Source organism: Ochotona princeps, chromosome 10 (assembly GCF_030435755.1).
Source record: "Ochotona princeps isolate mOchPri1 chromosome 10, mOchPri1.hap1, whole genome shotgun sequence".
In the NCBI taxonomy this organism is placed as follows: Eukaryota; Metazoa; Chordata; class Mammalia; order Lagomorpha; family Ochotonidae; genus Ochotona; species Ochotona princeps.
This window is the reverse complement of record NC_080841.1, coordinates 14,227,968-14,284,878: the sequence shown is the minus strand read 5'-3', so window position 1 is coordinate 14,284,878 and position 56,911 is coordinate 14,227,968. Positions and strand designations below refer to the sequence as shown.

The following is a 56,911-nucleotide window of genomic DNA, read 5'->3' as shown; positions in this document are numbered from 1 at the left end:
AATTATCATATGATTCTTGTTCTTCAGTTTTTTTGATGTGATGTATCACATTTATAGAATTACTAATGTTAAACCATCTCTGCATGCCAAGAATGGATCCCACCTGGTCCAGATGAATAATCTGTATGATGTATTTTTGTATTCTGTTGAAGATCTTAGTGTCGATGTTCATCAAGGATATCGATCTGTAGTGTCCTTTTTTTGTTGGTTCTCTATACAGGTTTGGTATTAAGGTGATATTGGTCTCATAGAATGAATTTGGAAGAATTGCCTCTCCTTCTATTGTTTTGAAAAGTTTATGGAGGATTGGGGTCAGCTCTGCTTGGAATGCTTTGTAGAATTCAGCAATGAAACCATCTGGGCCCAGGGTTTTCTTTGTTGGGAAGGCTTTAATTACTGATTAAATCTCTGCCTCCATTATAGGTTTGTTTAGGTTTTCTGTTGCTTTGTGACTAAGTTTTGGTAGATGGTGAAGGCCCAGGAACCTATCTTCTAATTTGCACATAGTTGTTTGTAGTGATTTCTAATTATTCTCTGTATGGCTGTGGGATCTTTTGTTATGTTCCTTTTTCATCTTTGATATTAATTCTTGTTTTCTCTCGTTTTTTTTTTTTTTTTTTTTTTTTTTGGTCAGTTGGTCCAGTGGTGTGTCTATTTTGTTTGTTTTCTCAAAGAACCAACTTTCTGATTCATTGATTTTGTGTATTGTTCTTTTGATCTCCATTTGGTTTATTTCTTCTCTTATTTTGATTATTTATTGTTTTCTGTTGTTTTGAGGATTATTTTGTTATTTTTTTCTAGTTCCTTCAGGTGTATACTTAGCTCATTTATCTGTTGTCTTTCTTGTTTCTTGACAAAAACAAATTGTAATAAATTTACCTCTTAACAATGCCTTGAAGTAATCCGTAAGTTTTGATATGTTATGTTTGAGTTTTTGTTGGCTTCAAGGAATTTTTTATTTCTTCTTTAATTTCTTCTCTGACCCATTGCTCGTTCAGAAATATGTTGTTCATCTATCAAAAGTTTATAAATTTCATGGGGTATTTCAATTTATTTATCTCTAGTTTCACTCCATGGTGGTCTGAGAAGACACATGGTGTGATTTCAGTCTTATTGAAGTCAGTGAGACTTGTTTTGTGCCCTATCATGTGGTCAATTCTGGATACAGTTCCATGAACAGCTGGAAAAAATGTATATTCCAAGTCCATGGGATGGAAGGTTCTGTATAGATCTATTAAGTCCATTTGTTCTATTATCTGTGAGTTCTGTTGTTTCATTTGTTGAGTTTCTGTCTCATTGATCTATCTAGTGGTGTTAATAGGGTGTTAACATCCCCAAGTATTGGGACCAGTGCAGTGGCCTAGCAGCTAAAGTTCTCACCTTGAACGTACCAGATCCCATATGGGCAGTGGTTCTAATCCTAGCAGCCACATGTCCCATCCAGTTCCCTATTCTTGGCCTAGGAAGCAGTAGAGGACAGCCCCAAGGCCTTGGGACCCTGCACCCACATGGGAGACCTAGAGTAGGTTCATGGCTCCTGGCTTCAGATTGGCACAGCACCATTGCAGTCACTTGGGGAGTGAATCATTGGACAGAAGCTCTTCCTGTCTGTCTCTCCTCCTCTCTGTATATCTGACCTGCAATAAAAATAAATAAATATTTTTTTTAAATCCCCCACTATTATTGTATTGGCATGTATGTCTCCCCTTAGTTGTTTCATATAGCTAGAAGCTCTTGTGTTTGGCGTGTAAATGTTTATTATTGTTATTTCTTCTTGGTGGATGGCGCCCTTTATTATGACGTAGTGCCCATCTTTATCTCCTCTCGTATTTTTTACGCTGAAATCTATAACATTTGATATTAGCAGAGTTAGAATTTAAGATGTATTTATTTAAAAGGCAGAATGACAGAGTAAGAAAAAAAAGAAAGATCTTCCATTACTGTTTCACTTTCCAAAATGACTGCAAATGTCAGGCTGTAACCAGGAGCCTGTAACTCCATCCACATCTCCCACATGGCTGGCAGGGACCCAAATACTTGAGTTATTTTCCACTGCTTTGCCAGGCACACTGACAGGAAACTAGATTAGAAGCAGAGCTGCTGAGACTTGAGCCAACACTCTGATTATGGGATGCCCACAACGCAAACAGTGGGGCTTAACCTCCTGTACCACAAACCAGCCCCCAATAGTTGGAATTTAAACAAGATTTTTCAAGACCAAGATATAAAAACCACTGTACAGTTCTGCCTCTACAGTGAAGAAAATTGTGCTAAACTATTGCCTTTAAGATTACTAGCCTAAGCAAATAATAGCTAATATGGAGTCAGAATACCTAATAAGCATAGAATCAGTGAGACAGAAAGCAAAGGGGTTCTTAGTGGATTTCTGTGATATGTCAAGCAGTGGATAAAATCTGAAAAGAATCAGATTTAAAATCATACTCAAGGGTTGGTATTGTGATGCAGCAAGTTAATCACCACTTGCAAAGCCAATACCCGGTTCAGAACTGCTGCTCTACTTCCAGCTGAGACCATGTTAATGTGCTTGGGACCACAGCAGAAAATAGCCCACATACTTGGGCCCCTGCCACCTACTTGAGAGGCCAGGATAGAATTCCTGATTCTTGGCTTTGGACTGGCCCACTCTTAGCTGTTCTGGCCAGTGGATGGTGACTCAACAGATGGAAGGCATTTTTTCTCTATATTAAATAAATAAAATATTAAAAAGTAATAAAATTTTTAGAAATAAGTATTCAGCAGTATTAGAAGGAATACATTCATTAAATTTGGGGTAAACTGTCTAGCTTTATATGCCTTAAATATGGCATATGTTAAAAAAAATAGTTAATCTAATGAAGTTCAGTTGGAGGCTAAGGTTTTTCAGTTCAAGGCATTAATAGCAAAAGGAGTAGCTCTGTGGCAGGTGTCTGAGTTGGAATCATCATTCTTGCTTGTGACCTTGAACATATTTACTTAATCTCACCCAAACACAGGTTCCTTCAGCATAAAATGGGTATAATAATGGATCCAATGCAAAGAGCTGTGGGGATTAAATGAGATGTGCATGGAAAGCATGTAACTCCACTCCTGGGACACCATGAGCACTCGATGAGCTACCCTTAAAGCTAGGAACACGTTTGAACCAGTCCTTCTCAACTGCAGCTGCACAGCAGACTTTCTGGGGGTGTTTAATGAAATGCCAGTGACCTCACCCCAAAACTCATGTTTTATTCATTCCAAGGTGTGGTCTCAGCACCCCTGTGTTTTCGAAAGTGATCTCCAGATACCTGGAGAGTTAGTGAACCAGGGGCCAAACATAGGTCACATCTGACCCCTATCATACGTTTGTAAATAAAATATCATTGAAATACAGGTATGCCTAATTGTCTGTGTATTATCTGTGGTAATTTGAATTTTTGTTTTCCCCTTGACAGCTTATTAAAGTTGGTTAATCATCTAGAGTGGTGACTTCAGCCCTGATGCCGGGTACAGTCCTGGTGGAAGCAATCCCAGCACGATAGAAAGAGTGGGTAAACGGGCATGTGGATTCTCAGCTGGATGATCATGTGGCTTATCTTCGCGTCTCCACAATGCTTTTTTCCCAAATATGATCCTTGGGATCTTGGTAGGAACCCCAAGTGGTCCCTTTGCTTTGGTCAAATCAGTACACAGCTCTGCTAAACCTGTTATGTGGCAACTGGCTGGCATAATCCTATTTTAGCAAATCACAGCCTTGAATTTCCAGGGTGTTTTTCCGGTGTTATTAAAGCCACATCAGCACCCCAGCTCCGTTAGAAGAGGTAAAGCAGATGTAGAAACCATTGCTCAAGGAGCAGAATCACACTCCCCTGCAATCTTGGCTGCCTCAAAGTCTACCCACCCCTCAGGCTGCTCACAGGGCAGCCGAGCAGTTGTGACAAAGACCACATGACCTTCCAAGTCTAAAATCTTTAGTAACTGGTCCTTTACAGCAATTTCACGGACTCCTGTGATAGCATACAATCCTTGAGCTGCCAACACCACTTGGGGGCGGTATACCCTCATCACAAGAACAAGATTGAGGCACTAGAAAACCAAACACTTGGAATTGCAGGAATGGATGGATGTTTTTCCCACCTACAGGCTCCTTTACCTAATTTTTTTTTAAGATTTATTTATTTTTATTGGAAAGTCAGATATACAGAGAGGAGGAGAGACAGTGAGAAAGATCTTCCGTCCGATGATTCACTCCCCAAGTGACCGCAACGGGCCGATGCTATGCTGATCCGAAGCCAGGATCCAGGAACTTCTTCCAGGTCTCCCACGTAGGTGCAGAGTCCCAAGGCACTGGGCCGTCCTTGACTGCTTTCCCAGGCCACAAGCAGGGAGCTGGATGGGAAGTCGAGCTGCCCGGATTAGAACTGGCGCCCATATGGGATCCCGGGGCGGTCAAGGCGAGGACTTTAGCCGCTAGGCCATGCTGCCGGGGCCCTAATTTTTTTTTTCTTTTTATTGGAAAGGCAGATTTACAGACAGAAGGAGAGGCAAAGATCTTTCATCTGCTGGTTCACCCCTTAAGTGGTCACAATGGCCAGAGCTGAGCCAATCCGAAGTCAAGACCCAGGAACGTCTGGGTCTTCCACGCAGGTGAAGGGCTCTAAGGCTTTGGGCCATTTTCAGGGTAGCCAGAGTGACATTCTCTACCCTCTTTCTTGTATATCTTAGGAGAGCCCATCCTTAAACCCATCTTCATCATGGCACTCTTGCTTCCCATCCTTTTCTGGCTACTCTCAAAGTAAAAACGTTCTCAGTTCTTCTCCCGTAACTTATGTTCTCTTCGTCTGTTTCAGATGCATATTAGTCCTAGTAGATACTGACTCTTCCTTTTGCTTGTGTAAGTAGTTATTAATTCTACAAAGTTTGGAAATCAGATTGCCAATTGACAAAGGACATAGCCAGGACTTACTATGAAATGAGGCCAGAAAGAAATTCATATTAACTGAACAAGTTTGATTGAGGAAGGCAGACCAGAGCAAGTACAGGCATAAACACAATCCCAGCCTCATAATCCCACGCCTGGTGACACAGATAGGGGGGCAGACTCAAGTTAACACTGGAACCTTCCTGTTGTAGTCTCACCAAAGAATGCTAGGCTCCATTCCTTCCCTCGGGTTCCATAGGAGCTTCGTGAAATGCACCAAAAAGGAAAAAAAAAAAAAAAAAAGAAAAGAAGAAATGGAAGAGGGAGAAAGTGAGGGAAAGAGAATATAGAGAGGAAGTTTTGCACTGCTAACTGTAAACCTGTAAACATTTCTATTTACAGCTTATATAAGTAGCTAAGGGCTCTGGAAAATTTTAAGTTATCTCTATGCCAAATAAATCTGAATACCGTTTCCTTTTCTTGTGAATAATATTTCATTGTATGTAAGTACAACTTTTGGTTGTTTTTTATTTATTTATTTGAAAGGCAGAGAGTGAGAGAAAGAACTCCTATCTGGGTCTCCCAATTGAGCCATCATCTGCTGCTTTCCATCAGGCAGTTGGAAAAGGAAACAGCCTGGATATCAATGTAGGACTCTGACACAAGGTACTGCAGCAGACACCCAGCTCTGCCTTTTCTTTCTAGTCATTCTGAATAATGTTGCTACAGTCATGGGCACGCTAGTGTCTCTTTAAGACTCTGTTTTTGATCGTTTTGCTATACACCCAGGGTTCTTGTGACAACTCTGGGGAACCACTGCACAATTTTCTCATGGCAGTTGCACCACTTCACAGTGCTCAAGCATGTCAGTCTGTTTATCCTTGATGACACCTGTTATCTCCTAGGGTGTTCATAGTGAGGAGAAAGCTCACTGTTGTGATTTGCACTCCCTGGTGATTAGTTATGTTGAGCATCCTTTTAGGTACTTACCAGCCTTTAGGTACCTATTTGGCAGGTACAACTGTTCTAATCCTTGGCCCATTTTGGAATCATAACTTTTTGTTGATGAGTTGTAGGAGTTTTGTGTATATTCTAGATATCAATCCCTCGTTGGGTATATGTTACTAATAGTTTCTCCCATTTTCTGAGTTGCTCCTTGCCTGTTGAAATTTTTTCATGAAGTCTAATCAATCTATATTTTCTTTTGTTGCCAATGCCTTTGGTGTCACATCCAAGATCATCACCAAATCCAATGCTGTTAATATTTTTACCAGTATTTTCTTCTGAGAACTTTCGAGTTTTGGCACCAAGTTTAAGTCTTTTTTTTTTTTTTTTAAGATTTATCTATTTTCACTGGAAAGGAAGATTCACAGAAAGAGAGACAGAGAAAGATCTTCCAACTGCTGGTTCATTCCCCAAACGGCCACAACGGCCAGAGCTGAGCCAAGCTAGAGCCAGGAGCCAAGCACTTCCCCTGGGTCACCCACATGGGCACAGGGTCCCAAAGCTTTGTGCCATCCTCTGCTGCTTTCCTAGGCAACATGTAGGGAACTGGATGGGAAGTGGAGCAACCAAGACCCAATGCAATGGTTCAATGGCTAAATCCTTGCCTTGTACATGCCAGGATCCCATATGGGCACTGGTTCAAGTCCTAGCTGCTTGATTGTGATAGCCGAGACAATAGAAAATGGAAATAGTAAGGCTAGATCTCCTGAAACATTCCTGGATGTGTCCATAACTTCAGATTCTCAGAGCGCTCTGAAAGGGGAGTGAGAGTACTTTTCACAAGAAAATTTCTCAGGCCTAGCAACTAAAATCCTCGCCTTGCACATGCCCGAATTCAATATGCACACCAGTTCTAATCCTCGCAGCTTCCGATCCAGCTCCTTGCTTGTGGCCTGGGAAAGCAGTTGAGAACAGCCCAAAGCCTTGGGACCCTGCACCCACAGGAGAGAGCTGGAAGAAACTCCTAGCTCCTGGCTCCTGGCTTCAGATTGACGCAGCTCTGGCCATTGTGGCTGCTTGGGGAGTGAATCAACAGACGGAAAATCGTCCTCTCTTTTTCTTCTCCTCTCTGTATATCTGACTTTCCAATAAAAATAAAATAAAATTTTTGAAAAAGGAAATTTCTCATTTCAGGATGAGATATTTTCTTTTACAGCTCACATGGTGAGCTGATTGCCACAAATTGGGGTTTTTTTTAAAGATTTATTTTTATTACAAAGTCAGATACAGAGAGAGGAGGAGAGATAGAGAGGAAGTAGAGCTGCCGGGATTAGAACTAGTGACCATATGGGATCCCAGTGCATTCAAGGTGAGGACCTGAGGCACTAGGCCACGCCACTGGGCCCCACAAATTGGTTTTTGTAGATGGAATTGGAAGTACCTATTTACCTGATTCAGTTGTTCTCTACTAGGAAGGATGCAGCTGTTTCTGACTGGATAGTTTAAAAGCACATGATGCTTAAACTGATTGGATATCTGTGTTTCACATCAATACAACGTCACTACAATTGGATAATCTGTATTGTGAACTGATATAAACTAAATTGAGTGAATTATTCATATCACGTGCCAGTGCTTCCTTAGTTGATTGAGTGATCATTGCTTAAAAACCCTTGAACACGGCTGGTCAGCGTTGTTCCCCTCTTCCACGTGCAGTGGTAGGGGAAGAGTCCACCAGTTGGTGCCAGCTGGTGAATAAAGACTCCTGAGTTTCAAAAAACAATAGTATTCATTTATTTGAAAGACAGAGCCACGGGGGGCGGGGGGAGAGAGAGAGATACATACATACATACATACATACATACATAGAAAGATAAAGAGAATGAGATCTTCCATCCTTGATTCACCCTCTCCCCACCCCTCCAATATGGCTACAAAGGCTAGAGCTGGACCAATCCAAGGCAGGAGCCAGGAGCTTCATCCAGGTCTCCTACATGGGTGGCAGGGGCTCAAGCCTTCTTGGGCCATCTTCCACTGCTTTCCCAGGCCATTAGCAGGGAGCTGGATCAGAAACAGAGCAGCCGGGACTCAAATTGAGGCCCATATGGGATGCTGGCTTTGTAGCCAGCAGCTTAACCCAATGTGCCACAATGCTGGGCCCAGAAAAATGGACATTTTAACTGATAGACTAAATGCCATTTACTCTTTTAGTTCTTGATTTCACAGAATTATACCTTTATATACTGTATATCCAGAAAATTAGACTAGTATTTTTTAATTAACTAGTTTTTAAGATCATGTAGGAAACAAAATAGGAAACAAAAACCTTAAGTTATAATAATACTAGTTTTTAGACTAATACTTGTGTGTCATATTCAGCCTTTTATGATCATTTGAACTTTTATACAGATTTTTAAAAAAGATTTATTTATTTTTATTGGAAAGGCAGATTTACAGAGAGAAGGAGAAACAGAAAGATCCTCATTCTGCTGGTTCACTCCCCCAGTAGCTGCAATGGCCAGAGCTGAGCTGAGCTGAAGCCTGGAGCCAGAAGCTTCTTCCGGATCTCCTACACGGGTGCAGGATCCCAAGGCTTTGGGCCATCCTTGAATGCTTTCCCAAGCCACAATCAAGGAGCTGGATGGGAAGTGGAGCAGCTGGGATAAAAACCAGTGCCCATATGGTATCCTGGCACATGCAAGACATGGACTTAAGCCACTAGGCTACTGTGCTGGGCCTTATACAAATTACTTGAAGAGTGATTTGCGAGAGAAGGTGTTATGGGGGGCAGCCTATGATAGCCAGCACCCATTGACACTGGGCAAATGAAATTTGGCTGGGTCCGCCAACCTCTGTCCTAAAGGTGGATCCTAACAGCAATGGAATGTTAATTCCATCCTCAACCACTTCCCCCACATCCTAAATGAGCCAGGATACTGGAAGTCCAATTAGTCTAGGTGTTTTTAGTTACAAGCCCAGTTCCTGTTCCTACCAACCCAACGAGCACTAATCAACTCCTTAGCCCACAACACTTAGGTATTCGCTCCTGCCCACCTGTGACTCACCTATCAACTGAGAGGGGGCGGTATTGCATTGTCATGTAACCACTCCCCTCACAAGCCCCTTTAAAAGGCCCATGAAGCAGGGGCTCTCACTCTCTTTCTGGCCAGGTGCTTCCATTACTCTGGCACCTCCACTCTTGGTTGACCCAGGACAGGTAATCCCCTGAGCATGGTCCCTGTGTACTGCTTAGAAGAGGCAATGGTTATAATAATGTTGTTTCTGCTTTGTGTACTATCTGGAGTTCCAAGAGAGGTGAGGCCTAGCAGTAGTAGAATGGGAGCAGAAAAGCCAGGGAAAGGTGAATGTCTGCAGCTTTGTAAGTGTGTCCAGGTTATTCGTTGTATGTCTCTTTAGCCGCTAGGCCACGCCGCTGGGCCCGTTGTATGTCTCTTAAGATAACTTATATTGTTGGGGAAGCTGGGACATAAGTCTTCAGCTTAATGAATAGACTTAAGGATAATGACCATTTGTTCCTTTGGGAATTATGATTAATTGGATTATGATTGGTTGGATTGCCGTATGGACTTGTGATTTGCTATTGTGCTCTATTATCTCCAAACTTAGTTAATAAAGAACTCCTTATTAAACCTTAGACATGACTGGTGTCATCTCGCTCGCACCCTGCAACAAAGGAAGATGATGAGAAATGTTTTTTAAAACTAGGAAGGGAGGGCCCAGTACAATGGCTCAATGGCTAAATCCTTACCTTGAAAGCACCAGTATCCTATATGGGCGCTGGTTCATGGCCTGGACACTCCATTTCCACCTGCTCCCTGCTTGTGGCCTACGAGGGCAACAGAGGGACAGTCCAAAGCCTTGGGACCCTGCTCCCACATGGGAGATCTAGAAGAAGCTCTTGGCCCTGACTTCTGATCAGCTCAGCTCAAGCCTTTGTGGTCATTTAGGGAGTGAACCAGTGGATGGAAGATCTTTCTGTCTCTCCTCTCCATTAAAGAAAAACAAACAAACAAACAAAAAAGAAATAGCAAAACAGAAATAGAAAGGAGGAAAGAGGAGGAAGAACAGCAAAGAGAGACGATGAGAATGCTCTATCCCAGTGAGCTCAGCCTATAGCATGGTGCTGTGCTTTTATCCACATGCCTTTAGCAAAACATTCCATTATTTAATTATTTAAGGGTTATTTGTCATTCAGTTTCATTCTTCAGTCTTCAAAGTTGAATGTAGGGTTTCTACTTTCATTAGCCTGGCTGGACCGAGGAAATATAGGGGAGCAAATGGAGGATTTGGGAAGACTCGCTCTCTCTGGCACACTAGAACACTCCTTCAGACAGCTTCTCACCACTCAGAACTGGTCCTTAAGTGCATGCTGCTGTGACTGTGCTGCTGAGGCTGAGGTGCCTGCCCTGCATTCAGACAACACAATGGTTGCCAGGAGTGTCTCCCAGGAGGGATGACCAGGCTTGACTATTTGCAGGAACTGTGATTTCCTACTCTACAGTCAGAACCCAGCCCTTCATTACTGAGGTTGTTTTCTTTTCAGTTTCAGAAAAAGCCCTGCCCTCCAGGGAACCTCTGCTCCCTATTTTTTTTTTTTTTTTTTTTAGTATATGACCCAAGAACCACCAGACAAGGCGCAATTACTCCAGGGGACGTCCTGCTCCAATGACAGTGAAGATTTCTCATGTGCTTACACACTTTTTGGCTATTGCAGGTTGTCCTTGTTAAGCCAGCAGCCTTAGTGGGAATATGACACACGCAAGGAGAGACTGGTACTTTGCTATCTTTCCTTCACTCTGAGGTTTATGTTCCTACAAAAGTTATACTAGGTCAGCCAAAGCTAATCTTGGGAGACATCAAAGTGAGCCTTGAGGAAGCAGGCTGGGAGATAGGGCCAATCAGCAAAACCCAAGAGAGCACATTAGTCAGTTGGAGACTTAAGAATCTGGGATGCTGGGCCACTTAATCACCACCACCTTTTGTTTCCTTCCCCTTGATGCTCGGATCCCTGCTCCAGGAGAGTTTTCTCTTGGCAAGTATAACCCTACTTCCTATTCTCCCCTTTCCTAAGAAATGTGCTTGGCTGAACTGAGTGGGCAAGCAGTTTTCATTAACTTCCTTCTGTTAGCAAGAAAGACCACAACACAGCTAGAAACTCGTTCAGAAGGCGAAGTGTAGAGATGAAGAGTCCGCTTCTTGGTCTTCCACATGCAGAGATGGCTGTGTTGGGATGAAGAATATCAGCATGGTGGGAGTGAGGGGGGATCTCAAGGAGAGGATGAGACCAGGATCCCTGGAAGTAGACATGAAAAAGGGAAGTACAGGAGCACAGCATCCATATCTTCTCCAGGTCAAAGGTTCTTTGGCCACACTTGCTGTTCACTTTTCTCCTCAGAGCTGTATCCAAGCACCAGCACCATGCGACGTTGCATTTGGAAATTTGTCACAGCAATTGTGGCCTCAGTTCTCTTGAGTATCTTCCTCCATGAGAAAATCTGTGATAGTGAATATGGACTTTTGGGGGTAAGTATAATAACCTGATATTGCAACCAACTTCAAATTCTTAAGCAGGAAACTAAATGAATGAAAGGCTATCTAGCGTTGTCAATGTGGATCATACTAGAACCACTGCAGATTTCCTTAAAAAAGAGAAGTGGGAATTTAGAATGAATTGTTGTAGATATAAAATCTGGTTATTAGTCTTCCTTAAGAAAAGGCAGGGGCATGTGCCTGTTGCAGGGTACGAGCGAGATCACACCAGACATGTCTAAGGTTTATAAAGGAGTCTTTATTATTCAAGCTTGAAGTCAACAGAGCACAATAGCAACTTACAAGTCCATACAGCAATCCACCCAATTATAATCCAATGAATCATAATCCTAAAAGAAACAAATGGTCATTATCCTTAAGTCCATCCATTAAGCTGAAAACCTATGTCCTAGCTTCCCCAACAATATAAGTTATCTTAAGAGACACCCAACAAATAACCTGGACACACTTACAACGCTGCAGACATTCACCTTTCCCTGGCTTCTCTGCCCCCATTCTACTACTGCTTGGCTTCACCCCTCCTGGAACTCCAGATAATACACAAAGCAGAAAAAGCATCACTATAATCATTGCCTCTTCTAAGCAGTACTCAGGGACCATGCTCAGGGGATTACCTGTCCTGGGTCAACCAAGAGTGGAGGTGCCAGAGTAATGGAAGCACCTGGCCAGAAAGAAAAGAGCCCCTGCTTCATGGGCCTTTTAAAGGGGCTTGTGAGGGGAGTGGTTACACAACAATGCAATACCGCCCCCTCTCAGTTGATAGGTGAGTCACAGGTGGGCAGGAGCCAATACTTAAGTGTTGTGGGCTAAGGAGTTGATTAGTGCTCGTTAGGATGGACAGGAACAGGAACAGGAACAGGGTTGGTAGCTAAAAATACCTAAACTAATTGGACTTCCAGTATCCTGGCTCATTTAGGATGTGGGGGAAGTGGTTGAGGATGCAATTACTATTCCATTGCTGTTAGGATCCACCTTTAGGACAGAGGTTGGGGGACCCAGCCAAATTTCATTTGTCCACTTGTCAATGGGTGCTGGCTATCATAGGCTGCACCCCATAACATGCCTAGGATGCCAGCATCCCATGTGGGCACCAGTTTGTGTCCCAACTGCTCTACTTCTAATCCAGCTCCCTGCTGATGCACCTGGGAAAACAATAGAGCATGGCTCAAGCCCTTGGGACCCAGTACCCACAGGGGAGACTCGAAAGATCCAGGCTCCTGGCTTTAGATTGGCTCAGTTCTGGCTGTTGCAGTCATTTGTGGAATAAACCAGTGGATGAAAGAGCCTTCTTTTCTCTCTGTCTCTCCTTCTCTGTAGCCCTACCCTTCATATTAAAAAAAAATTAAGATTTATTTATTTTTGTTGGAAAAGCAGATTTACAGAGAGGAAAGAAGAAAGATCTTCAGTCTGCTAGTTCACTCCACAAGTGGACACAATGGCCAGAGCTGAGCTGATCCAAAACCAGGAGCCCCCATGAGCTTCTTCTGAGTATCCTAGTGGGGTGTAGGATCCCAAGGCTTTGGGCAGTACTTGACTGTTTTCCCAGGACACAAGCAGGGAGCTGAATAGGAATTGGAGCACCCAGGACATGAACTGGTGCTCAACCAGCATGCAAGGCAAGGACTTCAGCCACTAGGCTACCATGCTGAGCCCCAAATTAAAAAAAAAAATTTTTTTAAGCAATTGACCTTCTTTTTGTTTAAACTTGTGTTTGTTTGTTTGTTTGTTTGTTTGAAAGAGTTACCCAGGGAGGATGAGAGAGATCTTCCATTCACTGGTTCACTACAGCTTGGGCTGTGATGGGCAGAAGCCAGGAACTTCATCTGGGTCTCCACACAGGTGCAGGACTCAAGCATTAGGTCTAGCATTTCTGCTTTCCCAGCCTCAGCAAGGAACTAGATTAGAAGTGGAGTAGTCCGGACATGAACTGATGCCCCTATGGGATGTAGGCATTGCAGGCAGAGGCTTAATGTGCTATGTCAAAATGCTGGTACTTTCTATCAAAACATAAAGGAGAAAAAGGGAGCAATTTGTTTTCCGATACTGACAGTAGAGACAGAGGTTGGAAGGGGAACTGTTCAGGGGGAAGCCAAGGAGCTATGACACTGGAGAGAAGTGAAGATTGTTAAATGAAATGTGCAGTAGCTAGTGGTTTCACAATCAGTTGGAATGGACTGAGTGCTATACAGGCCCTATGATCTCTTATCCTGCACCTTCAGAAGCCAACTGAGAGACTTAGGTGTTGAGCAAGTAACTGTTGAAAGCCAACTGCTGATAGCTAGGCCCAAAATACTCTGTAAATTCCTAAAAAGCTGCTTTTCATTGACCCAGGAAATATGGATGGGACAAGACAGAAGAGGTGTCCCTGTAAGTGTGGTTGGAGAAAGGTACCAATGACTCCATGGACTGGAAGGACCAGCAGAAGTTGGGACACTGGCCACCTTCCTCTCCAGGAGCTGTTCTGGGAGGTCCTGTTTTTTCACTTTCTCACATTGACTGACTTGAAATCAAGTTTCTCAGTTAGCACACCTGCAAATAACATGAACAACTCATATCCACACGGGGCTATGCACTGGGAATCCACATTGGTCTAAAACACCTTGAAGCAGTTAGAGCAGAACTCGAGAGAAAGGCCCTATTCAAAGCAACAGTAAGGCCTAGAGAAACTGGCATGAGTTCAGGCTGAGAGGAGAGTGACATTTGCCAGCCTGACGATGGGAATAAAATTAGAGGTGGGTAGGGTAGGAGCAGGCAGAGAAGCCGACTCTGCATACAGGTGCTGCTCCACACAGACATGGAGGCTCCACTTCCCTGGCTCATGGCCACTGCTTCCATGGGAAGGCCCCCATGGGACAGCATTCCTGAGCCCCAAACTCCAGCTACTCTCAAGCCTGCCCAACCTGTCCTAGAAGGGGGATCTATCCCCCAACTCTCTCCAAAATGAACCTCAGGCCTGACAACTCTCTTGTCCTCAAAAGCAAAAGAAGATCATAGTTCAGCAAATGGTTCAGCAACAACTCAGCTCAGAAATCAAGAACCACCTGGAAAGCTTCAAGGAGATGCAGAAAACCTCCCCTCTGCTCCAGCACACCAAGTACAAACTCCTGGCTGGAAGCTCTCCCCATGGAAAGAGTGAGTACATGCGAGGGAGCAGGCAGACTGGGAGAGGCCACACAGGTACTGCAGTGAGAAAGAGCAAAGGGAGAATGAACTGGCACTCGAGAAGGCAGGGGAGCCAGAGCCAGGGCCGTGCTGCGTATACCCTTGGGTGCAAGTAACAACCCTGAGTGCAGCGTCCTCCCACCTGCCCACCCCTTGAGTGACCAACAATGGCCCACAGGCCACAGTGATCCTGCAAAGGAGTCCCTCCAAAGCAAAGCTCATTCAGGGCAGATCCCCCAGGGGGAGAAGACAGAAGAGGAGAGGAACAGTGGGAGCCATGGGAGGAAGCAGTGGGTGGCTGCAGAGAGCTTAGGCCTTGGGTTGCAGTACATCACACAACCACCCCCTCACGATGCCACTGCCCATGCTCTGACCTGTCAAGCCTGGGATTTCTGTCGATCCCCAGAGAGCCTCTGGTCCAGGTCTCATGGATTCATCATAGCCTAGATGACTCAAGGTAAAGCCACACTAAGATGATCTGCCAGGCCAGCACATTGACTTCTGACATGTGTCAGGGTGGGGGTGGGGAGGAGTGGTGGTGGAGAAAGAAATGGCAGATCTCCACACAGGGGAAACATCTGTGCTCTCTCAGCAGACAGCCTTGTCCTTCATGTGCTTCCTGCATACTCTGGCCTTTCAAAGTGCTGATCAGATCAAAGCACTTCTGACCAGGTTTGAACCTGCTGTCTGGACCACACTGTCTGGGGGAAAGCAAATGTGGGTTTGTTCCTGCAAACCAGCAGGGACTGGGAGGAGAGTCCTGGGAACTCTTTCCATCCTGAGGTGCTGAAGGTCCCTGTTTTTCCTGTCCTTCCCAGCACTGCTGACCGTGGGCATTTCCTCAATGCAGCATCCTCACGGGAGCCACCTGCTGGACACGCTGCACTCCCTGTTCCGAGCTACGTCCGAGGCTGAGCTGGAGTGCATCGTGGTGCTGGTCCACCTGTCAGATGCTGACCCTGAATGGCTACTCAAAACAGCTGACAGTATTTTAAAGCTCTTCGCCTCACATATAAGGTCCAGGAGGCTGCTTGTGGTCAGTGGTCTTCTCGGGGACTCCTCTCTCTCAAGACCCGTGAAACTCAATTACTCCTCGCCGTGTGCAGAGCTGTATTCCAGGCAGAGAGAAGGGCACGCCCTACTCATGAACTTCGCCAGTCAGCTCTCTGAGTACTTCCTGCTGCTGGAAGACAACACTCAATTTGCCCCCAACTTTGTTTCTGCCATCTATTGGACACTGTTGGCCTGGAAAGAAGAACGCTGGGTGGTCCTGGAGTTCTCCAGCCTTGACTCTGGGAAGGTTCTGCACACCAGCGACCTCTCCCTTCTCACCTCCATGCGTCTCCTCTTCCCAGTGAGCACTCCTATGCACTTGCTTCTGTCGAAGTTTCACTTGCTCTTGGGGCAGAGAGCTCCTATCAGCTTTGCTCCCAGCCTTTTCTCGCATCCCTTCAAGGATCTAAGTTCTCAGGATACATGTTGTTTTGAGGAAGAGGAAGAAAGGTATGATAATCTTGAAGAACCTGACAACCCTTTCGCCACGATCTACACCAACATGACGTTGTTTACAGGCTTTAAACACCCACACTACACCAACCTTCTGAACAGGATCAACTTCCTGACTCAGAATGTCCTTCCAGGGGATACATACACTTTGGTTTTTGATTTTCCTCACAACGTGGTTGAAATACAAGTGCTGACTGGCATTGGTCCTAGGAAGTTACACCACCTGGAACACGGGCAGGTTGAACTTGGCTACGAGCCTGTTCTGGATGGGATAGGCTGTGCCCACTATGTCCTGCTGGGACCCCTGGTCCAGGGCAAGTGCCATCAGAGGGTATTTTCTAATGTGGGTTTTATGGGGGCTGTGAGATGCATCCGTCTACTTGTGACAGCCCCTCAGTGGTCATATGTAGATATCAGACAAATCAATGTCTGGACTAAATCTGAGGGAAGGGAAGAATAAAAAAATTCTTCGTGGATTCTGTAAGGATGAGGTTTGGGATAGACTCAACTCAGATGACAAGAAATTAAAGTTCTGGAATCAGAAACACCATTATGAGCTTCTGGCTGTTCAGTGCAGGCTTACAGACACGATTGAGGCACAAAGAACATAGCATGCTCCTGAACCCCAAAGTCTCCCCAGCTCTTTTCATACCCATCTGTGCCTCTAGCATCTTGCCCTCAGGCAACCACTGTTACAGAACCCTGGAAATGGCTTGAAGTGTGACAGGAGGGCACAGGTGGTATTTGCCTTCAGACAAAGCCCAGCCCTCCCAAAGGCAAACGTGGCATCTCACTGAGAGTTTGAGTCTGGGATGTCCTCAGCAGTGGATGCCAATCTTTGTATGGTTTCTACATTTTTCTAGGGTAAAGATCCATAACTCTTACCCATATGGCCTTCCCCCAAAGCGTACAAGTTACTGAACTGGTAGATATCTTCTCCTGATGACACGAAGCAATGTATTGCCTAATGGAATGAAATCATCAATTCAGTAATTTTAGCTTAAAAAATGAGAGCATAAATTATTTCATTCTTTCATGTACTTAGTCAAGGTACTAAGAGTTCTTTGTTTGCCCCATTCAGGATGACAAAGATCCTACATTGAACAAAACATAGTTGGTACTAGCAAGAGGCTAATAACAGCAAACACTTATTTAACAAAATGATAATTTGTGGGTTCTTTTGCATTTTATTTATATTCAATCCTGTATATGTAACATTTATGGGTAATTTCAATGTGATCCCAATACAATTTTGAATGAGTTATAATAATTTCCTTCACATCTGATATTTTTTTAAATCTACCTATAAAAATCAACATATAAGAATATTATATGGGGCAAGCATTTAACCTAGTGATTAAAGCTCTCAGGTTCCACTGGCTCCTGCCATATGCGTGTGAGGTTTGGGTTGCACTTCTGGCTCCAGTTTCATGTTTTGCCCAGCCCTATTCCAAAGGCATCTGCAGAGTGAATTTAGTGCATGTTGTCTGTCTGCTTTGCCAATGAATACATACATTTAAAAAAAAGGAATGTGACATTATGCTATTTGCTGTCATGAGGACAGTAATATAAAGAAATCACATCAAACCCAATGGGATCAACATTGCTATTATCTTCCTCACTCTATAACTGCCCCACTTCCCGAGCTCTGTCCACCATGCTGGAAACTAAAGTCAAAATCCTATGGGGGGGCCCGGCGGCATGGCCTAGCGGCTAAAGTCCTCGCCTTGAAAGCCCCGGGATCCCATATGGGCGCTGGTTCTAATCCCGGCAGCTCCACTTCCCATCCAGCTCCCTGCTTGTGGCCTGGGAAAGCAGTTGAGGACAGACGGCCCAATGCATTGGGACAGTGCACCCACGTGAGAGACCCAGAAGAGGTTCCAGGTTCCCGGCTTCGGCCCGTTGCGGCTCACTTGGGGAGTGAATCATCGGACGGAAGGTCTTCCTCTCTGTCTCTCCTCCTCTGTGTATATCTGGCTGTAATAAAATGAATAAATCTTTAAAAAAAAATCCTATCGGAGCTTGTACTGCTAAGGAATCTGGAAATGTAGATTTAGAGATTGGAAATGTCCAGTCTGCAGTACAGAGGGGGCATATTAGAAAGAGGTTGAGGGGCCAATGCTATGGTGTGGCTGATTAGTCCTCTATCCGAGACATTAGCATCCCATGTGGGTGCTGGTTCAAGTCCTGGCTGCCCCTCTTCTGATCCAGCTTCCTGCTTGTGGCATGGGGAAAACAGTGAAGATTACTCAGATGCTCGGGTCCCTGAACCCACAATGGGTGACTCAGAAAGTCTAGGATCCTGGCTTTGGACCAGTCCAGTTGTAGTAGTAGTTCAGATGTAGTAGCCATTTGGGGAGTGAGCCAGGGATTGAAGATTTTCTCTCTCTCTCCCTCTCTCTGTCTCTCCTCTCAGTAATTCTGCCTCTCAAATAAAAATAAATGAACCTTAAAAAAATATATAGAGAGAGAGATGAAACGGGACAAGCAAACCTACCAGTGAAGGAATATGAATGCTAGGTTTTATGGCTTCCTTCTTTCCTTCTTTCTTCAAGTAACCCCCATCTTAGGATTATAGTGAAGGCTCTCCCCCCACCATCTGTCCACTCTCACAGCCCCACGACAATCAGGACGATGCTTCCTGGAAGTGGCAACCAACTTGGTCTTCAAGCCTTGTCTGCCTCTGCTCAGTTCCAACCTTGCTTTAAATCTGGGTTGGGAGAAGAAAGCCCTGAAGCCTGTCTTTTCTGGCCTGATGCAAGAAGGAAAATCCCCACATGGAGGGCAGCACCTACACTTTGCATCCCACTTCCACACCTCTATGGGGGTCACTGTCACTTTGAAAAGGACCTCTGTCGTAAATTCCAACAGGGCCCTCTGCAATTGCCTAAGGGGAGGTGGTATAGTTCTCTAGCATCATGCTCTAAAACAGCTTATCTGCATTTCTTCTGCCTGGCTCAGTAAGGCAAGGTAGGGCAAAGGTTGGGGAATTAATATGGAGAGTCTGAGAAGGCCTTCTGGGTTACAAAGTCCAACTCCATCATACACATCCTGGGACCTCCAACCATGTCCCAGGAATAGCAGGACTTTTCCTGTGCTCATTCTCTTACCAACTCCATGCCAAGAATTCCCAGAAGACGTGTTTGCTTTTCCATCTTTTTTTTTCCTGAACCTTATTCCTATCATTCAAATAGTTCAAGGACTTTCTATGTACATTATTTCAGAGGAGTCCATACAACGTGAAATAAAAAGCGAAAATTAAATTCTAGTACATATGATGCAAACAGATACATATATACAACAGCCCCTGACTTCAAATGACTCAGTCATGATTTTTCAAATTATAATGGCTTGATGTGGTCTAGACAGTCAGGGAGGAACAAGGATCTAAACACTGCCAAGACTCCTCGCACAGTCTTCGGCCACCATGCCAGGAAGGGGGAACCTTCCTCCACCCAGGTCAGGCAACTTGGGCAGTCTCCAGGTGCCTATGGCACTGGGCACCTCAGGCCATCCAGAGGTGTGTTCTGGGAACTTGGGGATGTGAATCTGCAGGGGGACTAGGGGATCACATAGGTGGGGGTGAGCGATGACTTCTGAGTTCATGCCCAGGTGAGGAAATACTGCTGAGGGACTTCCATGGATAAGGCCACCATATGTGTAGTAAGTGAGAGGCTGAGACCAGATGGTTTGGAGGGAAGAACAGGAGGGCCTTTTTTTTTTTTAAAGATTTATTCATTTTATTACAGCCAGATATACACAGAGGAGGAGAGACAGAGAGGAAGATCTTCCGTCCATGATTCACTCCCCAAGTGAGCCGCAACGGGCCGATGCGCGCCGATCCGATGCCGGGAACCAGGAACCTCTTCCGGGTCTCTCACGCGGGTGCAGGAACCCAAAGCATTGGGCCGTCTGTCCTCAACTGCTTTCCCAGGCCACAAGCAGGGAGCTGGATGGGAAGTGGAGCTGCCGGGATTAGAACCGGCGCCCATATGGGATCCCGGGGCTTTCAAGGCGAGGACTTTAGCCGCTAGGCCACGCCGCCGGGCCCAGAACAGGAGGGCCTTTACAGGCCAGGCCAAAGTCCCAGCACACAGAGACCTGAGCTGGGGTTGTTAGCATCAACCATCACCAAGCACCACTCACTGGCACACCAGTGAGAGTCAGAACAGGGGACAGGTGAAGTTAAGATGGGCCATGACAATAGCTAGCACGTGAGATAATCGGTCTGGAAGCAGAATCTTTGGGGGATATGTGGGCTCCCCACTAGGGTACTATAATCTCCACTGGTATGTCTAAAAGCCCTGGCTGGGGAACTTAGGGGACACAAGAAGACCAGAGCCAGATTGGGGGTAATGGGTTGGGTTGGACATGCCTACAGCATCTGTTGGCATAGGTGTGGATGGGATCTGTGGAGCAACAGACTGGGCTAGCCTCCAACACCCACTGGTACTCATTAGAGCCAGGTTGGGTATAGAACTGGCCAGGCAAGGTCTTCACTTCCGCTGAACCACACGAAAGCTGTGTCTGGGCATGGACTATGTGTGGCTGGGATGCAATACCCAACAGTAAAAACCAGAATAGATATGTGCTGGTTGAGCAAGGCCACTGTTCCTGCCAGGACAAGAGCTGGATAAAATTAACCTGGGCCAAGGACCTACTGGTGTGTGCAAGACCTACCACTGGGAGGAGACCTGATAGAGGAGCTTGGGAAATTCCTTCATTGGGATGCAGTCCCTGCAGGTGAGCGCAAGAATCAAGGCAAGGAGCAGCCCAGATCATGCCAGGTTACAGTACACGCCAGCATACATGTGGGTCAGGTCTGGGAACAGACCAGGTTGGGCTGGTTTATAACATCACTGGCAGATCCGAGAACCAGTACAGGATGCAGGAGGAGCCAAGTTGGACCACAACACCAGGCAGTTCACATTAGAGCTGGGACAGGGACCTGGCTGGGCTGAGCTAGACTGCAGCAACTACCAGCAGGAGGTGGAACTAGGGTTAGACTACACTGAGCCAGGCCACACAACACTATAGTAGATGCTAAGGTGAGGTGACCCATGCCAGTCTGAGGAAAGTGGGTGATGGGTTGTGAGCCCCAGGGGCAGGGGAACCAGTGGAGCTCAGGTCCTTGGGCTCACCTGCAAGGGGTATGTCATGTTCATGAACTCCAGGGGCAGAGGAGCTGGCAGGGCTCAAGTCACCTGTCTCAGGCCTTTCAGCCAGCCCATGAGGTAGGTGCTGGGTTCGAGAGCCTCAGGAGCGAGGGATCTGGCAGGGCTCAGGTGACCTGGCTCAGGTCCTTGGGCCCACCTGCAAGACTATGTCCTCAGTTTAAAAAGCAGAGCATGGACGCAGACCCCGATGCACATGAAGAATTTGGCAGCCTATGGGATACTGTAGCAGAAGAAGGAGAACTGAACAAATTGGACAACTACCCCAGCCAAAACATGACAGCAAAAATCCTGCTAAACGGAGATTTGAGGTCAACTATGTCAGCCAACAGACATTGAGAGGGCTTTATCATCCTTGGATCAGCAAAATCGAGAGCATTTCAGAAATACCCAAACCACCTTGGCAGAATCCTTGGAACATGCACTGCATCAGGACCCTGGGTTGATACTGGGTGGCAGTTCCCCATCCTTGTGTACTGAGACATTTGGGAGGCTGGGTATGGCTTCCCCCTTTTTCTCTCCCTTTCCCCCAGAAACAAGAAGAAAAAATAGCAAATTTGGAAACAATGATTTCACCCACTTTTCCCTAACTCTTATCAACCATGTAATATCATCAAAACTTTTAAACAAAAATAAACACTGCCAATACCCAAGTTATATGCACCGCACAAATCTCATCACCCTCTGTGCCTATTCAACATGGCTGAAGACTCAGCACACCCACTCCTCACTGTGCAGCTGAGCCTCACTTTCTATCAGGCCCTAAACACCATGAGCATCGGGTGCATTGCAGTCCTACCTTCTATCCTACAAGATGCGCAACCCCCATCTGGCTGCAGATGGTTCTCTCCCTCAAAGTTGTCCACACTTACACCTGAGTACATGCTATTGTTTGACCTTTTGATAAATCCTGTTTTCCTGTCCACCTCGGTTGACATCTCCGATAGATCATGAGTGTGCGTACCGCCATCTGACAGCTGCAGCACCATCTTAAGACAGTCCTCTTAGCGGAAGCAGGAGTCAGCAACATACCCACCCTAAAGCCCCAGCACTAGTACAAACCAGCTCAATTTTTAAATCAAGAGAACTGATAAAGTAATGAATTTGGAAGACAGTTCTGCTGGATGGGAAGGTAGACTATGTGTGTGGGCTGCAGGGAGGGGAGAATTGGAAGTGTGAATGGATGAGTGAGAGAAAATATGAATAAGCAGGCCTTGGAAGCTGCCCAGCATTTACCCGTCCAAAGTCCTGCCACACCTCATAACCTCGCAGTTGGCACCCCAGGACAGGGGAGCCTTTCAAGACTCCACAAATTACAGCCCAAAAAGCCTTTTGCCTGGGAATATCCCAAAGAAAGAGGGAAGAGATATGCCAGGCTTGTACTAATACACGCCCAGCATGAAAGCCGACTGGGCCTCAGTTCTTTGCCGAAATGCCACCTGTCCTGCCGGATGTGCTCCCATCAGTAAGCTTTGTCATCTTGCTCACTGCCCATCTCTGACTTGTTGCTGAAGCGCCCCCCCTTTTTGTCTTGAAGCATACATATATATAAAAAAAGAACCTCTGACCCAGACATCTGCAGTCACAGTTCTATGAGGGAAAAATGATACAATGAGTGATACACAACTGCTGCAGGAGCCAATGTTGGGGTTCAGCAGGTTAAGCTGCAGGCTGCAATGCTGACATCTCACATCAGGTTACCTTGTTCAAGGAGCAGCTACTCTGCATCTGATCTGTCTGCCTGCTAATGCACCTAGGAAAACAGCAGAAGGTGGCCCAAGTGCTTGCAACCTTGCACCCATGTGCAAGACCTAGATGGAGTTCCAGACTCCTGGCTTCAGTCTGGCCCACTCCCAGACATTGTGGCACGGAGTGGACCAGTGGACCAGTTGGGGTAAGATCTCTGTCTCTCTCTCTGTGTGTTATTCTTTCAAATAAATAAATATTTTAAAAGAAAACTGATGCACATAAAATAAATGAATTAAAAATGAAATGGGGTGAGACTTTGGATAAATCTGCCAGAAGATTACGCTTCCTCTTTGAATGCCTATGTCCCATATGAGGCTCTAGTTCTGATTAGAATCCTGGCTGCTGTGTCCAATCCAGCTTCTTCCTGTTTATGTGCCTGGGAAGCAGCAGCAGATGATCCAATTACTTTGGCCCCTGCAACCCATGTGGGACACCCAGATGAAGTTCCTGACTCCTAGCAGTGACAGAAAGAACAAACACAGATTTTGCATCTGTTGGTTCATTTCCCAAATGCCCTCTATGGGCAGGGCTGGCATAGGGCAAAGCCAGGAGCCCAGAACCCCTTCTGGGTCTCTTACATGGATGGCAAGGGCCTAACTATTTAAGCCATCATCCATGTCCTTCTGTGATGTATTAACAGGGAGCGGGATTAGAAATAGGGTAGCCAGGACTGGCACTCTGATAAGGGATGCCAATGTCGCATAAAGTGGCTTAACATGGAGTGCCACAACACCAGTCCTAGGGGCTAAAGAACTTTCTTAACAGCAGAAACTGCAGTTCTGGACTTACATCAATATTTTTAAAGATATATTCATATATTTGAAAGGATTACAGAAAGAGAAGGAAAAAAGAGAGGGAAAGATCTTCCATCCACTGGATCTCTCCCCAGATTGCCACAAAAACCACAAGCCAAGAACCAGGAACTTCTTGAATGTCTCCCATGTGGGTGACAAGAGCCCAAGTGCTTGGGCCATTTTCCACTGTTTTTCAAGGCCATAAGCAAGGAGCTGGATCAGAAATGGAAGTGGAACATCCAGGACTCAAACTGGTGCCTATATGGTATGCTGGCATTGTAGGCTTAACCCACTATGCCACATTGGCAACCCTTTACAATGATAATATATTGATACAATGTTTTCCTTAGATGATGAATGAGTGTGTTATTCAGAGCAATCAGAGAATGGCAGGAGGAGAGTGAGAGTTGGAAAGGCAGGGTTAGAACATCAATTATTAAGGAGAGCAAGGACGACAACACAGAAAAGTGTGGTGGATATCTGTAGGGAAAAGGACAGCATGTCTGGGATATTGGAACCTGGAAGCTGCCCAAGGATGCTGGACTGCCTGACCTCCTTCCTAGACAACAAAGAATCGCCACACCTGGTGAGACTTGTTGCCCCAAGGATACTTTCCAAGAGCTTCTGAGTGACTTGATCTCCGTTGCTATAAAACCATGTGTCATTCTGTTCCATTCTGTAGGCAAATCTCAGTTGACTCTAGTTGTTTTGATTCAAGATGTTCACCAGATGTTAACAAGAGGTGACTTCTGGCTGTTGAGACTTTTAAGTCAGTTTTACTCTTTTTTTGAAAGGCATTGTATAGTTTACATTGAACATGCATCATGCTTTCATTTGGGGAAACGTCAACTTACCTACTATTATTTAGCGAATTGAGAGGCCCAGTTACGATTTCATCCCTGGGTGCGGGTCAGAGTCCCAGTCAGCTGATTTCATACCTTCCTTGCCAACTGCCCTCACCAAGGAGCTACTGTTTGGTGGGCAGCTTGCTGGGTCAACAACCCCCATTCAGGGAGAACAATGGTTGTCAGGGGCTGCCATCTGAGAGAGGTGGCCAGTCTCGTCCTATCTCAGAGGGTGCACAGTCTGCTCCCATTCCAGTCCTCTGGACACTACATCTTCTCTTCTACGACTTCGCAGGAAACCTTAAACACGCAGTGGTGTGGAGCTCAGCTCCTGTGCACTCAGGAACAAGTCCAGTGGAACTATAGCTCCAGTCAAGGTAAGGATTTTCATGTGTCATGGTTGGAATTTTGTTTACTTTTTCAAAAAGCCATCTTCTGTTTCCCGCCCAGGCACATTATCAGGGAGGTATAGGGGAGGCAGAGCAGCTGGAACTTGAACTAATGTTCATATATGGGATGCTGATATGGCAGGTGGTAGTTTTACTCATTGGGCTACCACATCAATCTCTATGAACTTACAAAGGAAGATAAAGACTTACTTCCTGACTCCTCAGAAACCCTGGGAGATGAGAAGGCTGTCATAAAGGGAGATTTTCTCTTGTACCTCTGAGCAGGTCTTGTTTTTGACCTGCCTCACTTAGCTCCTCAGTGAACATCTTCATTAAGTGTCCACATCTAGATCTTCGTGGAAACCAGCCAGGAATGTTGAGGGAACAACCAAAACAGCTCCAGACTCCATGTCCTAGTGGTGAGTGGTGGTGGGAGCAGGGGTGCCTCTTGCCCTCAGAGTCCTCAACCAAGAAACTCCATAGATGTGTGGGAAGGGCAGCCATTGGAATCAGAAGACCTTCAGGGAAATCAAGACCACGGCACTTGAGGACAAGGCCAAGTGCCACCTTGAGGTTTAGGGCTAGAGAGAACCAGAGGTCCATCTTCTGTCAGTGATGGCTTTTATGGATGACTTCAATTGCATTCTTTTTCTGTTATAATTACAAGATAACTTTCCTCAACAGTGCATGACTTGCAGACCTCTGATGTCCATCCAAGGGGCAGAAAGTGAGCAGCAGCTCTCCATGTCCTCAGCCCAGGCACCATGAGAGATCTCCTGTGGGCACTCACTATTGCCACAGCGGTTGTGTTCCCAGTCGTGTACTTCATTAATGAAAACCCCTGGGATGCCACCAGTTTCCTGTCTTTGGTGAGTACTGTGGGTGAGGCAAAGTTGAAATCCCAAGACTAAAAATAAAAAAGAAGAAAATATGCAAGGATGTATTTATGTGAAATCATCACATGTAATGTAGAAATTCACAGAAGAAAATTTTGGAGAATTGATGTATTTTTTTTCCTTGATGAAGACAGTAAGGGATGGTGACACCAGATATGACAGGGAATCCAGGGCTGGAAAGAATGTTCACTCAGTTAATGCTTCAGCAGAATTGTTCCTTTATTTTTATTTATTTCAGGTAGCAGAGAGCTCCCATCTACCAGTTCATTCCCCCCAAATACCTGTAACAGCTGAGAGTGAGCCAGGCTAAACCTGGGAGCCAGGAACTCCATCCAGGTCTCCCATATGGACGGCAGGGGTTCAACCACTTGAGTCCTCACTACCACCTCTCAGGGTGCACGTTTGCATGGAGCTGTAATCAGAAGTAGAGTACTAACTCCAACTCAGGAACTCTGTTAAGGTGTGCAGGCTTTCCAGGGAAGATCTTAACTGCTACACTGAACACCCACACCAACATCTACCTGTTCTTATAGCAGCCACTAAGGTGAACATTTTTCTTCCTTTTGTCTTCTTTATGTTTTTGAACATTTCCCTTGGTATTCAAAGTTACACATTTCCCCCATTTAAAGCCTAGATTCTGAATCTCAGAGTAGCTAACTCACTTCTCCAAGCCAAAGAGAATCCTAGACATTGGAGAAAAATTTGTCAGAACTTTTAAAAAGTGCAAAGAAGAGGAGAGGGAGTGATGAATGAATAGGAAGGATTTTAGGGTATTAGAGTGCATTCCCTGGCTGCCTGTGTGTCTCACACCCAACACAAGGCACATTCTTTATGATATGAGGTGACACATGTCAGGCAGTAACCATGGGAATAATTAAAGTGACAATGACCTGACTTCATTCCCTGCACAGGCCCAGGAAACCTAGAGAAATCCCAATCCTGCACCTGGATCCCTTCCCTACACCAGCTCCCCTAACAGAGAACTTGTAAGTAGCTAAGACAGAAACTTGACCTGAACCTGAGAAACCCACCCTGTGTCCTAGAGACCACTGCACTGTTACACTAACAAAGACCCACTCAGCCACTGCTCCCAAAGACAGGGACTCCTGGGGCTGACACAGATCTCTCCCCAGGAGGACAAGGAGCTAGTTGCCTGGCAGAGGGCCCGGATGCAGATCAGCCCTGGCAGAACAACTCATCTGAAAACCTTCAAAGCCATGCAGAAAAACTCAGAGCCCCTCAAACATGTCAACTCCTGCATCCTGATTGGGGCCCTGCCGGTGGAGAAAAGTGAGTGTCCACAAGGGTGTGCAGTTCAGGCAAGGACAGAGAGGGACAGTGATGGAAAGAAAAGGAAGCAGGTACCTTGGGATGAGGGCAGGGATGCTGAGACAAAGGATCAGGCCTCAGGGGTTTATACTCCCAACTCCTCTATCATGAAGCCAGGAAGACAGCTGGGAGGGTACAGGAGGAAGCATGGAAAGGGGAGCAAGCAAAGGGGAAAGGGGAAACAAGATGGGAGGGGCAGCGTGGGGGTCTTGAGTGGTGATCTTCTTGGGTTCTGTAGAGCTAAAGAGGTAATCTAGGGCTTTGCTACTCAAAGAGTGGTTCATAACAGTGGTGGCAGCAGTTAGGAACTTCTAGAAAAGCAGAATTCTTGGCCACCACAGACTCACTGCTTCGGAATTTAAGGAAAAATTATTTATTTTTATTTGAAAGGCAAATTCTAGAAAAGGAGAGGGGCAGTGATGTTCTATCACTTCCCAAATTGCTGTAATGACCATAACTAAGCTGATTTGAAACTGGGAGCCTGGAGCTTCTTCCTGGTCTCCTGAGTGGGTGCACAGTGCAGATTAGCAGGAAGCTGGTTTGGAAACTGAGTAACTGAGATTTGAACCAGCACTCTGAGGGATGTGAGCACCACAAACAGCAGCTTAACCCACAACATCCAGGCAACGAGTTTAATTTTTTCAGATAATTTTGTTACATGGATCTTGATAAGTGTTTCTGTGCCATTCTATATGATTTGGGCTACAACTTTATCATATGTTATGAGACTAGACGTTCCCTCCTCCAGTTACTACAGTTATCCTTATATTCTTTCAAATTTTACTTATCTAGTCTTTATCTTTTCACTTCCAATTTTTAAGGATTTATTTTATTTATTTATTTGAAAGAGAGAAACATTCCATCACTGGTTCACTCCCCAGAAGTTCACAGACAAGGCCAAGCCAAAGAAAGGAGACCAGAACTCTGTGACTCCCATGTGAGTAGTAGGGGCCCAAAAACTTGGGCCATCTTCCATTGCCTTCCAATATCTTTAACAGTGAGCTGGATTGGAAGATATGCAGCCTGGAATTTAAAAAAAAAAAAAAAGCGCTCTATTATGGTATATGAGAGTTGCAAGCAGTGGCTTAACCTTCTGCACCCAACACCCATTCCCCAAAAGGAAATATTATTTCTCAAGATTTATTTATGTATTTGTTTTTTTTTTATATATAATCCATTTTATTGTATTGTTGTTGACAATCTTTACATAGTTAACTATAGTTGAAGGAAAATCAAGAAAGAGAAGGAAAAAAAAAAAAAAGGTTCAGGGGGATAGGGAGGTGGGCAATGCTATTATGTCCATATTGTTTCCATCATGTATCTGAGGTAAAAGGGGATATTGAGGGAGAAGCCCCACCCGGTTTCCCGCCCACCCCAAGTCCCGGATGTGGGGCATGCTCTGAGATATGTGCTCAAGTGGAGTTAATAGTTCTCCAGTTATGAGTCACTGCCAGTTTCGCTCGATGAGGTGGTCCACTGATTGATATGGTCCATCATGAAGTCTCCATTTGTCCCATATTTCGCTGCCAACATGTAGCTGAGATGAATGATTGTCCTATTCTGTCTTCTGTCTTTTCTTGGTTAGAATTCTGAGTCCAGCAGTTCAAGTGGGGAGATCTCCAAAGATACTTTGAGGTATTCCCAGACCAGATTCTTGTATGTTCTAGCAAGCACAGGGCCCGGCACAGTCCATCACCCTGATCAGCTGGTGGTTGCAATTGCTGTGTTGGTTCTGTTTTCAGTCCCACGTTGCACTGGAACCAATGGGTGTTGCAGTCCAGTCTGGTTCGGCCCTTACATCAACCAGTGGGAGCTGCAGCCTAGTCGGGGCGACCCACAATAACCCCCACCAAGCCTGCCCCCTACCCTGGTTTGCCAATTTGTGTAGCAGAAGACCAGTCTGTCCCCCATCCCATTTGGCTCTGGTACTTGTCAATGGGTATTAAAGCTTAGTTCTATCTAATCGACTCAACCATCCAGCCCTCACAGATGTTGTTGAGTGCCTCTGTCTAGCCATCCCAGCCCCCGTCCTAGTTTTCATGCCCTCCCACGGGAATAGTGACCCAAGAAGGGGGAACCCACTTTTTCCCTCCCAGGTCTCTCTGTCCCGGTTTATGCACTCTTTGGGTGGTCCTGTGATTTGACTCGACAGAATTAGTCCCCAGTGCCAGCTTCTGCCAGCTGATGCTGTGGCCCTGATCTTGTCCACATGCAGCGCACAGGTGTTGTAGCCTTGCTTAGTCGTGTCTGTCTCTATCCCAGCCAACACTCTCCAGTGGGAGTGGTTGTCCAGCGAGGGGACCAGCCCCTTAACCCCCCCGCCAGCTCTGCCCCTCCCTTCCTGGATCTCACGTGTGGTGGATGGGTGCTGCATTCATATCCAGTACAGGCAACCACGCCCTGGCGTTCCAGAATGTGTACTGGTTTTGTCGCAACCAAACCCGGCCCATTCCACACTCTGTTCTGGTGATCGGATTTGCCAGAGGATGACATGAACTGATTCAGCCTGGCCTGCTCCTGACCCATGCCGAATGCATGCCAGTGGGAAACTTTCCATGGCCTATTCTGGGCTGTTTCCAATCATGCTTCTCGCGCTTACCTGCAGGGACTGTGTCCTGCCAGAGGAGTTGCCCAGGCTCCTCCATCAGAACCCCTCCCGGTGCCAGATTTTGCGCTTGCCAGGGGGTTCTTGAGCCAACCCTACTCAGTTCACCTCCTGTCCTAGCAGGAACAGTGGCTTTTCCTGGCTGGCTTTCACCCCATTCTGACTCTTGTTGTTGGGTGTTTCAGCCCAGCCATGACTCGTCCATACCCACATACAGCTCACACATGGCTCAGAAGGGGATTGAGACCCAGCCTAGTCAGTCCCACATCTACCCTGTTTCTCCATAACACCAGATGGTGCTGGGATCTGAACCGGCCTGGTGCATCCAATCCCAGCCCACACTAGTGCCTCGGGTGACTGCAACTGTTTCCTAGATAGAACGCAGCCCCCATTCCAGCACATACACCCCTTGGTGGGAACCTCATCCCAGCTGTGGCATCCCAGATTGGGACCGTTCCTAGCTGTAAATCACGCACCTGCACGTGGTTGCTCCGAGGACCATTAGGTGCCAGCCTGCTACACAAGCCGGAGCTTATCTTTTACTTGATAGGTGTTCAAAGCTCAGCATTATTAAGGGATTGGAAGTTCTTCAAAGGAAGAGTTACTGGCATTGGGAATCTTTAGGATTGACTCAGATCCCAGAAACAGTGGGGTCACTCTAGAGCTATCTCAGCAGCGATTCAGATGTCCAATACCCCAGAGCTCCCCGGCCGGGCGGCCAGCAGGCACAGCCTGGCGCCATATGGCACACTGGCCGCCCGGGCCCAGCCCGCCATGAGCCATGGGCACATGGCGGACTGGGTTCGGGATCCGAGCTAGACGTCCTCTCCCGCAGCCCTCGGCTCGCCTCTGGCAGCCGGAGGTTAAATCCTGCAGGCCCGAGGTTGCGCCCCTCCCCAATCCCGTTCACCCACCACCCAATGAGGGTGTTGGGTGGGTCCCGGACATGCCCAGTCACGGAGGCCTCCCCCCTCGGCGTACTCACCCCAGAAGGAAGCAGGCCGCACCCAGGCATGTCCGGGCCCAGCCCGCCATGAGCCATGGGCACATGGCGGACTGGGTTCGGGATCCGAGCTAGACGTCCTCTCCCGCAGCCCTCCTTATTTATGTATTTGAAAGGCAGTGTGACATTAAGAGAAATTTTCAGTCCTCTGCCCCCTTTCTCTAATACCTACAACCACTGGTATAGGACAACACCAAAGGCAGGAGCTGAAAACTCCATCGGAGCTCTCCACAGGCAGGCCATTTCACTGTTTTATAAATAAAGCAAGGCCCGGCGGCGTGGCCTAGCGGCTAAAGTCCTCGCCTTGAAAGCTCCGGGATCCCATATGGGTGCCGGTTCTAATCCCAGCAGCTCCACTTCCCATCCAGCTCCCTGCTTGTGGCCTGGGAAAGCAGGAGGGGACGGCCCAATGCATTGAGACTCTGCACCCGCATGGGAGACCCGGAAGAGGTTCCAGGTTCCCAGCTTCAGATCGGCGCAGCACTGGCCGTTGCGGCTCACCTGGGGAGTGAAACATCAGACGGAAGATCTTCCTCTCTGTCTCTTCTCCTCTCTGTATATCTGACTTTGTAATAAACTGAATAAATCTTTTAAAAAATAAATAAGTAAATAAATAAATAAAGCAAGTTCTTGGACCATCCTGCATTGCTTCTTGGAAGCTGGATCAGAAGCATGGAATAGCTAGGGCTCAACTCAGGCCCTGTGACCAAGGATACTGGCATTCCAAGCAGTAGCTTAACTCTCTGTGCCACAACACCAACCCTTCATGCTCTTTTCTAGCAGCCACATTGGAAACTTTGCTCTTCTAATTACCACTTAAACAATGTCTCACAAGTTTTGGTCTGTGGTGTTCTCATTCCCATTCACTTCTGAGTAGCTGGTAATTTCCATTTGGAGTCCTCTTTAATCTAAGAGATGTTTGAAGCAGTGCTTTCCATTTCCAGAGGATTGTTCTTGGTTAGGTTTTCATGGTTTGTTTTAGTTATACTGTCCTACCAAATAATAGAGACTCAAGATTGCTATCTTTAGTACAGTTAAAATTAGAAACATCTTCATGGCCTAATACATGATCCACATTTTCTATGGATGTATGAAATGAATGTGTATCCTTGATTAGTGTTAAACTCTCATGCAGTTAAGAAACAGTGAGTTTTTAATTGTGTTTGTGTTTTTCAAAGCTGTTTTGTTTACCTTGCATAAAAGCATCTTTTACTACTTCAACATTTGTGTGCCCTGTGTGTGTGCTTTCATGGAACCTATGGAGCTAGATTTCACGTCGCATGTAGAATAAGACATTTTTCCAAATGCCTTTTATCCCTATTGGCCTCAGACCAATTCAGAAATACCCAGTGGTTGAAGAGGGAACAGACTGAAACTTTCCCATTCCCAAATTTTCTCACATCAAGCTGGATCAGAGCATGCAGCTTGGATCCAAAAACACAATCAGCTCTGCTATACATCACTCCACCACCCATTCCCATGCCCCCAGCTCCCAAGTCTAGTGAAAAGAACTTACTCTTACCTTTATTTCAGGGAAAAACAAACAAGGAAACAAAAACCTTGGAGCTGGTGTTATGGTATGCTGAGTAAAGCTTCTGCCTCAGATGCCAACATCCTGCATGGGCAGTGGCTCAGGTCCTGGCTGCTCCATTTCTGACTCACTCCTTGCTGATGTGCCTAGGAATGCAGCAGAAGATGGCCCAAGTGTTTGGGACCCTGCCACCAACATGGGAAACCCAGATGAAGCTAGCTTCAGCCTGGCTCAGAGCTGGTCATTGTGGCCACTTAGGAACTAAACCAGGGGTTGAAAAATCTCTCTCTTTCTCTAAGTATGACTTTCAGATAAATAAATCTTGAAAAAAATATCCTAAGGCCTGAGGGTGAATATTGCGACTCTCAACCCCGTGCCGCTGGTGATCACTGGCCTAGTGGATCTGGAAATCATTCTAGAATGAATTTCTCAGGTACCACCCCAAGGCTTGACCCCTCCTCTTTGCATTTGGTGGCTCTGAATTTGGAGTTTCTCCAAGGCTTTTTTCTAGAAAGGTACCCCTGGGCAGTGATTTTTCTCTTGTGTGTCATTTGGTTTAGGGATTTCCTCTGCTTAGATTTCCCTACTGATTCTGTTCCACATTCTGTCTTCTAGGAATCCTCAAACACTGTGGTGATCTCAGAGCCACCTACTAGCTTATTCCATGGGATTGGGGGTGAGAGAAGACAGAGAAAAATACATCTAGTTTCTCATATTTATACACCAACAATACTTTTTTGTTTAAAAAAAGGCTTTTTTGTGTTTATTGGAAAGTCATATTTACAGAGGGAAGGAGAGACAGAGAGAACAATCTTCCATCCTCTGGTTTACTCCCCAAGTGGAGCAAGGAGTGGAGCTGAGCCGATCTGCAGGAAGGAACCAGGAACCTCCTCCAGGTCTCCCACATGGATGCAGGATCCCAAGCTTTGGACCATTCTCCACTGTTTCCCCAGAACACAAGCAGGGAGCTGGATGGAAGGTGGAGCAGCCAGGATACAAACTGGCACCCATATGGGATCCCGGCACATGCAAAGCGAGAACTAGGCTACCATGCCGAGCCGCCACAATATTTTTTAAGTGATGATTTATTTATTTATTAGGAAGATTTATTTTATTTATTTGAAAGACACAGTCACAGAGTGTGTAGGGGGTGGGAGTGAGGGATGGGGGAAGGCTGAGAAACCTTCCATCTGCTGGTTCACTCCCCAAGTGGTCGAAATGGCCAGGATTGGGCCGGACTGAAGCCAGCATACAGGAGCTTTCTCAGGGTCTCCCACATGGATGCAAGGGCCTAAGCACTTGGCCCATCTTTTGCTGCGTTTCCAGGTGCATCAGCAAGGAGTTGGCTCAAAAATGGAGCAGCAGGATTCAAGTAGGTTTCCATAAGGGATGCTGACATCCAAGGCAGTGGATTTACCTGCTAAGCCCTGATACTGGCCTCTAATTTTTTTTTTAACCCAATCCTCTGCTTGTGCCCAGACAGTGAGTCATAACATGGTCCACACCTAGTGCTGAGGAGAGAAAATGTCATGCAACCCTACAAACACATCGGATTGGCCTGTGGAAAGACCCTAGAGCGTCATAACTTCTCCCTAAGCTGACAAAGCCCCGCTCTCCTCTCTAACCACAGGGCTGCTGATCATAGGGATCTCCTCAGCGCAGCGGCCCCCCAGGATATCCCTCTTGGATACCCTGCAATCGCTCTTCCTGGCTTCCTCTTCATCCGAGCAGAAATACTTCACCGTACTGGTACACTTGGCAGACCCTGACCCCAAGGAACTTGACCAAATGCGCTCCACTATTTTGACCCTCTTCAAATCCCATGTGCAAGCCAGACGGCTAGTTCTAATTACAACTCCCCTTCACAGCTACCATCCCTTGAAACACCTGAAGAAAACTTCCAAAAATACCCCTGCCCAGGTGGCTTTTCACTCCAAGCAGAACATGGATTACGCCTTCCTCATGAAATTTGCTACCAACCACTCCGAATATTTCCTGACGATGGAAGATGACGTAACCTGTGAGCCTGGGTTTGTCACACACATTGTAACCACCCTGGCCAGCTGGGCACAGAGGTTTTGGATAACTCTCCAGTTTTCTCAGCTGAACTTCACTGGAAAACTCTTCCATACCAGTGATCTTCCCTACTTCGTTCACTTCCTTCTCCTCTTCTACCAAGAAATGCCCTGTCACGACCTTCTCTCCCATTTTCATGAGGTCCTGCAGCAAAAACCAATCGAATTCTCTCCCTCCCTCTTCCAGCGCATGAGCAATTATTCCTCCTTTGAGGGCATATTCAGTAGCTTCAAAAAGAAAGGCAATGACATTGGCTCTCCCAGCAACCCTGCTGCCACCATCTACACTAACCTGAATGTAACCAACAGCTCTGCTCTCATGAATGCCTACAGCCTGGATAAGAGCTTCTTTTCTATTGAAGATGCTGAGGTTGGCAGCCATCTAACTTTGATTTTGGACAAACCTTCCAGAGTATTCCGAGTTCAAGTGCTGACTGGTTCTGAACTAGAAGAAGAGAATCAGGTGAAAGAGGGACAAGTGGAACTGGGCTATGATACCACCAACAGGATCAATGACTGTGATGACTATGTTCTCTTGGGGTTACTTGTCAATGGTACCTTGAATAAGCAGGTGTTATCTGAAAAGTCTGGAAAGAAAGTGAAATGTGTGAGATTGGTTGTAACAGGCACTCTGGCTTCCGGATTCATAGTCAGACACATCAATCTCTGGACTAAGTAAAATGAAAACACTGCAGGAGTGGTCAGCTTAGAGGTCTACTGAGGTAACAAAGCATTTAAGTCATCAAACTGGTCCAGGTCTATAGAGGTAACAAAGCATTCAGTTATTAAAACTGGGCCAGGACATCTCTTTTGCTTGGGTCCTTTCAGTATTCTTTTTTTAAAATTTTTTTAATTATTTATTATTTAACTTCATTAGTTACATTGTATTATGTGACACAGTTACATAGATACTTGGGTTCTCCCCCCGCCTCCCCATACCCTCCCACCATGGTGGATTCCTCCACCTTGTTGCATAACCACAGCTCAAGTTCAGTTGGGATTCCCCCATTGCAAGCGTATACCAAACATAGAGTCCAGCATCTTATTGTCCAGTCAAGTTCAACAGCTTCTTAGGTGTATCCTCTCTGGCCTGAAGACAGAGCCAGCAGAGTATCATCCCAGTCAATTGAAAGCTCCAACATACCATCAGCAAAAATTTACATCATTATGGAATTAATTGACATAGTAATGAGTAACCAATATGTTAAAAGTAAATGCGAGTTCCCAGCCACCTTCTGTGACCACCTCATTGACATTTCAATTTTAGTTTATACACAACATATAACATTCAAAACATAACATGTTATACATAACATCATATCATCTTAAATTAAGGCAAACATGTGGTATTTAACTTTTTGGGATTGGCTCATTTCCCTTAGCATTATGGTTTCCAGTTTGGCCCATTTGGCCACAAAGAACTGCATTTTGTTTTTTTTAATAGCTGAGTAGTAGTCCATGGAGTAGATGAACCATAGCTTTCTTATCCAATCCTCTGTTGATGGGCATTTTGGTTGCTTCCATGTTTTTGCAATTACTGATTGTGCTGCTATGAGCATAGGAGTGCATGTTGGTTTCTCATAAAACAATTGTTCTGGATATATTCCTAGGAGTGCTATTGCTGGATCATACGGTATGTTGAATTTGAGTTGTTTGAATATTCTCCATACTGATTTCCATAGAGGCTGTACCAGCCTGCAGCCCCACCAGCAGTGGAGTAGGGATCCCTTTTCCCCGCAACCTCGCCAACAAGTGTTGTTGGTGCTTTTATTCATGTGGGCCAGTCTTACTGGCGTTAGGTGGTACCTCATTGATGTTTTAATTTGGATTTCCCTTATTGCCAGGGAACTTGAGCATTTTTTCATATGTTTATTTGCCATTTGGGTTTGTTCCTTTGTGAAGTGTTTGCCCATTTCCCGTGCCCATTTCTTGAGTGGCTTGTTTGTTTTGACATTTTGGTTGTTTTGTAGCTAAATTTTTTTTTTTTTTTTTAAGATTTCTGCTGGGATTAGAACTGGCACCCATATAGGATCACGGCACGTTCAAGGTGAGGACTTTAGCCACTAGGCTATGCCACCAGGTCCGTTAAATTTTATTTATTAAGTTCATTTTACTTGAAAATCAGAGACAGAAAGAGATATTTTCTACCTACCAGTTCAATCCCAAAACATTAGGGCTGGACCAGGCTGAAGCCAGGAGCCCAGAATTCAATCCTTATCTCCCACACAGGCAAGGACTCGGGTACTTGAGCCATCATCTGCTGCCTCTGAAGGTGTGCATTAGCAAGAAACTGATATGGAGGTAGAGGAACCACAACCCAAACCAGGCACTGCAATATGGGACGTGTAGGATTCCCAAGAGGAGGATTAAGCACTGCACCAAATGCACACCCCCTTTTCAGTATTGCTAATACAGAAGACACTGCTTGTGAAACAGCAGGGCAAGCAACCTCCTCTTCATTCCAGAGTATCACGAGTATGAAGAGGGGACTTATTAAGAATTTCTCTGGTTTTCTATTCAAAAGGGTCTTACTACCAAAAGCTTTTTCCTTGGATCAGAAAGAGCAGGTTTCTGAAATATAATAGGGATATGCAAATCAGACTGATGTTCATATCACAAAACTCTCAATATGCATGAAAGAAGACAAAGAATCCTTCCAGCATCCAAGGACTTGGTTTATTAAAGGTTCAGTTTCCCATATATTAGGTAAAAGTAGCCTAGCCAGGTACATTATTGTTCTCTGTGATTTCATTTGTCTATTATAAGGTATTTGCTCATTTGATAAGTATTTTTGAGTACCTTTTATGGCTATACATGACTCTTTTTCTACATATCTACCCAACACACAAAGTAATTCTACTCTACATAGTATCAGGATTTTTTTTAATTTGCTGTACCCAGAGCTGTAGCCTAGTGGTTAAAGTCCTCACTTTGCATGCGCCGGGATCCCACATGGGTGCCGGTTCTACTCCTGGCTGCTCCACTTCCCATTCAGCTTCTTGCTTGTGGCCTGGGAAAGTATAGAATATGGTCCAAAGCCTTGGGACCCTGCTCCCATGTGGGAGACCCATAGCAGGCTCCTGGTTCCTTGCTGCAGATGGCTCAGCTCCAGTTGTTGCACCCACTTGGGGAGTGAATCAGAGGATGGAAGTTCTTTCTCTCTGTATCTCCTTAACTTTGTAAATCTGACTTTCCAATAAAAATAAATAAATCTAAAAATATTTTAAAACATCATTTGCTATGGTTTCTAGTAGCTCCTGTCTCTGACATAGTCATATCTATGAGGCTATAAGAAATCTGTGTGTTTTTAATGGGAAGCAATCTGCATATATTACTAACATCTTTATCTTAGATTTGTCTATGAAATTTTTGTTCTTAGACAAATCTGAGCCCTGAGCTCAATTAACAAAGTCATGCATTAACGTGAGAAGTATCATCTACATTAATGTGAGAAGTATCATCTACATTAACGTGAAAAGTATCATCTACGAACTCAGGCAGAGAAGGAAACAAGCACATGGAAAAGAAACACAACCCAAAACCCACCTGGTATTTACATGAGTGGCAATCAAAGTGATCAGAAAGAACCAGAACATTTGCAAACAAGACAGTGCAGTGAAAACAAGAAAGGGTGGTAGATATTTGAGGGGTATCAATTGCAGGGGATGGGACAAATGCCTATGCAACTCATAAAAGGATCCAAATAAAATCTTTTTATAAAGAATTTTTTCAAGTTCAACCCTGGTGGCTGGGGTGACAGCACCCCTCCACAGTGGTGGTAACCCACTTGCAGAGAGTACCCAAGCCAGGTCGGTCCCATTGTCCAGGACTCAACCCATGGGCACAGTCGCCACACAATGACCAAGTCCTGCCTGCTGGCTCCCCTGTGGCAAGCTCTAGGGTTTTTATGTAATTGCTGCCTAGGGACATCCAGGGATAAGGCTAGTGTGAGTGTAGGTGAGGGATGAATTCTGTGTAATTCCTAGTGATGGAATCACAGAACTTGTTTACAAGCATGGGGACTGAGATCTGAGGGTTTGGAGGGAGATTCCACAAGTTCTATTTGGGCCAGACTGATCCACCAACCCACATGAGAATCCTGAGATGGGCTGTTAGCATAGTGCATCACTAACTGCCACACACCAGTCCACATGAAAGCAAATGTAACATGGTCTAGGCTAGGTCTCTGTCCCTACTGAGCCATGTGTGAGCCGTGTCTGGGTATGGACAAGCCTTGGCTGGCTTGAAACATCCAACAGTAAGAAATGGAATGGGTTAAAGGCCAGTCAAGAAAGGCCACTGTTCCTGCTAGGACACGAAGTGGACTAAGTAGGGCTGGCTCATGGACCCCATGGTATGTGTGAGATCTGGCACCGGGAGAGGTTCTGATGGAGAAGCCTGGGCAACTCCTCCAGCAGGACACAGTCCCTGCAGGTAGGGGCAAGAACCACGAGAGGGAGCAGCCCAGACCAGGGAAAGGTACCCACCAGCATACATTTGGCATAGTTTGGGGGCAGACCAGGCTGAACCAGTTCACGTCACCCGCTGGCAAATCTGAGCACCAGAACAGAGTGTGGGTTGCGCCAGGTATGGTCACAATATATACCAGTGCACATTACAGCTGGATTGGATGCCTGATGGGCTGGGCTGGGCTAGGCTATAACCCTCACCAGTATCAGCTGGAATTGGGGGGGGGGGGGCGGACCAGGCCAGGCTACAACACCCACTGGCAAATGCCAAGGTGAGTTGAGCCGAACCAGACTGGGCCACAGCACCCAACCAGCACACATGAGAACCAAGAGGATGGGGGCTAAGCCGGTAGGGGGAATGTAGAGAGCTCCCCTGCTGGACAGCCACTCTCACTGAAGAGTGTGAGCTAGGATGGGGGTAGACCGCACCAGGCAGGGCCACAACACCTGTGGGCCTCATGTGAGCTAGATTAGGGAAAAGTCAGGCTGGACTGTTCCGACTGGTGCAAGCATAAATTAGAGTGGGTGAGGGTTGGTTGGGTTTTGCTACAGCATCAGCTGGCAGAGGCTGGCAATGGGGGCTAATTCTGTCAAGTTAAACTGCAGAACCACATGGAGAGTGCATGATCTGGGAGTGGGAGTGGCCTAGGGGGGAAAAAGTGGGCACCTCCCTCTTGAGTTACCACTCCCACTGGAAAGCATGAAAACCAGGATTGGGGCAGGGGTGGCTAGACAAAACAGCACCTGCCAGTATGTGTGTGGGCTGGATAGCAGGTTGGTTGGGTTGAACTAGGCTTCAATGCCCATTGACAAGTATGAGAGCTAAATGGGATGTGGGACAGACTGAACAAGTCTGTGGTACATACTGGCAAGCATGGGGACCAGGGTAGGGAGCAGGCCTTGTGGGGACTATGGGGAGTCGTCCCGACTAGGCTGCAGCTTCCACTGGTTTGCATGAGGGCTGAGTATGAAGTGGGCAGGATTGGGCTGGACTGCAACATCCACTGGTTTGTGTAAAAGACAGGGCTGGACACAGAACTGACCCAATAATTGCAACGACCAGCATATGCATAGGCATAAGCTGATTGGGGCAATGGACTATGCCGGACCCTGTACTGGAAAGCACACACAAGAATCAGGTCTGGGATCACCTGGGGATTTCTCCAACTGAACTGCTGACCTCAGAACCCCAACTATGTCAGCCAGTGGATTCTGAAGAGATTTCATCACGCTTGGAGCAGCGAGATTGGCAGCAATTTACAATTCTTGAACTATCAAAACTGTATGAGCAGGACCCTCGGAGCATGGCCCACATCAAGGATCTGGGATGGGTGGGAGGCTGGGTGGGGCTTTTCCCTTTATCTCTTCCCTTATCCCAGATACAGAAAAAAAAAATAATGTGAAAACAATGGTCTTACCCACTTTTCCATAGCCCTTGACCCTTTGTGCCCTAATCAACTATGTAAAGATTACCAAAATAAAAGAATTTAATAAAAAATTTTAAAGAATTTTTTCTATTGGAAAGGCAGATTTTACAGAGAAGGAGAGACAGAAAGATCTTCCATCTGCTGGCTGATTCTCCAAATGGCCGCAATGGCTAGAGCTAAGCCAATCTGAAGCCAGGAACCAGAAGCCTCTTCTGGGTCTCCCATATGTGGGTACAGGGTCCCAAGGTCTTGGGACATCCTCTGCTTCTTTCCCAGGCAACAAGCAGGGAGCTGGGTGGGAAGTGGAGCAACCAGGACATGAACCAGTGTGTGTCCATATTAGATGCCAGTGCTTGGAGGTGGAGGATTGGTCAGTTAGCCAATGTACTGGCCTCCAAATCAAATCTCTTGCCATGTCAGTGTCACTGACAGCACCACTATCCTGTCTAGTTCCACTAGTACAAGGCAAAGGCCACGCTTCCCAAGCTGTGACTCACCATTCTGGGAAAATGAGAACTCCCCATAAAAGACAACTGTCACTTGGAAACCAAACACATTCAAAACTTCCTTGGAACCACACTGCATCCCTGGACTCCTCCTAGCCAGTCCTTCCTTCTCTGTTCCCTTCCATAGTTGCCAAATCAGCACATTCCTCCTTTCCCTTCTCTACTAAACCTCTTGCATGTCTAACCCCACATTTGTATCCGTTTCTTCACATGCATGAGCTAATGCAATTTGTATCCCAGAGTGGCCTAAAAAAAATCTCAGCTCGATAGTAAAATGAGGATTGGGGACTGACGATGCCCAGGGAATGATAGTAACAGAGATTACAGTGGGTTGATAGAGCACATTTACTAACACCTCCAGCCAAAAAGTAGCAAGTGTGAAGAAATAGGAGGTTCAGGGCAGTCACTCCAAGGAAGCACCTTATTTCCCCAATCTCAGCCAATTTTCAGATCCACACCCATTGATGAAGGTGTGGCTGGCTCCCTAGCGGGAAGGCTTGCAACACTGAACTATGTATATCCTGCAAGGATTTCCCCAGTCTTTCCCCAAAAGAACCAACAGCCACATAAGTTAGTGACTGTACAGCTGGGAAAAGGAAAATACACAAACATTTTCATAAATGTTGCACCCAGGCACACGTTTTGATGTTGACTCCCAGAGACCCAAAGTATGATGGCAGTCATCCAATGGAGCAGGAGCTTCACGTGGCCAATTTATATATGGAGGTCTTGCTAAATCCATATTTACCATGGGGATAGGATATCCACAGACCTACCCAAAAGTCAACTTCCCTGACCCTACATCTATGGTTGGAATCAATATATTTGACAGCTGAAGTAAAACCTCATTAAAACCTTAATTTACAGAGTTATCATGGTGGGGAAGACTCAGCCTCTGAAACTGCTCCCACTCCTGGCAAGGCTACCAAACCACAGGTAATGACAAAGATTAGTGCTACTACTGCCCCCTTTCATTCCTCTATTTCATCTACTAGTCTCTGCAGAAATCAAATGAATGTTAAAAACGAGTCATGGGGCCCGGCGGCATGGCCTAGCGGCTAAAGTCCTCGCCTTGAAAGCCCCGGGATCCCATATGGGCGCCGGTTCTAATCCCAGCAGCTCCACTTCCCATCCAGCTCCCTGCTTGTGGCCTGGGAAAGCAGTTGAGGACGGCCCAATGCATTGGGACCCTGCACCCGCGTGGGAGACCCGGAAGAGGTTCCAGGTTCCCGGCTTCGGATCGGCACGCATCGGCCCGTTGCGGCTCACTTGGGGAGTGAATCATCGGACGGAAGATCTTCCTCTCTGTCTCTCCTCTGTATATATCTGGCTGTAATAAAATGAATAAATCTTTAAAAAAAAAAAAACGAGTCATGGACTACCATGAAATCATCTCAGCAGTAGCCCTGATCACAGTTGCTTTGCCAGACATGGTGTCATTGCTAAAGCATGTTAATTATCCCATGGATAAGCAATTCTGATATTGATTTGGCAATTGTATTCTTCTCAATTCTGACTGAAACAGAAGACTAGAAATTATTTGCACTCATGTCTGCTCCTTGTCAACAATGACAAATCACAACAAGGACAAGATTTGAGGATATAAAGTTTAATCCATAGTGGATGCAGATGGCAGCAGAATAGGGGCTTTAGGATATACTTTTCTGCTCAGTGAGGCCAGTCTGCAGCTTTAAGGAGTGCAAGAGGGAGGCTGGGCTGCTGAGGATGTAGCTAACTCAATTTAGGAGTAGATGGTCAGGTGCTGAAGCTGATTGTAGGGCTTATAACAGGACATCTTGGATGCCAACACAGTTTCCTGGAAAAATTACTTGGTCACTTTATCATAAGGAGGGAGTAGCAGGATGTTCTGTACAAATAAATAGCTACAAATGTTATTTGGCTAAGATCTAAAAGGTGAAGTTCCATGTGAAGAGATTCCAGTCTTTCATTAACTAGGATGACACCCACTTAGTCTGGAGCCCATACTTGTTGTACCCTTATTTAAGCCCACCCCTTTATTCTCTGTTATAATAAGTTCAGTCCTCTGGTAGGGTTTGACAGGGGAGGGCCAGCTTATTTTCCAACTTCAGCTGCCTTACCCAAGGCCAGTTTCTGGAATTTACAAGCAAGAATCATTTATCTGTTCTAACAGACACTCCATAGTTAGTCACAAACTCAGCACTCAGCTTTGGTTCATCAAAAGCTGAAAAGGTCAAGAAAGATATATTGTTGGCATAGTTGTAAGATCACAGCATTCATTTGTGTTTTGGTCCCAGAAATACTTTAACTCCCCTGGCTCTCTGCCATAATATGGCCCAAAGAGACTGCCCAGACCCCCCAAACAACATTGTCCTGAACCATCACATGGCTGACATCAAGTTGATTACACAGGATGGACAGGAAGTGGCTTAGCTGCCACAGGCTTTGGTAAAGAGGCTGAGAGATAAACCTTGCCAAGATTTAGGAATTTTGTCACTTGACTGACATTTTCAGGAGCCCCAAGATCAAGGGAATTCAAGAAGTGCTGGCCACGGGGCTGCATGTCTTCTAGGTTTCCATGGAATCTGAAAGTCACATTCACCATGCCTAGGAACACTGCTCCAGGTCGCTTACCAGAGGACACTGAAACCTACCAGTTTGGGTTGGGTCCTGGAGCAAGAAAGAGCTTTGTGACAGATCCTGACCACACAGCAAGCAGCCTTGCATCCTGACACAAATGCTGAGAAGGTCATGAGGAGCCAGAGGCTGCAAGAAGGGAAAGGCCTCAAGGCACAGTGTATGACAAGCCCCCAGGCTCCCAGGCTTCTGCAGCCAAGTCAGACCACCTGCCAGAGGGAACTGTGAGACTTTTGCAAAATGGCTCTCCACATAGCTTGAGTCCTGGTAAATACAAAATGCTTCATCGCGGAGCACCTACCTGATTCTTTTGCACTCAAAACTTCCATTACAAGCTGATTCCATCACAAGATTAGAAGTCACAAAGGCAGACTGATCCAGCTGCAATCTGGCCAAAAATGATAGTGGCAAATCTGGGACGACACCCGAGTGGAGGAGGATGTGAGTAAGCTGCCATGAGCATAATCCTAAGTGACAAGTCAGATGAAAAGGAAGAGGCCCAAGCTTGGTGTCCATTGAGGCCAGCTCAGTGTGAGGTTGAAGCTGAGTAAGGACAATGACTATAGAGAGCCACATTCAGGAGAGACCTGAAAGACAGGCAAAGGAGGAAAGTGTTCCCAGTGGGCACAGCTCTGAATCGTGTATCTGGCCTTTCACATTCTTAGCCAGGGTCCAGCAGTCTGTTTGACCAGGGACCTGGAAGGAAAAGGGCCTGTACTAACCAGGAAAAAGGAACAATGGAAGCAGAGGAATGTGAGTGGACATTGTGGCGTCAGCACAGTGTGTGCAGACTTTCATATCCCGTGTTAACGCCCACCAGTAAGTATTCCCACGAAGAGGCTCTGGACAACAAGTAGGCCATGACTCAATCAACTGCCATTAACTAATCTGGATGTGGCACTGTGGGCAGCACACATGCATGCAGCCGTCATGGTGTGTGGGTCTGGAGGCTCCCTACGAGCTCAGCCGCATGACCTTCTGTCCCCCAAGACTAACTGGCTACCTCTGAATATCCAACCTGTCAGCAATGGAGACATAGGTCAGTCCCCAGTGAGCAACCACACAATCAGTGGCAAGTTTACTGCATTACTGTACATGGCTACTCAGTGGCTCATCCTCATATGATGTCTATTGCACATACGATTGATCCTTTCCTGCTATCCTTTCAGCTAGCACCACAATCTCACAGCTTACGAAACATGGAATCCCTGTGACGTAGCATCCATCCATAGGTTCCCCCATTGGACACATTATGTAACGCACCATCCCAAAAGAGTCTGTCTCATCAAGCACTGGTTTCTCTTTCAGGTGATGCTGACTTGTCATCTCAGAGATAATACTCTGTAAGGATGGCACATGAGCGACCTCACTCTGTCTGCCCCCACAGCAGTTCTGGTGAGCAGGAAGAGACGGGTTTGCTTCTACCCGATGGTAACAGAAGAGGATAGGTATGGCCCTCCGGGGCACACATTGAAACTGTCAGTGGACAGTTTCCACCGGCTAACAAGAAATCACATTCCTTAGGAACATGGGTTGGATCACACAGACACATGCCTCCAAGAAGTCACCAATACTTGCCAAAGTGAGAGCTGAGACTGAGGGGCATTTACAACAGAAGGAGGCAGAGGAAGATGAATGCAAGTTGTAGCTCTGATGCCAACTACAGCCATTCGGGTTCTTGTTATCTCTTCTTGTTTTCCCCTTGGGAAGAGTGGTCAATAGGAACCATGGAAGAGCTGCTCCCCGCTGGTATGGAAAAGTAAATCTATGCCACAGGCAATGTGTTCTGGCAGCCACAATGAGGCGCTGTGACAACTGCCACTGGGAGTAAGCTGCAATAACAAACCCAGTTGTTATGCATCAGGGCCAACTGCGGCATCCCACCAAAGGCGCTTTTCTCACAGACTTCTCCCAGTGATTGGACAGTAGCCAAGGCGTGGGTCACTGATCAGAGGCCTCGCAAGACCGTGAGGGTCACTAAGGCAAGCTCTGTCCAATAGGACTGAGGCTGTTCCAAAGGGCTACCGACTCCAAGCCTCCCCACCAACCTGCCTGAAACTTGCTCAAAATGGCCCTGGCTCACCAGGTGCTTTCTGCCAATCCTGCTCTCCCTTTTCCTTCCACAGATGCCAAACTGCATGGCAAGCTAGAGGATTACCCCACTCCCACCCTCAGCGAATCTCAGCTATGTCCAATTCCATCCCAGTGCCCCTTGATTCAGTAAAGCAGTCCAGCCTGAATGACACTGTTTCTGAAAACTTCTGCTGAAACTGCATCTCAAAAGCCAGCCTCAGTCCCTGTGTCATGGAGACAAGAGACCATACAGTGGTTCAGGAAGCCTCCAGAGGGGCAGTCTAGAACACTGATGTGTTCTGCTGGGCTATTCTGGGGGACTGAATATCCAGGGTGATGCATCTATCTCCCTCTCTATAGTTCTGACATTCAAAATTAAATAAACAAACAAACAAACAAACAAACAAACATATAAAACCACTTTCTGGGGAGACAGGTTTGCAAACCCTGGAAAGAGGGTTACCCTAGGCAGCTGCTGAGGGATCCCACCATATGAAGCCAAAGTCACCATGTCTGAGTGGGAGACAATGCCTCCACCTGAGTTCTTGGGGGATGACAAAGCAGAAAAAGACATCAGACTCAAGGAGATCGGCGAGTCTCTTCTTTCAAAACAGAGCTAAAATTTAAAAACTAAGCTAAAATTCAAAATCCCTCAAAAAAAAAAATCCCCAAACCAATCCTGATAAAGCAAATATCCACAAGGGTAGCTTGAACTCTCATATTCATACAATGCTGACAAAATCGAAGAGGCACATCCCTTTCAAAACAATTTATAATGGGCCATGGTAAGGAAGGTTAAGCCTCTGTACTACCAGCAAACCCTGTGGGCACTGGTTTGTATCCCAACTATTCCATTCCAATCCAGCTCCTTGCTTTATGGCATGGGAAAGCAGCAAAGGATGGCTCAAGTTCACGGCCTCTGCACCCACATGGGAGACCTGGAAAAAGTTCCTGGCTCCTAGCTTTGGGGTTGGTTCAGCTCTGGCCATTGCAGCCATTTAGAGAATGAACCAACAAATAGAAGACTTCTTACTCTCACTGTCTCTCTCTCTTTCTTTCTCGCTCTCCTTTCCCCCTCCCTCGTTCCTTCTCTCCATAACTCTGCCTTTCCAAAAAAAATATATAGATTTTTTTAAAGCATTTAACAGTTTCTTAAGCAGTAAGTATGTACCTATTCCAGGCACAACAAATGTTCCTGGATATTTCTGTGAAGGAAGTGAAAATGTATGTTCATTCAAAGATCTATTTTTCTTCTTAATTTATTTGAAAGATATATTTATGGGGGTGGGGAGAGACAGAGATCTTCCATCTGCTGATTCAATTCCCAAATAGCTGCAATGGCCAGTGCTGGGTCAGACCAAAGCCAGGAGCCAAGAGCCTCACCTATGTCTCCCACATGGGTGGGCAGGGGTTAAATTGGCACTGCTGTAACATACAAACCTGCCATTCCGCTGTTGGATATTTCTCCAACAGCAATGAAAGTGTGTTTCTTCATAAAGACCTGAACACATGTTTTCATAGAGTTTATTCATATTAGCAAAGAGCTGAAACAATCCAAACATTCATCCAAGGAGGTGAGCATTTAAAAATTGTGCATATGGGCTCGGCGGCGTGGCCTAGCGGCTAAAATTCTCGCCTTGAATGCGCCGGGATCCCATATGGGCACCGTTTCTAATCCCGGCAGCTCCACTTCCCATCCAGCTCCCTGCTTGTGGCCTGGGAAAGCAGGAGAGGACGGCCCAAAGCTTTGGGATCCTGTACCCGCGCGGGAGACCCGGAAGAGGTTCCAGGTTCCCAGCTTCGGATCGGCGCGCATCGGCCCGTTGCAGCTCACTTGGGGAGTAAAACATCAGATGGAAGATCTTCCTCTCTGTCTCTCCTCCTCTCTGTATATCCGGCTTTCCAATAATAATAAAATCTTTTAAAAAAATAAATAAAAATAAAAATAGTGCATATATACACAAAATGGAATATTACCCTGTAATAGAAAGGAAATAAATCACTGATATGTGCAAAAACATAAATAACTCTCAAGATAGTGACAAAAGAAAGACAAACTGTATACAGTAGAATTTCTCAAATTAAAATCTGAAAAAGGCAAACAACAGTGAAAGCATGTTTTTGGACTAGAGGGGAGAGTAACTGACTCTACAGACAGAGGAAGGGTATAAGGTGATAGAACTAGTTTGTACCTTGTTTGTATTAATGGTGATAGATAGATATAGATATATAGAAATAAAACCATATGCATTTGCCAAAAATTCATGAACAGAACAGTTAAAATGGGTCATAAATCATATTTTGATAAATATAACTCAGAAAATAAAATTATTCCAATCAAAATGATGTGACTGGGGCATATAATTTGAAAAACATCCTACATATTTATAGAAGTGGCACAGTACATAAAGGAGTAGATGTTTCTTCAAAGAAGACATAAAAATGGTCAACAGATATACAGAAAGGGGTTCAACATTGTTAATCATCAGAAAAATGCAAATTGAAACCATAATAATACTTCCCACTCCTTGAGAACGATGTTATTGGTCAACATCTAAATGTTCACAGTTGTGTAGAGAACAGACGGCCCTTGTATACTGTTAGTGGAAAGGTACATGGGTTAACCATTATGGAAACAGTGTGGAAGCTTCTAAAGAAGTTAAAAATAGAGCTCCCATTTGACCCAACAATCCCTTTTTCAAGTAAAAAAATGACATCAGCACCTCATAGAAACATCTATACTTGCACAGTAATGGCAGCATCACTCATGACAGCCAAGATGCAGCAACAACCCAAGCATCCAGTGATAGATGAGTGAATGGGAAACTTGAGTATAGAAAGTGTATATAAACTTACAGTGGAATAACCAGGAAACACCATGGCCAGTGAAATAGGCCAGCCACAGAAACACAAACAGTGTATAGTTTCACCTATGTATAGAATCCCAAAAAAGAAATTTTTTTAACATTTATTAAGGAATCTTTATTAACCAAGCTTGGTGATAACTGGGCCCAGTAGAAATAGCAAAGCACAAGTCCATATGGCAATCCACTCAATTGTAACCCCAAAAGGAACAAATGTTCTTTACCCTGAAGTCCATCCATGAAGCTGAAAACCTATGTCCCAGCTTCTCCAACATTGTAAGTTAAGAGTATAAATATAAGCTAATAGACATGCAACGAGCAACCTGAACACACATACAAAGCTGCAGAGATTCACCTTTCCCCGGCTTTTCTGCCCACATTCCACTACTGCTAGGCCTCACCTCTCCTGTAACTCCCAATAGTACACAAATTAGAAACACGAAGCATCTTAGTATTGCCATCTTCATTGTCCCACTCAAGCAGTGAACAAGGGGTGAGAAATGCAGACACACAGGGGCCATGCTCAGGGAATGTCTGTCTGGGACAGTCAAAAGTCAGAGTGCCAGAGCAAAGGAAGCACATGATCCAGAGCCAAAAAACCGTTTTAGGATTTTTTTTTTTTAATTAAAATGGTCCTGGGCAACACTGCAGTGCAACAGGCTAAGCCACCCTTAGGAGACCCACATCTCATGTCAGAGTGCCTGGGTTCAAGTCCCATCTCTGCTTCAGATCCAGGATTCTGTTAATCTACACCTTAGGAGGCAGCAGATATTGGTTCCAGAACTTGGGTCCCTACCACCCATATTGGAGACCTTGATAGAACACCTAGCCCGTGGTTTTGACCTGACACTGTCATGGTTGCCATGGGCATTTGAGGAATAAACAAACAATAGGTCTCCTTTTCTCTTTCTCTTTCAATAAATAACATTTTTAAAGCATTTATTTTTTTAAGATTTATTTTTATTGTAAAGTCAGATTTATAGAGAGAAGGACAGACAGACAGATCTTTCATTTGATGATTCACTCCCCAGGTGGCCACAACGGCCAGAGCTGAGCTGATCTGAAGCCAGGAGTTTCTTTGAGGTCTCCCATGCAGGTGCAGGGTTCCAAGGCTTTGGGCCGTCCCAAACTGCTTTCCCAGGCCACAGGCAGGGAGCTTGATAGGAAGTGGAACCGCCAGGACTAGAACCAGTGCCCATATGGGATCCCGATGTGTGCAAGACGAGGACTTCAGTTGCGAGGCTACAGCACTAGGTCCAATAAATAATATTTTTTAATGTCCTTGTTTAGACACATGGATTGAAATTCATCTGCAAGAGAGAAGAACATAAGGGAAATCTGACTTATGACAGAGATGACATTGAAAATGAACAGTAGGGTACCCGGCGCTTTAGCCTAACAGCTAAAGTCCTTGCCCTGCATGCACTGGGATCCTATAGGGGTGCCTGTTTGTGTCTTGGCCATCCCACTTCCCATCCAGAACCCTGCCTGTGGCCTGGGAAAGCAGTAGAGGACAGCCCAAAGCCTTAGGACCCTGTACCCGCGTGCGAGGCCAGTAAGAAGTTCCTGGTTCCTGGCTTCAGATCAGCGCAGCCCTGGCCACTGTTGTCAGTTGGGAAATGAATCATCAGACAGAAGATCTTCCTCTCTGTCTCTTCTTTTCTCTGTATTTCCAACTTTCTAATAAAAATACATAAATCTTAAAAAAGAAGAGGAAGAAGAACAGGAAGAGGGGGGTAGGACCCGGCACGGTGGCCCAGTGGTTAAACCTTGCCTTGCATGTGCTAGAATCCTATATGGATGCCTATTCGCGTACCAACTGCTCCACTTCCCACTCAGCTCTCTGCTTGTAGCCTAGTAAAGCAGCAGAGGACAGCCCAAAGCCTTGGGACCATGCAGCCTCATGGGAGTCCAATAATAAGCCCCTGGCTTCTGGCTTCGGATTGGCTCAGTTGTAACCACTGCGGCCATTTGGAGAGTGAATCGCAAACAGATCTTTCTGTCTCTCTCTCCTTCTCTCTGTAAATCTGACTTTACAATAAAAATAAGCAAATCTTCAAAAATTGAATGGAAAAAATATTTAATAAACAATATAAGGACAACTTATCATCCCTATGGGAAAAATACAACAGGAACTCTAACACATATCCCACATGAAAGTCCACCCTGTGTAACCTCCGGAAGAATGCATGGGAGATCATCATTGTGACCTCAGAGTAGGGGAAATAGAAACACAGTGTGATCTCACTGGTAGGAAATGTCACAGACTCTAAGCATTTCTGGGTACAAAAGGGAACTGAAGATATCAGACCTAATTGTATGTCTGCAGTCCTAGGAGTACAGTGTGACTGTGGCCCAGGACAGAAGGTGTGGAACAACAGAACTAGGGGAAGGGATAACTCAAAACCACTCTTGATTTGATTCAGACTGACAATGTACTTTCTAACTTCAAGTGAAAAGACCTGAAGGCTAGTTCTTGTAACAAGTCCCATCACCCTCAGAAAATAGATGCTTCCTTGGAGGCACCCCCTCCTCAACTGAGCGAGGAGCAACAGCTGGCAGGTAGGGACTCCTGGGAGAGATGATCAACCTCAGAGGCCTCAGAGGGACCATTTGGCCTCATCTTTCATGTTCAAGTAATTTCTCCTTGATTGCACAGAACTCTCTTTGAGAAACTTCTAGGTCGCAATATCTATTAGATTTTTTTTTTAATCCTCTACCTATGATTAGAATCTCTTTCAGACTTCCACCCTTCTGACCGGTTCAGCATAAGGGAGGTAAAAGCATTTCCTTTGGTCCCTCAGACTTGATTCAAAACTGTTTCCCTACATAATCCTGGGAAGGATCAAACGTGGAACAAACAGATGTGATCCAGTTAGTTGATCAGTAAGGCCCAAGAGATTTTGGCTTCAGTCTGAGCACAAGAAGAATGTAATTCATAGCCAATACTCAAGTCCCTCCTTTTGGCAGCCTGTCTTTTCTGGCTGGGTTAGGGATAGGGTTAGGGTTAAGGTTATTTATGGACTCTACTCAGCTCATAACTAAAGGAGCTTTTGATAGCACCAGGGAAGTCAGGGAGGTAACAGAGGCAGTGACTGCTTAGAACCCAACCCAACTCCTTAACCTTTGCTTTCATTAGAAGCTGCCAGTGCAGGAAGAGCTGATCTGGCCAGAGAAAGATTGAGGAAATTGTTAGTCCAGAAGCACGGGGTGAAGTGGCAGATCTCTGAACAGGAGACAGAATTCACCACTTGTTCACATGTTGCAGATCTGCTCGTGGCCCCAGCATCATGCCCTCTTGTCTGCGGAGATATATTGTCATTTTTGTCATTTTCATTATCCTGGGGTTCGTCTTTCAAGAGGAAAAAGAGAATGTTGAGCACAGTATATCCAAGGTGAGTACCAGATCAGGCTGGTCCAATTGTTAATTTACAATAAAGGAGTACTTCCCAATACTCTCAAACGTTCTAGTCTCATCACGAAAGTTCTAAGAGAGCACTTGAGACATTGGGTGTGTCAGAGAACGCACCAACTTTAAACCAGTTTTGAATGTGACAGATGTAGGGCAGAGCAGAAGGCATTGTTAAGTGTGAGCAGGGAAGGGTACAGCAGCTCTAAATGACCCTGGAGGACCATTAGGGGTGGGAACTCCCTGAGTGCTGGCCACCTCCCTTTCCAGAGGCTGTCATGGGAGAAGCTGTTCTTTCACAACTCTTCTACAGCCAGTGAATTAAATTCATGTCCCTAGGATACCATATCTGTAAATGACATGAGCAAATCACACACACACAGGTTGTGACTCAGGAAATTCATGTTCACAGCAAAACATGTCAGTACCTAGGGCAGAGCTTGGGGCTGTAGACTACATCCACAGCAACAAAAGATCTACAAAGCAAGGGGCTGTGTGAAAGCTACTGAAGAACACAGCCAATCTGGATCTTAACATGTCTCATAGAACCTGGCATGAGTCCAGGCTGAGAGGAGAGTGACATTTGCCAGCCTGACGATAGGAATAAAATTAGAGGTGGGTAGGGTAGGAGCAGGCAGAGAGGCCAATTCTGCCTCCCCCACAGGCCTGCCTACAGGTGCTGCTCCACACAGACATGGAGGCTCCACTTCCCTGGCTCATGGCCACTGCTTCCATGGGAAGGCCCCCATGGGACAGCATTCCTGAACCCCAAATTCCAGCTACGCTCAAGCCTGCCCAACCTGTCCTAGAAGGGGGATCTATCCCCCAACTCTCTCCAAAATGAACCTCAGGCCTGACAACTCTCTTGTCCTCAAAAGCAAAAGAAGATCATAGTTCAGCAAATGGTTCAGCAACAACTCAGCTCAGAAATCAACAACCACCTGGAAAGCTTCAAGGAGATGCAGAAAACCTCCCCTCTGCTCCAGCACACCAAGTACAAACTCCTAGCTGGAAGCTCTCCCCATGGAAAGAGTGAGTACATGCGAGGGAGCAGGCAGACTGGGAGAGGCCACACAGGTACTGCAGTGAGAAAGAGCAAAGGGAGAATGAACTGGCACTCGAGAAGGCAGGGGAGCCAGAGCCAGGGCCATGCTGCGTATACCCTTGGGTGCAAGTAACAACCCTGAGTGCAGCGTCCTCCCACCTGCCCACCCCTTGAGTGACCAACAATGGCCCACAGGCCACAGTGATCCTGCAAAGGAGTCCCTCCAAAGCAAAGCTCATTCAGGGCAGATCCCCCAGGGGGAGAAGACAGAAGAGGAGAGGAACAGTGGGAGCCATGGGAGGAAGCAGTGAGTGGGTGGCTGCAGAGAGCTTAGGCCTTGGGTTGCAGTACATCACACAACCACCCCCTCACGATGCCACTGCCCATGCTCTGACCTGTCAAGCCTGGGATTTCTGTCGATCCCCAGAGAGCCTCTGGTCCAGGTCTCATGGATTCATCATAGCCTAGATGACTCAAGGTAAAGCCACACTAAGATGATCTGCCAGGCCAGCACATTGACTTCTGACATGTGTCAGGGTGGGGGTGGGGGGGAGTGGTGGAGGAGAAAGAAATGGCAGATCTCCACACAGGGGAAACATCTGTGCTCTCTCGGCAGACAGCCTTGTCCTTCATGTGCTTCCTGCATACTCTGGCCTTTCAAAGTGCTGATCAGATCAAAGCACTTCTGACCAGGTTTGAACCTGCTGTCTGGACCACACTGTCTGGGGGAAAGCAAATGTGGGTTTGTTCCTGCAAACCAGCAGGGACTGGGAGAGTCCTGGGAACTCTTTCCATCCTGAGGTGCTGCAAGTCCCTGTTTCTCATGTCCTTTCCAGGACTGCTGACTGTGGGCATTTCCTCAATGCAGCATCCTCACGGGAGCCACCTGCTGGACACGCTGCACTCCCTGTTCCGAGCTACGTCCGAGGCTGAGCTGGAGTGCATCGTGGTGCTGGTCCACCTGTCAGATGCTGACCCTGAATGGCTACTCAAAACAGCTGACAGTATTTTAAAGCTCTTCGCCTTACATATAAGGTCCAGGAGGCTGCTTGTGGTCAGTGGTCTTCTCGGGGACTCCTCTCTCTCAAGACCCGTGAAACTCAATTACTCCTCGCCGTGTGCAGAGCTGTATTCCAGGCAGAGAGAAGGGCACGCCCTACTCATGAACTTCGCCAGTCAGCTCTCTGAGTACTTCCTGCTGCTGGAAGACAACACTCAATTTGCCCCCAACTTTGTTTCTGCCATCTATTGGACACTGTTGGCCTGGAAAGAAGAACGCTGGGTGGTCCTGGAGTTCTCCAGCCTTGACTCTGGGAAGGTTCTGCACACCAGCGACCTCTCCCGCTTCACGTCCTTTTTCCTCCTCTTTCCTGAAGATGCTCCTACTCACTTGCTTCTCTCTAAATTCCATCATTTCTTGGGTCAAACTGTTCCAATTCGTTTCAGCATCTCCCTCTTCCACCACATGGGCAATAAGTCTCAACTTGATGACACGTGCTTTCCTTTGGAGCAAGACAAGGTCTTTGGTGAGGCAGACAACCCCGTAGCTACTGTTCACACTAGCATGCACTCCCTGTGGAATGTCATCCCCCAATATGCCTATATTCTGAATGAGGAGTATTACTCCACTTTGGATCCTGTGGAAGGCAATCACTTCACCGTGGTTCTGAACAAGCCACAGAGAGTCACCCGCATTGCAGTGCTAACAGGCTCTGCCGATCAAGGACTGTACCAACTAAACAAAGGGCATGTTCTGCTTGGCTCTGAGCCCTTAGGGGATTCCAGAGGCTGTGCTCGCTACACCTTGCTAGGGCCACTAGTGGATGGGAAACTAGATCAAAGGGTGTTTTATGAAGAAGGTTCAGGGCGAGAGCTGAACTGTATACAACTTCTGGTGTTGGAATCTCAAGAATCTTGGCTCCTGATTAAGCAGATCAAAGTCTGGGTAGAGCCTGAGGAAGATGAGATTTAGGGGACACAGTGAGGATGCAGGAATAATCAAGCTTGGGAATGAACTCTACATGATTGGAAAGAAAGAAATAAACATAGAAATTAATCAAAGGATGCTTATTCTGAGTAGGATGATGATATAATTTATTGTCCAAACTGGGAAGCTATCTAGAGAGAAGTGACATGCTTCTAAAAGTTACACTACAACAAGAGTTGTAAACTAAGACTGTCCCAGGTTTGATGATATGGATGGTCACTCTAATTCTGAGTTTCTGGGACGCCTTAAGATAGATGAGAGACAGATATAAGGCAAAAGCCTTTTGTCTTCCTAGGACTAGAGAAGGAAAGGGAATCCATGTGAACTGCTTGGCTCTTGGTCATATAGGTACATCCTAGACTCTTTCCTTGAGTCTAGTGCTGGTAGCAGGCTTAACAGCACCATACAGATGTAGAACTAACTTGGCTACATTACCGATCAAAATGTCTTATTTGGGACCTAAGTTTGCTGAGCTGGGATTCAGGAATTGGTGCTTCAAGTATCCATGAACCTCCAAAATGTGTGAAAAATTTGGTGTGGGCCTAGTGGGCAGTTTGTCTGAAATGACATTTCTCTTCCATCAGAACATTGATATGTTCCATATATTCTGTAAAAACCCAGTAACGTAAACCAGATGCTACACAATTCTTGAGAAAAGACACAATATGTTTCTTACTACAGAAAAATTTTAACTTCCCTTGGAAAATAAGAATTTAAAACCATGTATCTGTATAACAAATATGTGTCTACAAACTTCCTGTTGGGCACCAGTATAGGCAGTGTGAATAAGATGAACCAAACATAGCAACAGTAAGGAACTTGGTAGGAAAAAAAATTGAAATATCATTAACATTAATCCTTTTTAAATTGATGGGCTCAAACAAAAATACAAATAAAGTTCTTATAGTTTCTTGCTTTTGAAAAGTGTAAGATTCGTCAACCACCAGGGCTTCCCCTCCCCATGCAGCAGAGAGAGACGTGAAGGAGAGGGATACAGAGGAAGAGCCAGGAACAGAGATGCAAGGGAGGTTTAAACCTCTCTTGATATGGAAGTTGAAGCAGGGGTGCCTGGGGCCTGTCATGGATGAAGCAGTGATGTCGCTGCCTTGGGCATCCATCAGAATTCTGTCCTTCCAGGTTGCAGCCTGAGGTTGGGCTTGAAGCAAGCTCCACCCTCCTCCGATTACTGGGGCAACAATCAGAAAGTTTCTTTTTAATTAGAAAGAAAATTATAGAAAAAAGATACTTGTCTGTGGCCAACTACCTTTCAAGAGAATATTTATTCTTCCACAGAAACAAAATAATGTTACAGACAACCAGATGTACCTCTTACAAAGAACAAAATTTTCATATTGGGCCCGGCGTGATAGCATAGCAGCTAAAGTCCTTGCCTTGAACGTGTCGGGATCCCATATGGGCACCGGTTCTAATCCTGGGAGTTCCACTTCCCATCCGGCTCCCTGCTTGTGGCCTGGGAAAGCAGTTGAGGACAGCCCAAAACTTTGGGACCCTGCGCCCACATGGGAGACCCGGAAGAAGCTCCTGGCTCCTGGCTTCGGATTGGCTCAGCTCTGGCCATTGCGGCTCACTTGGGAAGTGAATCATCAGACAGAAGATCTTCTTCTCTGTCTCTCCTCCTCTGTATATCTGACTTTCCAATTTAAAAAAAGAATCCATATCCATTGTCATTTAGATTGTGCAATAATGGAAGCAAAATCTGAGTGCAACTTCTATGGAAAAACCAAGAGTGTCTGAGTCAGCCAGCAGAAATACTTAATACATGGCCTAAGAATCTTCTATGTCATGTTATTTTCTTCTTCTTATATTTTGTTCAGGTTCTCTAGCTGTCTTCAGGTTCAAATTACCTGCTTTTCTGTAATAATAATAACACAAAAGATTTATGCGTCACATGAAAAATCTCCAAAATACACTGTTAAAATGAAAATAAGAGGTGGGGCGAGTGGGGGAGGGACCAGAACCTTGCTAGCCTGGGGACGGCTGGCTGCCCCCCAGGGCTAGGGGCAGCCCTGGGGGAGCGGCC

General features: G+C 45.9%; 3 protein-coding genes across 6 annotated transcripts; all 3 read left to right on the top strand.

Annotated features, from left to right (window-relative positions):
• Positions 1 to 10,151: 10,151 nt before the first annotated feature.
• LOC131481313 (alpha-1,3-mannosyl-glycoprotein 4-beta-N-acetylglucosaminyltransferase-like protein MGAT4E) lies at positions 10,152 to 16,634 on the top strand. 2 transcript variants are annotated; one of them, XM_058669721.1, is made up of 4 exons: positions 10,152 to 10,727; positions 11,262 to 11,389; positions 14,395 to 14,548; positions 15,397 to 16,634. In XM_058669721.1, the coding sequence occupies exons 2-4, from the start codon at positions 11,285 to 11,287 to the stop codon at positions 16,542 to 16,544; spliced, it is 1,407 nt and encodes a 468-aa protein (XP_058525704.1). In that variant the 5' UTR covers positions 10,152 to 10,727; positions 11,262 to 11,284; the 3' UTR covers positions 16,545 to 16,634. The 2 variants fall into 2 exon arrangements, with proteins under 2 accessions (XP_058525704.1, XP_058525703.1); XM_058669720.1 differs by having other exon boundaries at positions 10,157 to 10,638.
• Positions 16,635 to 25,771: 9,137 nt separating this feature from the next.
• On the top strand, positions 25,772 to 35,268 carry LOC131481224 (alpha-1,3-mannosyl-glycoprotein 4-beta-N-acetylglucosaminyltransferase C-like). Of its 2 annotated transcripts, none has more exons than XM_058669024.1 (3): positions 25,772 to 25,904; positions 27,065 to 27,221; positions 34,030 to 35,268. In XM_058669024.1, the coding sequence occupies exons 1-3, from the start codon at positions 25,800 to 25,802 to the stop codon at positions 35,151 to 35,153; spliced, it is 1,386 nt and encodes a 461-aa protein (XP_058525007.1). In that variant the 5' UTR covers positions 25,772 to 25,799; the 3' UTR covers positions 35,154 to 35,268. The 2 variants fall into 2 exon arrangements, with proteins under 2 accessions (XP_058525007.1, XP_058525008.1); XM_058669025.1 differs by lacking the exon at positions 25,772 to 25,904 and adding an exon at positions 26,595 to 26,917.
• A 15,428-nt stretch (positions 35,269 to 50,696) lies between these two features.
• Positions 50,697 to 54,948, top strand: LOC101533229 (alpha-1,6-mannosyl-glycoprotein 4-beta-N-acetylglucosaminyltransferase-like). Of its 2 annotated transcripts, none has more exons than XM_058669023.1 (4): positions 50,697 to 50,796; positions 51,698 to 51,824; positions 52,717 to 52,870; positions 53,720 to 54,948. In XM_058669023.1, exons 2-4 carry the CDS (start codon positions 51,720 to 51,722, stop codon positions 54,853 to 54,855), a joined length of 1,395 nt encoding a protein of 464 aa, XP_058525006.1. In that variant the 5' UTR covers positions 50,697 to 50,796; positions 51,698 to 51,719; the 3' UTR covers positions 54,856 to 54,948. The 2 variants fall into 2 exon arrangements, with proteins under 2 accessions (XP_058525006.1, XP_012786285.2); XM_012930831.2 differs by lacking the exon at positions 50,697 to 50,796 and adding an exon at positions 50,805 to 50,991.
• Positions 54,949 to 56,911: the final 1,963 nt, after the last annotated feature.

What these genes read in the sequence shown, in the direction of transcription:
- LOC131481313 (XM_058669721.1), top strand. Translation starts at nt 11,285, where the DNA reads ATGCGACGTTGCATTTGGAAATTTGTCACAGCAATTGTGGCCTCAGTT. An exon ending in GTGAATATGGACTTTTGGGG is followed by an intron (nt 11,390 to 14,394) that starts GTAAGTATAATA and finishes TGTCCTCAAAAG; the next exon opens with CAAAAGAAGATCATAGTTCA. An exon ending in AAGCTCTCCCCATGGAAAGA is followed by an intron (nt 14,549 to 15,396) that starts GTGAGTACATGC and finishes TGTCCTTCCCAG; the next exon opens with CACTGCTGACCGTGGGCATT.
- LOC101533229 (XM_058669023.1), top strand. Translation starts at nt 51,720, where the DNA reads ATGCCCTCTTGTCTGCGGAGATATATTGTCATTTTTGTCATTTTCATT. An exon ending in TTGAGCACAGTATATCCAAG is followed by an intron (nt 51,825 to 52,716) that starts GTGAGTACCAGA and finishes TGTCCTCAAAAG; the next exon opens with CAAAAGAAGATCATAGTTCA. An exon ending in AAGCTCTCCCCATGGAAAGA is followed by an intron (nt 52,871 to 53,719) that starts GTGAGTACATGC and finishes TGTCCTTTCCAG; the next exon opens with GACTGCTGACTGTGGGCATT.
- LOC131481224 (XM_058669024.1), top strand. Translation starts at nt 25,800, where the DNA reads ATGAGAGATCTCCTGTGGGCACTCACTATTGCCACAGCGGTTGTGTTC. An exon ending in CCACCAGTTTCCTGTCTTTG is followed by an intron (nt 25,905 to 27,064) that starts GTGAGTACTGTG and finishes ATCTCTCCCCAG; the next exon opens with GAGGACAAGGAGCTAGTTGC. An exon ending in GGCCCTGCCGGTGGAGAAAA is followed by an intron (nt 27,222 to 34,029) that starts GTGAGTGTCCAC and finishes CTCTAACCACAG; the next exon opens with GGCTGCTGATCATAGGGATC.